Here is a 72,089-nt window from a genome sequence, read left to right on the forward strand (position 1 = left end):
TGTTTATCTTAAGCTGAGCAACTAAGCATAAGAATTACTCCTTTGCGTAACAATTGTCTACTCAGAATCTTAAACGTTTGAGATCCTTAACACTGAGTAAAGATCCGTTGCAAACTTTAATGCAAAGCACGCGAATTAAATAGCCACCTAGGATGACGTATGCGCTATAATTAGAAAACACACGCGCCGTATGTGTCATAAATGCCAGAATCTTTGTCGATTGAGAATCTCGAGGTCAAATTGACAACCCAACTCTTTAGATCAACTCAATACTTCTATAAATTGTGGAGGAATTCCCACTTTTATCTCTTTACGCTTAGAAAACTTTGGCATTCCAATTACTCTCTCTAAAAATTCCCAAACCTCCCAAAAGTTCTATGAGAATATGACGAACGGTTCTCTAAATATCTCCGGTGCTGGTTTACCCGACAACCGCTCCTATGAAAACCCTAAATCTCCTACCCAGCGTGACCACGCTAAGGTCACAACACCGAGCAAGAAAGCTCAAGCTGTCCAAGCCACCTCTTCGAAGGGAAAACAACAACAAAAGGACAAGGGAAAGAAAGTAGTGGAACGCACCTACTCTCAGGTCTTCGAGAGTGTGAAGGGATGTAAGATTGATCACTCGCGATGGTTTTCAAGGGGATTCATGGAAGCCGAGCAACCCTTTTATGAGTGGATCAAGAATAATGGTTGGACCGAGCTGTTCTCAGTTCGTGATGCTACTTATCCTGAGTTGGTAAGAGAATTCTACGCCAACCTAAAGATCGCCGATGATAACCGGAACTACCTGGCTTCTCATGTTCGAGGGAAGGACATCTTCACCAACCCTGCATATCTTGCCTCACTGTTCAAACTGAAAAATGAAGGAGCTATACTTCGTAAATCAGGTGACCAAGATAAAACCAACTACGTTCAGACCTTCTGTAAACCTGCTGGTCATGTAGGTGAAATCTCGAGTACCTCAATGGGTCATCATCAAAAGATGGCCCATTACATACTGACCAATTTCCTTTTCCCCAAAATCAACTGCACCAACTCAGCAACCAATTTTGAGCAGTGTTTTATATGGCACATGCTGACCTACACGCCGATAAACATGCCCGTCTTCATAATCGGTGGGTTTCTACGAAGTACAGGAACCCTTAGGTTAGGCTCCTTCATCACCCGAATCCTCAAGGATCACAATGTGGACACAATTGCGGAAATCCACACTTGGGGAATCGAGATTATAGCTGCTGCCCTATTCGGTTTGGCATATGATCAACCTATTGTGCCAAAGAAAGGAAAAGGGAAAGCTGTCCATAACGCTGAGGGGGTGGTAACTAGAAAGGGAAGAACTCAAAGAAAGAGGAAGGCTGTCCAGAGCACCTATAAAGGAGCTGCCTCTACGCCAAAAAGGCTTAAGGTTGTATGCAGAGGAACTCAGCCTCAGATTCAACAAGGTCAGGGTGGATCTAGGTCAGCTGAGAAAAGACCTAGGCAAGCTGAGCCTGAGGCAGAAGAAAGTGAGGTTGATGAGCAACCATTAAGGAAGAAGAAGAAGAAGCTCAATTTTTAGTTAAGACCTATAGATGCACTTCCGACTGATGTCGTTGTTCCTCCTAACTCACATTATGCACAGAATCAAGGCATTGACGCTGAGCAACAGTTAGATGACCAGGAAGAACAAGACCAATTGGGTGGTGAGTTTGTCGAGGAAGAAGAACTGGATGAACAGTTTGAGGAAGAAGAATTGGATGATGAGTTTGATGAAGAAGAAAGTGGTCAGGATGACACTGAGGAAACAGCTGATGATGAGCACCTTGAACCAATCAACACTGAGTTGGTTGACGAAGAAGAAACTGAGCAAACAGCAAATGCTCCCGCTGTTCAAAGGGAAGCCTCACCAACTGACTCTATTGAGTCCATTCCTTGTGACCCTACTCCTCCAAAGCTAAAGAGACTGAGGAAGAAGAAGGCATTTTGAGCACCCGTCATTGACCTAATGGGTGACTCACCGCTGAGGGATGAGATCTCTGACCTTACAGATGTACACCTTAGGTTCTTCTCAATCCCTCCTGAGTCTCAACCAGAGCAACAAGAAAATCAAGCCTCTGTTTCTCAACCAAAGGAACATGCCGACTTAACTGCTTTCCCCAGCCAAAATAATGCTGAGCAAGTTCTCGAAGATTCCGCTCCTCAACACGTTGAGCAAGCCAAGGAATTACCTGCTCAGGTGAACACTGAACTTACTCAGCTTCCACAATCTAGTCAGCTTCAGCCTGACCCTGAGCAAGTAACACTTTCTGCCGATCCTCCACTTCCACAACTCAATATGCATAATCAAATCCAGTCAGTTTCTACTGACAATCCAAATTCCAGGCCAGCCGCTGACAATGCTGGGCCTTCTAATGATGAGCAGAACCAAACAACGCCTCTATTCGGCTCTACTCCTCCTCTGGCATTTGGGCCAACACATGATGGATCCTTTAGCTACCTCAATGCCTCTGAGTCTGGTCGAAGAATCATTGACTCAGCTCAAGCTCTCATCCAGGACATCCATCAATTAAACACCCATGCCGCTGGGTCTACTAATGTTGAGACAAGTCAACTCTCGTCTGTCACTCAGCTTCTAACTGAGATCAGAGGTCTGAAGGATCTTCTGAGTGTCATAACTTCATTGCAATCTTAACAGCCCAGGCAGGACTCTATAACAAAGCTGGCAGAACTCCAGCTGACCATGGTAAACCACATGAACTCACTGCAAGGGCAGATTCATCAATTGTCAGCTGCGAACTCAGCATATGCCACTTCTGCCGAAGTACATCATCTCTTCAGCCAACTTCATACTGAACAGGAGAAAACAAATCACCAACTCTCTTCCTCCTCCCAATGCTCCATTGAGCAAATTAGCGAGGCTGTGCGTCTGCTGAATTTAAACAAGCAAGAGATGGACACTGACCAGCTCAAAACCAACGAGATTCTGAAGTACTCTCGAGTAACTTTCAACCACGTGCGCCATACCAGCGCTCAGCGTGAGTATTTTGATTCATCTTTGCTAAAGATGTTTCATCAAGCTTTTGCAATGCTCACGGACAGCATACACTGGGTTGCAAAGGGTCAAGCATATGTCCTAAGTATGCTGAGTGCTGCTGATGTCAGAATTCCTCGCGCTATTTTGGATGATGGTGTTCCTATCTTTGATGGAATAAATACAAGCACACACAAGCTGAAGGCATTCTCTAAACGCCTAACTAAAGCTGCCATTGAAGACACTTTCATTGCTCCTTCTGCTGATGGTGGCAAAAAGGGGGAGAAAGTACAAGCTCAAGGAACCCAGCATTCAGAAGAAGCCTCAGGTAGTCAGCAAAGACAAAAGGGAAAGGATAAAGCTAAAGAGCATGAAGCACAACTCAACTACAAGAAGAAATAGCTTTAGCTTTACTAAGGACTGACTAGATGTCATGTTGTTAAAACTTGTAGTCTTTCCCTTGTGTACTTTTGTTGTGCTGACCCTGAATATAAAACCTTGATGCATCTATCTCTTTAAATTAACCAATCTTATGTGATGCTTACTTATGTTTTGTATTGAATAGTTAATCGCATCTTCACTAAATCAACTGTGCTACTTGTCTACATTGCTTTATGATTGCATTCTGTGTTGATCAAAATGTTGACCGCTTTTACATGTCTTCTTAAACACATTGAACAAAGAAATACTCAGCGCTCTCTGATATATAAATCTTTCGCATAAACTGAGTTAAATAGAATATGTTCCATGAGCTGATCTAAGTCAGCTGCTCAACCCTTACGGGGGAGTATACTGAGTAAGACAAGGTCAACAATCATGGGGGAGCTCAACACTGAGTTCTTGACTGAATATTTTTGCCAACATCAAAATGGGGGAGTTTGTTGAAACACCTTTCCACATGATTTTGATTTGACAAAATTATTTAAGTAATGATAAAAATATTCTAACACATTAAATTTAAATGCTTCGATTTATTCAACTAATGTGTTTGTTCAATGTTGAGTTTAATTGTTTACAACACATTAAGATTAAAAAGCCCAAAGGCCCATAAAGTGGAAGTCAAGCCCAAGTCAACACATCAAGACCATTCGGCCCAAGAGTTCAAAACGAAGCCGTATCAAGTAAAACGACGACTCAGCGAAAGAAGGATCGAGAAGCCTTCGAAGCAAAAGCTTCAAGAGGAAGCTGCTGAGTTGGACGACAATACAGTCTGGACAGCGGCAGACAATGTTCAACTTTTAGACAAAGTATTTCTACTTTGGGAAAAGTTCAGAAGGCGCAGGAAGCTGTCTCGTGGACTTTTGCTTAAATGTCGAAACATTCTGCCAAGGACTGACGAAGACAGAAGATGCAAGAATCCTATTGGCCAACGACGTTGAGCATGCCCAGAGTGACAACGACGGGAAGACGTTTCCCTCCAACGGTTATTTCGAAATCTGAAATGACCAGGTGCCTCAAGTGTCACTATATAAAGGCCATCCATTTGCTTCAATCGATGCAGATCTTCAATTAGTCGAAACGCTGACCAAATTCATATTTGAAGTTTCTGTGAGAAAAGCAAAGAAAATACCTTACACCAATTCTTAATCTTTGTGTAAAAGTCTAGAGTGATTTTCAATCATCTAAAGTGTCTTAGCAATAGTTGTTTAGGACAAACACTTTATCGTTTCTAGAAGAATAGAAAGGAGAGGCTGAGTACTGATAGGGGTCAAAAACTCCTATCTTTGGGTACGATTTTAGGACGGGCTTTAGTGTTATTTTGTGAATAAGCGAGCAATTCTCGCATTTATATGCTTTTGTGTGAGTTAGTTAGAAATTGGAAATGTTTTATTTACTTTTCGTTGTTTAGGCTCGTTTTCTGATCAATTTAGGCAAATATGGCCAAAATGGCATGTATGTTATAATTCCATTATCTTTTATAGCTAATTGATCCGCCAAAAGTCGCACCAATCGGAGCGTTTGCTCAAAATGAGCGATTGGCGGGTCAATTTAGCCTTGGGACTGATGCTATTTGGAGTTTTCGTGCATGCGCAGGGATAAGTTCGGGCGAAAAATACATCTTGGGACATCCAGCGACCGTGCAGAGGCGTGCCGGGCAAAACCGCTCGTCGAACTGGCCTATTTAGGCCAGCTCCCGGCGCGCTAGCCATCGTAGGCCAGCTCGCCGAGCAAGCCTCTAGGGGCCTGCTCGGGCGAGCTGGCCATGCCAGCTCACGGTGAGCAGGCCTGCAAGGGCCAGCTCGGCAAGCTGCTCGGCGAGCTGACCTGCAGGAATTAGTCAAAAAGCTGATTCCCGGCCCCACGAAGCCACGATCGGTCCCACGACTTCCCACCTACAAAAGGAAACAAGTTAGGTCAGAAAGAGGGCCCGAACCGCAGCTATAAATAAGACTTTTCAATTGTAAATTAGATATCTTTTATCTTTGTAATTTTCTTAGCTTTCACCTTGAGAAATCCTCTCCACCTCCTCCATATCCTTCAAACCTCCATTGAAGACACCTCTGAAGCTCTGCTCACCGAGGATTGCTCAAGCTCCATCCTTAAGTCCTAGGAAGACGCCTGCATTGGTAGACAGGTTCCCTGAAAGGGATTTTTCTTCTTTTATATTCTGTCTAGCCTCTGATCTATGCTATGAATCCTAGGGTCATTGTATCTTCGTGACAATACTTTTCATCTTTGATATATATTATAGTTTTGTTTATTCAATTGCTTTATTGCTTTAATCTTTGTCTTACGCTTTGTCTGATTGGTTTAACTCATTCGATAATCCCAAAATTAAGTTGGCACATATTGCGAGCTGAATCTGACCTAGTCAGTGCCTATAGGATTAACGACCCTATAGAAGATTAAGCCCAAATTGTTGAGCATTAGAGCTAGTTTCGGCCTTACAAGGGAATCACGAACTAGGGACCTCAGGAGGATAGGTAGGGTTAATCGCCTCAGACACTAGTGACTTAGATTAGGTTTTAATTCCATTGTTTAAACAATCTATTTTCAGTATCATCGTATCCCCTCATGTTCCTTCGGGTAATTACATTGGTAAAAGATCACTTAGGAGTAGTTTAACTTAACTAGGGGTAGAGTAACTTAATTAGGCGTAGAATAACTTAGCTAGAATTAGAATAACTTAGCTAGGAGTAGTATAATTCAACTAGGAGTAGATGAACTTAAACAAATCAAACTCAAAACCCCCAAAACCTAGATAACACCTGAGACCAAGTAGCTCGATACTTGCAGAAATAAATCATGTGGACGATACCTGGACTTTTCCAGAATTTTATTACTTGATAACGACGGGGTACACTTATCCCTTAGTGAGCCTTCTTCAACTGAAGGCGCATCAAGTTTTTGGCACCATTGCCGGGGATTTATTTCTTCTGTAATATCGAACCAAAGGTCGATTTGTTAGTTTAGGCATTCCTTTGTGAATACCCTTGTGAATATCATCTATACTTGTTCATATCATTTATACTTGTTTATATTTATACTTGTTTATACATATACTTGTTTATATTGTTATACTCATTTATACATATATCATTTTATAAACAAACTTCTTATATACTTGTAAAATCTTTCCTTCAGCAATTATGGACAACAGAACTCCAAAACCGTCCATGACTGACCTTAACAAGAAAATGGATTTCCTTGTGGCCTCCTTTGGCCGCAATAACCAAACAGGAATACCATTTTGTGCAGGATGTGGCCAGCGTCACCCAGGTGAGGTATGCCATATCAACCACCATATACCTAGAGGTGAGAATATAAGTTATTCGGGTCGTCAAAGGTATAATTCTGAACCCCCAACTTACAACTTCCACAATTGGGAGCACACACAATATCCACTAGGGCCATATGTGGCACCCACAGATAACCTTCCATATTCCCCTTATAGTTCTGATTTTTATGACAGGCAAGCAGAGCGTTCGGAAGGAATAATGGCTCTCTTAAGAGAGATATCCGTCCGACTTGCAGCCAATGAGGAGGCATGTAGAGCCCTGAGCAACCAACTCACCGCGATCAGACAAGAGGAAAGGGAATGCCAAGAGGCGTTCTTCTCTCGAGAGGAAACGGTGCAAGCCATCGCTTTGAGGAGTGGCAAGGAAGTGGACACACTCATGCCACCCCAATCACAAACATAACCACCACCTCAGGTAAGTAGGGAACTGGAAGCGGTAAGCAACCCCGGTCCCGTGTCTGAAACTTCAGCTCCTGGAGTAGCTGTAGAAAAAGTAGTTAGGCCTTATGTACCAAAGCTGCCATTTCCCCAGAAATAGAAAAAGGCCAACCTAGATAAGAAATTTGCTAGATTTTCGGAGATCCTTAGTAGATTAGAAATCAATATTCCATTAATGGAAGCACTAGAGGAAATGCCAAACTATGCAAAATTTCTTAAAGACATGTTGTCGAAAAAGAAAAAGTTTGGGGAGAATGAGATAGTGGCCTTAACAGAACAATGTTCGGCCATAATCACTCATAGATTACCCCCCAAGCTTAAAGATCAAGGGAGCTTCACCATCCCGTGTAGGATAGGCAACATGCAAATAGATAGGGCATTGTGCGATTTGGGAGCAAGTATTAACTTAATGCCTTTATCTATTTTTAGGAAATTGGGACTCGGAGAACCCAAACCAACAAACATGACATTACAGCTGGCAGACAGGTCAATCGCACGACCCCGGGGCATAGTTGAAGATGTGTTGGTGAAGGTGGATAAACTGATCTTCCCGGTTGATTTCATAGTCCTCGACATGGAAGAAGATGACTCCGTCCCCATTCTCCTTGGAAGACCGTTCCTTGCAACCGGTAGGACACTGATAGATGTTCATGGAGGTAAATTGGTCCTAAGGGTGCAAGATGAAGAGGTAACATTTAATGTTTATAAGTCTATGAAATTTCCCCAAGAGCGTTCCAAAAGCTGTAATTTTGTGGATGCATTGATAGACGAATGTGTTGAGGAAGTTAACCATAGCCTTAGAAATGCCTCTTTAGAACTCGATTTAGGTGGAGAGGAATGCGAAACCTTGAATGAACCGTTCGAAGACCTCCCACCTGAAAAGTGTTATTGGGTAAAAGGTAGAAAAGAGGACCTTGACCGTGAGATCGAACCTAAGCCTAAAACCTCACTGGAGGAACCTCCAGAATTGGAGCTTAAGCCCTTACCTAACAACTTAAAATACGTTTTTCTTCGGCCTCCCACAGATTTACCCGTTATTATTTCTTCTTTATTGACAGTTGAACAGGAAGAAAGATTGGTGGAGGTGCTGAAAAAACATAAAGGGGCCTTTGGATGGTCAATCCACGACATCAAAGGCATCGACCCCAAAATCTGCACGCATAGAATTTTCCTTGAGGAAGAGATTAAGCCATCTGCCTAACCTCAACGACGGCTCAATCCTAACATGAAAGAGGTGGTAAAAGCCGAGGTTATAAAACTCCTCGACGCAAGTGTCATCTTTCCAATTTCTGACAGCCAATGGGTAAGCCCGATACAATGCGTGCCCAAAAACGGGGGAACAACGGTAATGGAAAATGAAAAAGGGGAATTAATCCCAACTAGAAAGGTTACGGGTTGGCGTGTATGCATAAATTATAGGAAATTGAACGAGGCCACCCGTAAAGACCACTTTCCTTTACCATTTATTGATCAAATATTGGAACGATTGGTAGGACACGAATTTTTCTGTACTTTAGATGGGCTATCCAGTTATATGCAAATTCCTGTGGACCATTTGGACCAAGAGAAAACCACATTCACTTGTCCCTATGGAACTTTTGCATATAGGCGGATGCCTTTCGGATTATGTAATGCCCCTGCCACATTCCAATGTTGTATGATGGCTATGTTTTCTGATATGGTCGAAGAGTTCCTAGAAATTTTCATGGATGATTTTAATGTTGTAGGACCTACTTTTGATCAATGTCTTGAAAACCTGGACCGAGTCTTAGAACGTTGTGAAGACAAGAACTTGGCACTCAATTGGGAAAAGTGCCAGTTTATGGTCCAAAACTGCATAGTGTTAGGACACAAGGTGTCGGGAAAGGGGATTGAGGTCGATCCGGTAAAAAATGAGGTGATTGAGAAACTGCCTCCTGCTACCAGTGTAAAATTGGTTAGGAGCTTTTTAGGACATGCGGGGTTTTATAGACGATTCATAAAGGATTTTTCAAAAATCACTAAACCCCTCACTCAATTATTGCTGAAAGATGCTGAGTTTAATTTTAGTGAAGAATGTATGTCTGCATTTAAATTATTTAAAAAGAAATTAATCGAAGCACCTATTATGGTAAGCCTGGATTGGTCCCTTCCCTTTGAATTGATGTGCGATGCCAGTGATCTAGCTGTAGGGGCCTGTCTTGGGCAGAGGATAGATAAACTTTTTCGCCCAATCTTCTACGCTAGCAAAACCTTAAATGATGCACAGCAGAATTATTCAATAACTGAAAAGGAATTGCTAGCTGTAGTTTTTGCCTTTGACAAGTTCAGATCTTATTTAGTGCTATATAAAGTAATTGTTTTTACTGACCATGCAGCCTTGAGACATCTAATGAGCAAGCAAGACGCGAAACCCAGATTAATCCGCTGGATTCTGCTACTCCAAGAATTCGACATTGAGATCAGCGATAAAAAGGGAGTGGAAAATGTGATAGCGGATCGCTTATCTCGACTGGAGTCAAATCAACAAGCTTTAGAACATAGAGAGATCAAGGAGGTATTCCCGGACGAAACACTATATTCGGTAAAAACTCTCCCCTGGTTCGCAGACATCGCGAACTACAAAGTCGGTAACATTCTTCCTCTTGATTTAGATACAAACAAAAGACGTAAGTTTTTATTTGAAAGCAAACAATATTTTTGGGAGGAACCGTATTTATTTCGATTCTGCACAGATGGCATGATTAGGAGATGTATACCCGAAGAGGAGGTAGAGTCAGTGATTAACATGTGTCATTCTAGAGAACCAGGCGGCCATTTTGGGCCAGATAGGACAGTGGCAAAAATCCTTCAAAGTGGATTTTGGTGGGGGTAAATTACACCAATGGTACCTGAATTATACCTCAATTCACACTTTGGTACCTGAATTACATTTTGTCTCAAAAATATACCCCAAGTAAAGATGACTGGACAATTTAATGCATTTAACCGGTCACTGACCAGTCAACGCAGGGTCAATGCGGGTCAACGCGAGTTTGACTATTTTTAATTAATAGTTGGGACCCACCATGCTCTTTATCTCTCTCCATTAATTCTTTTTTTTTTTATCAATCTCTCCTCACTTGTAGTTAAATTGTTAGTCAAAGATGAATTTAATTTACAGTGCTAAAAATTACAAACTAGAGCCAAAATATTTTCTTTTTTTAATAGTTCTACTTTCTTCCTACTCTTCACTTTGCATTTTTTTCTTCTCCAGACAAGTCTGGACTCTTCCTCTCTTATCTATTCAAAGACACACTCCCATGGCCTCCTCCATCTGCATCCTTCATCTTCCTTTTCCTTTCTATTTTTAGGTATCGAAAGTTTGGAATATGGCTATTGTCTCCCTTTCCTTTTCTATAGATCTGACAATTCGTGGCGATCGGAGAACTAGCATGACGGTGGTTCTGCTAAAGGAAAAATAGGGACATACATCTTCAGAAACTCAAATACTAATTTCATTATCCTCTAGCTCGATTCAGTAACAATGGAGTTATTGATTTGTAATTGTTGATTTTGAAATTTTAGAAAGAGGGAAACACTATTACGAAGAAGAAAATGGAGTAACAAGAACGTAAAGAGGGAATGTGTTTTTTTCTCGATCTGAGATTGAGTTTAACGCCTTCAATTTTTTCCTGGATATTGAGTTTAAAGCTTCAATTTTTTTTTGTTCATGGTGTTATTTCCTTCGTTAGTTCTTGAATTAATTTTTTTGACAGATTGGAATATGAGGAGTTTTGGGATAAACCCAGAAATTGTATATAAAACAAACTCAGAAACATAAGCAAATAGAGAGAGGACAACTTAACAAATCAAACTTGTTGGGTTTCTTAGATTTGTATGTGTTCTTGAGTTTCTGGAATTATTGAAGAGGGATAGAACAACAATGGAAATGAAACGTTAGGAAGAGAGTTAGGGAGGGAACCAAGGGTAAAATTGTATTTACAATGAATATGGCCCCACATTTAAACTCAAGACCTGGTCAAAATATGCCATATCATCATTTTTAATAATTAACCTATTGTAGCAGGTCATAAATATTATATTGTCCAGTCACCCTTACTTGAGGTATATTTTTGAGACAAAATGTAATTCAGGTACCAAAGTGTGAATTGAGTTATATTTCAGGTACCATTGGTATAATTTACTCTTTTGGTGGCCACAAATGCATGGTGATGTCAATAGTTATATCAAATATTGTGATGCATGTCAGAGAGTAGGGAATATCTCCCGGAGAAACGAAATGCTTCAGCAAGGCATACTCGTCTGTGAGCTATTTGATGTTTGGGGCATAGACTTCATGGGACTCTTCCCTATGTCACACAACAACCAATACATTCTCGTAGCGGTTGATTATGTCTCCAAATGGGTAGAGGCCGAAGCCCTACCCACAAATGATGCTTGAGTAGTGATGAAATTCATAAAAAAGAAATATCTTTACTAGATTTGGCACCCCCCGGACCATCATTAGTGATGGGGGATCCCATTTCTGCAATAAACAATTTGACACGTTGCTCCAGAAGTATGGTGTGGCTCATAGGGTGGCAACACCTTACCACCCTCAGACGAGTGGTCAGGTAGAAGTGTCGAATAGAGAGCTGAAACGTATTCTTGAGAAAACGGTAGGGAACGCTAGAAAAGATTGGAGTCTTAAGCTAGATGATGCTCTTTGGGCATATCGGACAACTTTCAAAACCCCTATAGGAATGTCCCCCTACCGTTTAGTTTTCGAAAAATCTTGTCATTTGCCTGTTGAACTAGAGCATAAAGCCTATTGGGCACTGAAATTTCTAAACTTTGACCCTAACCTTTCAGGTGACCTACGATTAACACAGCTACATGAACTGGATGAGCTCAGATATAACTCTTATGAGAATGCTAAACTGTATAAGGAACGAACCAAAAGGGTGCATGATAAGAAAGTGCAGCGGAAAACCTTCCATAAAGGCGATCAAGTACTGCTTTATAACTCCCGATTGAGATTCTTTCCTGGCAAACTCAAAAGCAGATGGTATGGGCCATACTCGGTTATTGACGCACATCCCTCCGGTATGATTGAGATCGTGGGAAAAGACGGGATCACCCAGAAAGTGAATGGACATCGACTCAAGCTTTATCTCGGCAAAGATAATTCAGATGTGCAAATCCTGCGTCTACAGGACGATCAGTAAGTTGTCTTCTCCACCCTAACTTCTTTCACATGTGTTTTGGTGTTTTATATGCAATGTTGGAACTTATTGCATGATTTTAGTGTGAAGAGGAGGGGTAGACAAACTTACAAAAATTTGTATAATTTTTAAATTTTTTTCTGCGTCGTGTCTAGTTTAGTTTAGCGTTTTCGGGTTTTATTTATGTTTTTGCATGTTTAGGACCTAAAACCGTGAACCTCCTTCGAATCTAAACTTCGTTGCTTCTCCTTGAGGGCTGAGAACCGAATCTAAAATTGCATGACGACTAGTTTAGGTGTAGGACACAATCCTTGTATCTGTAAAAGCATGAGCTAAAGTTTGCATTTAGACCCTACTTTTGAAGAAATACTAAAATCATTACTTAGGTAGATAACTTAAGAATTGAAGGCATGTGATATTAAACTTGAGTTTGGGGAGAACTAGTAAGCACAAAATTGAAACCTAAGAACTGTGAGTTGAATTTGAGCCCAAGAGCGAACATCAAAAAGCTCTTTTTCTTGACATTTTTGTGTGAATGCTTTGACTTGTGGAAAGATTACAGATTTTGCACCTAATACTGAGTTGAACCTACATGCAATGATTTGAGATGGTAAACGATAAATCAGCCTCATTAGAATTAACCCTTTTCTTTACCTTATTTTCTCTTTTTCATCCACTCTAGGAAGCCCCTTTGAGCCTGTATTTTTGTAGTTTGTAGATTTTTTCTTTCGTTCTAACCCAATTTTTGCAAACCATCACTTGGTTTGTTACTTAACCCAAGTTTTTGCAAAGCTCACATTGAGCCTTTGTTTTCTTCTAGCGCTTTATCTTTGTTTAGGGCATCATATTAACAAGCCAAAAGGCTAAGAAGTGAATGAGCATTACTATCCAAAAAGAAAAAAAAAAGAGAGAAAAAGAAAAACAGAAAAAGAAAAGAAAAGAGACGAACAAAAGAAGGAGAACTCTATCTCCTAGTTCTTAAAATTAGAACGTCTCAGAAAAAAAAATGTAAATAAAAAGCTCAATCACTTCATAATTTGCTAAAGCCATTTTAAACTTTGTTTTTCTAGCGCTAGAACTCCTAACCCTTGTTGTACCTTTAACCCTCTAACCACATTACAACCCCAATTCGAGGCTGTTTTTGATATCATCGGAGTCATATAGCATAGTAGAGGAACTCAGATGAACGTGCAAAATCAACGTAATCCTAAGCAAGAACATAAGCCGAGAGTAAACACTTTAGCCACCAAAATTGTGTGAATTGAGTGAACTACCTATGGTGAGGTGTTTTACTTAGCTATCCCCTTAAGCTCGTTTAATTGAACATGTGTCCTTTTTCTTAAACATATGACCTGTGATAATTGAAATGCGGCTTTTGGATATCGTGTCTCTACTTTGTATTTCCGAATGCATGTAATTACAGATGCTCGAAATTGTGTCAATCACCTAGTCAAACCAGGAGGTTTTCTATCTTTCTTGTGATTGCGGGTTTAGTTTTTTTAGTTTACTTGGGGACAAGTAAAGTTTTAAGTGCGAGGAGGTTTGATAGGGGTCAAAAACCCCTATCTTTGGGTACGGTTTTAGGACGTTTTTTAGTGTTATTTCGTGAATAAGTGAGCAATTCTCGCATTTATATGCTTTTGTGTGAGTTAGTTAGAAATTGGAAATGTTTTATTTACTTTTCGTTGTTTAGGCTCGTTTTCTGATCAATTTAGGCAAATATGGCCAAAATGGCATGTATGTTATAATTCCATTATCTTTTATAGCTAATTGATCCGCCAAAAGTCGCACCAAACGGAGCGTTTGCTCAAAATGAGCGATTGGCGGGTCAATTTAGCCTTGGGACTGATGCTATTTGGAGTTTTCGTGCATGCACAGGGATAAGTTCAGGCGAAAAATACATCTTGGAACATCCAGCGACCGCGCAGAGGCGTGTCGGGCAAAACCGCTCGTCGAACTGGCCTATTTAGGCCAGCTCGCGGCGAGCAGGCCTGCAAGGGCCAGCTCGCGGCGAGCAGGCCTGCAAGGGCCAGCTCGCGGCGAGCAGGCCTGCAAGGGCCAGCTCGGCGAGCTGACCTGCGGGAATCAGTCAAAAAGCTGATTCCCAGCCCCACGAAGCCACGATCGGTCCCACGACTTCCCACCTGAAAAGGGAACAAGTTAGGTCAGAAAGAGGGCCCGAACCGCAGCTATAAATAAGGCTTTTCAATTGTAAATTAGATATCTTTTATCTTTGTAATTTTCTTAGCTTTCACCTTGAGAAATCCTCTCCACCTCCTCCATATCCTTCAAACCTCCATTGAAGACACCTCCGAAGCTCCGCTCACCAAGGATTGCTCAAGCTCCATCCTTAAGTCCTAGGAAGACGCCTGCATTGGTAGACAGGTTCCCTGGAAGGGATTTTTCTTCTTTTATATTCTGTCTAGCCTCTGATCCATGCTATGAATCCTAGGCTCATTGTATCTCCGTGACAATACTTTTCATCTTTGATATATATTATAGTTTTGTTTATTCAATTGCTTTATTGCTTTAATCTTTGTCTTACGCTTTGTCTGATTGGTTTAACTCATTCGATAATCCCAAAATTAAGTTGGCACATATTGCGAGCTGAATCTGACCTAGTCAGTGCCTATAGGATTGATGACCCTATAGAAGATTAAGCCCAAATTACTGAGCCTTAGAGCTAGTTTCGGCCTTACAAGGTAATCACGAACTAGGGACCTCAGGAGGATAGGTAGGGTTAATCGCCTCAGACACAAGTGACTTAGATTAGGTTTTAATTCCGTTGTTTAAACAATCTATTTTCAGTATCATCGTATCCCCTCATGTTCCTTCGGGTAATTACATTGGTAAAAGATCACTAAGGAGTAGTTTAACTTAATTAGGGGTAGAGTAACTTAATTAGGCGTAGAATAACTTAGCTAGAATTAGAATAACTTAGCTAGGAGTAGTATAATTCAACTAGGAGTAGATTAACTTAAACAAATCAAACTCAAAATCCCCAAAGCCTAGATAACACCTGAGACCAAGTAGCTCGATACTTGCAGAAATAAATCCTGTGGACGATACCTGGACTTTTCCAGAATTTTATTACTTGATAACGACGGGGTACACTTATCCCTTAGTGAGCCTTCTTCAACTGAAGGCGCATCAAGTACTCGGTTATAGTACTCAGCGTAGATATAGGAGTGAGTAGAGGTATAGAGGAAGGTACTCTTGTTATACTCAGCTTCTATCTGTAAAAGGTTTCGTGCTCTACCTTTGAAGAGCTCAGTAGAGAATTCAAAAAGCTCGAAACGAGTTCCGGGGACTAGACGTAGGCGGAGAGGCCGAACCAGGATAAGTCTGATGAGTAACATCTTTCTAACCCTTAAACTCCTTTAATATATATTGCTTGCTATAAAACTGACTAAGTAAAGAACTCACGCTGAGTTAAGTTTACTAAGAAGCTGAGTTCAGGAATAGACTCTAAGTGCTATTTCCTGACTCAAGTAAAGAAGCAGACTTAGTCACAAGTTGACTAAGCTTGTGTCTTGAATCTACTTAGTGACGTTGTGTAAACCTTTTCATAAGAAAAGAAGTCAGCCGCAACGGATAAATTTTTAAATAGTTCCTATCCCCCCCCCCTTGGAACTAACTTGTCACGTTATAAGGGACCAACACAAGAATTTCATACAATTTATTTATCTACTGAGGAGATGTGTGAGTAGGCACGCATAACAGGCCCAAATATTGAATATATGAATTATAAGGGTAAAGAGCAGAGCAAGGGTACACCAGCTATCAACACACCGAACCATCAAGGAAAAGAAATTATTTGCCTTTAGCTAAGCATTATTCAAGTGGGATTAGTTTTAGAAACAATTGGCGTTAGTATATTAACTACACGACATTCATTTTTTATAACAACTAAACAAGTTAAATAAAAGAAAATATGAAGTTTATATAAGCAATTGTAAAATGTTCATACAATCATGAAGTGACACTTTACCTTATGATTATAAACTAATAAACTTAAATTGCTCCAAGTCAAGTATTATGTTTAAGGATTAACATAATGTTGTTGAGACTTGCATGTAATAATATTTTCTGTTGTGACAAGAAAGCTGATCTCACAAGTTTTAGATATTCTGATATCTAAGCAGTTACATGGATTCGGTGAAGAAGTTCATTAGGATTGGAGACCTAACTTGAGATAGCAGAATTAATTAATTTATCTAATGTCATATGAGTCTTCTCAAATATATTAGTAGGTATAAGTAACCTCCAGACTCAAACAATCATTAATTAGTAATTCTAGATTATGGAGTATGATGCTCTGACTCTGTTTCTAACATGATCCATACAGTCAGGCTGCCTGGGGTGTGTCCGGGCAGATGTTGGGTATCACATAAAGTAATTACGGAATAGTTAATGTTAGATTGAGCATTCATCACTCTTAATAAATGGGAGATATATTCATGGCCTCTTGTGGAGAATTAATTTGAAATCCTTGCACGGTGATAGGGTTAAAAGTTTAAATGGTGATTTCACTTAACCTATCTATTCAGAGTTAATTTGTGAGAAATTTATTAAGGGCTAAATTCACCCAATAGTTACATTCACCTCCTTTGGAACTAAACTCTAACTCACAAGGGATCAACAACTACTACCTGAGCCTTGGTAGTAGCTGCTTTACAAGTAGCTAACATCTCATCCTCATCCATTAAAACAACATAAGCAAGCTCCACATAAGTCTCTTCGGAGTCAATGGACCAAAATAGGAAATGGGGACAGGTGCAAAGGGCTCGATGTTATGCCCAAGAACATCAACAATTTGAGTCATTGCTTCAACATAAATAAAGCAAGTATTAAAATGTTTACCTAAAAGATACCAAAAAGCAAAAACTATAAAAGCTCGCTAGAAGAAGAAACCCCATCAGCAGTCCCCAAAGAGCGAGTTGGGCCCAAGGCTGGAGGTGAAGATATTAGACCACTGGGTAATGAATCAGAGGAATTGTGAGCTGCTTCAGCCTCCTCTTCAGCAGCCTTTTGTGCAGCCAATTCGCGAACTAAGAATGTTTTCTACAATTTACTCATGTTAGAACCTGCACACACACATGAATCAAAAATCAAAATAACTGAAAAAGGAAGTGTTCCAAATATACGAGTATATAGGGTCATCCCCTCTTGATGAGCTTCGCCTTTGCATCCATTGTCACAAACGGTCAGTTTTCTGCCATATGACTCAACATTTTCTCCCAAGTAAAAGTGAAGCGTAGGCCCGTTAGGCAATCATACATGCTTTGTTCAGCATTGGTAAGAGAGAACCAACTCGCGAAAGTTGTCTTTCTTCATCCCAGCCGAATCCAGGAGCCCCGAAAGGGAAAATCAATTGGGGAGAGAGAGGTCTCTAAAATTTTGCCTCTTTCTTCCCATGGTAGACATATCCAGAACCAACGTGGTGTAAACTTTTTTGTTGCTGAAGGGTTTATCCTTAACGAAAGGTGGTAGGTTGGTAGGAAGTTTGGAGATCCACAAGGAATCGTCAGTATCCCTCAAGGTAGGAGTTCAAATATGTCGAAGCAAAGGGCTCGTCAACCCAAAACCTAAGTCCTCACATACTTTTGCCAAACCTATAAGGTCTAGCCAACCACTCGGAGAAAGTTATGTAGGGCATATCTCGAGTTCCCATAAAATGTTCAAGATATTATTAGAGAAGGGGAGATGAACCCCATTTTCTAAGAAAATTTCATAAAAACCCAAGCACCCCTCGGGCGCCTTCGTTATTACTTGGTCTTGGAACCCTAACATCTAAATGGGCAAACTTTGGATATCTAGACACCATCATGGTTAGAGAAAGTTCGTCAAAAGTGGAAGGTTATTCAATGTTTCGAAGACGGGGAATTCTAGGTTTCTTAGCTTCTTCAACATCTTCACATTTCCTCCCTCTAGACCTACTTCCCTTACCAGTCTCAAACTTCTTAACTTTTCCACTAGATGAACTCGCGCGAACAATTATAGAAAACATAAGAAGGAAATAGACAGAAAAGGAAAGTAAATAACTTACTTAAGCAAGCCTGTGGAAATAAACGGACAATGTGGAACCAGAAAAGATAAAATCGAATTCCAAAACGGACAGAAAGGAAGAATGAAGAAAGCAACAAAAAAATGAAGAAGAAAAGGCAACTAAAACTTATAAAGCATAAAGAAGAAAATGAAAAGACATATGAAGGTCTCTTTGTTCTCCTTTAAAGAATACCAACTTGATACATTAGTTCATCAGAGAAATTTCTTACATAAAGATGACTAATAAAAACTCTTGAAATACTAACAATTTTCTACAAACAATAATATAATAAAAACTCTTGAAATACTAACAATTTTCTACAAACAATAATATAATAGTTAAGAAATATAAAAGTCAGTGTTTGCAAAAGCAACTGTCTTAATATCCCATAATTAATGTACATTTTAGGATTTTGAGCATAAAAAAATGATTTTTATTTACCTTCATTTTGAGTTCATATCTAGCATAATCTAAATTGCTTCAAGAATAAACATCTTATCAAGTGTATTGGATGCTTAAAATCTCAATGTCTAAATGATTGGACAAAAAACACTTAAATCCTTGATGATGATGATGATGATGATAATAATAATGTAGAATCGAAATGAACTTAAAAATGTAATCATTAAAAAAAGATGATTTATAATTGAAATAAACTTCACTGTAGTCTGTAAGTATAGTTTTTCAATACTTCTTTAATTATTTTTTTCAATATGTCTTCAACTTGAATAAACAACTATTATGTGAAACTTTATATATATTCGTACTTAAATGCATAAAAATAAAAAAAGTTCAATCTATATGAGTTTGATAAACTCAAATTAAAAAAAGTAGTGTACTTTACCAAGTCCTGAATTTGGAAAATTAATGTAACTCCAATTAAACCTAACAATTGAGTTTATATAAAGCTGAAACTCCAAATTTTAGTTAGAGTTAACAATCAAAACGGCTACACCTAGCAACATATACTAAAAAATAATGTAAATATACAAAATCTTTATTTTAGTCATTTAAAAAAACATAGATAAAAGAAAATCGAATAATTACTTTTGGAAATATACAAATTTTCTGTAATTTTTGACACATTTGTTTTTCTCGATTTCATCTCTTCTATTTTCATCAGATTTTTTTCAATTGAAGATATCAAAGTCTAAATTCTCACAATTTTTAAAGAAAATGCTATTAATACAGTTTATCAATGGAACTCGCTCCTAAAGAAATCTGAATCTCTTAAGTAAAAACAAAATTATAAAACTATATTATTTGAAGTAAGAACACAATTATATATTATATTATAAGAGTGTGAGAATAAAACTAATATATAATCAAAATTGAAGATCGATATAGACTTTGATTTTTAATGGCCAGTAAATATAATTGTGGAATACTATCTATCATATTTTATATATAGGTTTATTTGTGACATTTGGATTTATTTCGCTTTGTGTATTTTTCATTTTTCTGTAATTCTTCTTTTATTACTTTAAATAATGAGTTAGGCTCTGTTCTTTATCGCTGAAAAAAATTGAACTGAACTGAACTGAATTGAATTGAACTGAACTGAACTGAACTGAACTGAATACTGCTGAATACTGAACTGAATTTAACTGAATACTACTGAATACTGAACTTAACTGAATGCTACTGAACTTAACTGAATGCTACCGTACTTAACCGAACTTAACAATAATGATGATATTAGACTTTAAAATAATTTTCATGATACTATTGGACATTAATGAACTTATAATAATAATAATAATGGTTCTAATAAATTTAATAATATCAATAATAAATAAATATATTATTAAAGATAAAACTAAATTGAATATCAAATAAAAGCCCGGGATGATAAAATCTTGGCTCGATAAAAGCATGTGACATTAAATAAAAATAAGTCTAATTTAAATTAAAAATACAAATTACATACAAACACAAATTTATATATAATTTAAAGCCTATGAAATTAAATACGAATCTTCATATGAATACAAAACTCTTAACTTTTTATTTTAATTAAGGATTAAAGTGCAAAAATAACGTTTTGGGTCAGAAGTAATTTTACCTCTAACTTCTAAAATGGTAGAATTTTATCCCTAACATTGATAAATTGGATAAATTTGAGAAATAATTTATAATATGGATGCAATTCCTAATTTTTAAATATGGATGCATACTTTAGTTTTATTTTATTTTTATTAAACCATATATACTTTAATAAACTATCATTTCTTGACTTTTATCTAATTTATAGATAATGATAAACTATAAATAATAATAATAATAAATAATGATAAATAATAATAATAATAATAAATTATATATAAATAATTATAATATAATAAATAATGATAAATTACTGAATACTGAAACTGAATGCTGAAACTGAATGCTGAACTGAATTGAACTGAACTGAATTGAACTGAATTGAATTGAACTGAACTGAACTGAACTGAACTGAATTGAACTGAACTGAACTGATTGTTACTGAAATTAAGTGATAAAGAACAGGGCCTTAGTAATTGATAATAAATATTGCATTAATATATAAGATTATTTTTTTTTTCTCTTAGTGCCAACTTATCCGGAAAAACCGCTATTTTATTTATATATATATTTTAAGGACATCTTCAATTAGTTGAATGACTACCAGGGGCGGATCCAGCCGAGGGCCCGGGGGGGCCGAAGCCCCCTCGGCCATCGGCTCCGCCCTTGAGTGTCATTATTTTTGTCCCGTGTAGCCCCTCAAATATTAGTATATATTTAATCTATGTAGTATTATCTCAAAGTTTAAAATAGTTGAGTTGGTTAAAAGCCTTGTTTTTAGGTGAGAGGTCATGGGTTCAAACCACACCAAACTCATTTTTTATTTTTATATGAAGTTATTTTTATTATATCTATTTTTTTAAGAATTTATTATCTTCTTTTCTATAGAACAAATCAATTTCTTATTTTGAGATTCAATTTAACTTAATTTCTAAATTAAATTTTATAAAAATTATAGCTAAAAATAAAAAAAGTGAGAGGTCATGGATTCAAACCACACCAAACTCATTTTTTGTTTTTATATGAAGTTATTTTTATTATATCTATTTTTTTAAGAATTTATTATCTTCTTTTCTATAGAACAAATCAATTTCTTATTTTGAGATTCAATTTAACTTAATTTCTAAATTAAATTTTATAAAAATTATAGCTAAAAATAAAAAAATCATTCGTGACTGTCATGGGGATTGGGTGGTTGGTTTTGGTCAGAAGATTGGTAAAGGATCTTCCTATGATGCGGTGGGCTTTTCTCTGGTATCTCTCTTGCTTCAAATAAGGGCTACCGTTTGATTGAGATTGAATCAGATAATTCTAAGATTGTGGATGCTCTTAATGGAGATGGCGTTGCTGGTTGCATTGGTCGAAATCTTTTTAAAGGTATTAAGCATCTTATCAGAAATTTTGAGGGTGTTCGGGTTCGTCATGTTTTCCGAGAGCAGAATCGGGTTGCTGATTTTTTGGCTGGTCTGGCTCATGATTTTGATTTCGGAGTCTCTGTTCTTTCTGTCCCGCCAAATGAGGTTCGAAAGCTGCTGTTAGACGGCCTTTTGGGTGTTAGCTTCCCGAGGATGATTATGCCTTAGTCTTTTTTGTGTGTTTTCTTTTCATGTTTACCAAAAAAAAAAAGTGTGAAAATGTTACAATTTTTAGCTAACATACCAAAACCATAAAGTTTAAGTGTGCTAAAAGCTTAAAAAAAAATTTCACCCCTAACAGACTGGACTTCAAAAAATTACTCCCAATAATCGGACTAAAATCAGCCCCCCGGACGTCGATTCCTGGATCCGCCACTGACTACCTTACTCATAAAACATAAAACGGGGCGTTTCGGTTGAAGTACTGAAAAATAAAAGGCCTAATGCTTCCCCAGCCCCCTTAACTTGTCCAAATTGGTCACTTTACCCCCTCAACTCATCGAATGTCCTATTTACCCCCATTAACTCCATAAAAGTGGTATTTCTCACCCCTCAACTTGTCCATTTATCCCTCCAACTCATAGAATGTTCTATTTACTCCCTTAACTCCATAAAAGTGGTATTTTTCACCCCTTACAATTCGTTATCGAAGCCTAAATTGATAACTTTTTTTAAACGTTAAACCTATATTTATGATATTTTGTAAGTGGAACCTAAATTGATACTTCCCAAAAATCATAGGCCTATTTTGGTACATTAACTTGTTTATATTAATGTTTTTGTTATTTGTATTTTTTATTCGTTCTTTCTCTTTTCAAAATTTTTTACTACTATAAATGGATAAGAAATACCATTTTTATGGAGTTAAGATGGTAAATAAGATCATAAGTGGTGAGAAATACCACTTTTATGGAGTTAAGGGGGTAAATAGGATATTCGATGAGTTGAGAAGGGGTAAGATGACAAATTTGGATACGTTAAGGGGTAAGAAATACCATTTTTATGGAGTTAAGGGAGTAAATAAGATATTCAATGAGTTGGAGGGCTAAAATGACTAATTTGGACAAGTTAAGTGGGCTGGAGAAGCATTAACCAGTAGTTGCATTACTTTTGCCGCACAAGTCTAGTCTGTACTCTCCATTCGGTGAAGTGGGTATGTATACTATACAACTCTGGATTTACCCTCGTAGCTTTTCGCTCTGTGAAGCTTTCTGCAACTTCAAACAGGTTAGGTTGCTCAACTCTTTTTTTTCACTTGTCATTGTTTGGTTACTGAGAAAATGCGTTGTGCACCTTTTCTTTTCCGGTTACTCTCAACGCACAGTTAACTCAGCTAAATAATCCGCAGCTATACTGGCTTTAGCCTTTGATGTTTTTCTGTTACCCCATTTTAAGGATATTGAACGTTAAAGAAATCTGTAATTCAGAATCGTTTCTTTTAGTGAATCTTAGGAGTTCATCCTCCAATTTGCAAATATTTATGAGCGGAAGCTAAAATTGACTAGCTTATTAGTACATGTAATTAAGTGATCGAATTAGACTAGTTCTGTTAATATGGTAACCCAGAAATTTGACTTTGAGTCCATTACATGGAGTTATCCAAAATCATAGGGTTGAGTTTTTGCTTTTGTTTTCAGCTGTTCTGGCACAAATTAGCCTGAATGAAACACGGTTTCGTGGTTAGAATTCTTTCACCTCTTACCTCATCAGCTTTTATGCATTGTAATGATCAAGCAATCCTGGATACATAATGCCCGAAACCTTCTATTTTTGTTTCTTTATTCCTAGGTAATACTTGTCATCTTGTTCAAAGAGTACCTGTTTTCCATTTTTTTTTTTTTCTATTTATCAAGTGGCTTTGAAATACCAGAGGACCTTTCTTTGGCATATAATTTACAGGATCCCTCGATCCTTGGATATCAATGTATTGCCTTCATTTCCCAGTCAAGGAATTTTTACTTGATGCTATCACATGCATAAATACAGATATGTGTAGTATATTATTAGATTGTCGGAAATTTTTGCTTCAAGATCTTATCAAAATTTTCCTTGCAATCATTGAAGGAACTTTTATGGATTGTTGACAAGAGTATACTAGTGTACCTTTTATGGACATGAGCCTCAAAATTTAACTCATTTTACTTTTTGGTTCTTAGCGATTTGAATTATTATATTAGGAAAGTTTCAGTTCCACAAGTCAGTTGATAGGAATGCAGTTTATTTTTGTTTGAAGACTTGAGGAGATCACGTAATATTGATATTGATTATTAATAAAAGGCCATCACATAATGTGATGACCAGTAGATAACAAGTTTCTTCCCTTTGATGGACTTTTTTGTTAATGGGCATCTCAAATTGTGATGCTCATGGCTGTTATTTAATAGCGTTAACTGTCGTTACCATATAAAAGCATGTAACTCAGTTTTTCTTGCCCTTCGCGCAGAATCTCAGCTGCCTTGTTTTCTTTCACTTTCTCAAATTTTCTTCGTCCAAAATCCGTCAGAAACACCAGTTCAAAGTGATACTTGATTTCACTTATTAACAAGGCAGAATCAAGTAAAAAGGAATTTTTTTCGCACTCGATTGAGGTTATATGTTTTGATGCATTATTTTTTACTTGCATGCATTTGAGGAGCATATTTGTTTTCTGCTATTGTTGTAACCGATCTGCAAATATGTTTGTTTACTGGGTTCATCGTTCTCTGTGAAGCCCCGACAATAGTGAGGGTAGGGTGCAACATAGGACATTTTAAAAAAATATGAGACACGGTATAATAAGATAGGCCAATTTTATATATAATTAATATATATATATATATATATATATACTATAATGCACGGAAACTCATCATGACATGCGTTTCACCGTTTCCGGTAGATGTGGGAAACGGAAACTGATAGAAAATGTTTCCAGGCACGTTTCCGTAATTACCCAAAATATGAAATGCGTCTAGTTTTTAAACCGTTTCCTCTGCCCTTTTCGACTAAAATTCTGGAAATCCAAACTTTCTAATTTGCAATTCCTATTCGGTCTAAGATTAGGAAAATTGAAACTTCTTATTTGACTGATAATTCCTTCCTTGTATCCTTCAATTTACAGAACTTACCTATATTTCTTTCTCATGTAATTCTTGTCCTATATTTCTTTCTCCTATAATTATTGTCTCTTAAATCTCGAATGAGCTTGGACTTTCTTCATCTTGTTCTTCGTTCTTGTTCTTTTTAAATATGCCCCTATATTTTTAATATTGACACGTTTCGTCCATGTTTCCGTTTCCTATGTTTTTTAGAAATTATGTTTCCCGGTATCTGTTTCCGTGCAACATAGATTCCATCCTTCTTGTTTTATCTTTTCTGTAATCAGTTTGTTGCTCTCTTCTTTAATCAGCTATTTTCTTTCCTCTCTTCTTTTCTCTTTCCATTCCAGAGTTATTTTCTCTTTCAATTCCGGTGGGTTCTGTTCTCCTCTTTTCTGAGTTGTTTTTGTTTTAATTTCAGTTAGTGTAACTTACTAGGTTTCTTTGGTGTTATTATGAATGCTTTAATGGTTTGTAATGACTTATGAATGTCATTTGATATATATATATATATATATGAAAGCAGCGACGCTTCTAGGAGGAGGTTGGAGTATCCGTGTTGGACACTACGGACACGGCAGGACACGCACTGGGCACAGCAAATAAGTGTCCCCAGATTTTTTTAAATGGGTACACTTGGGGGACACTTTTTCCAAAAAAAAAAAAAAAAAAAAAAAAAACAAATCTAAACCTATGATTATAAGTTTTGCACTCACCCACCCAAACCCAAATAAGCCAAAATAAAAGTTAAAAGACAAAAACAGAAAAACAGAAACTTAAACCTAACTTTCTTCTGCAGTAGCACTAAGGCGCACCCAAGTCTTTCTTAAATCATTCTTCTTGGTTCATGATCGCACCCAACTTTATGGCGAGTTCCATAGTAGTTCTATAAGACATTTGAAGAATACTCTAGGGTAGATTGCATATAGACTTAATTATAAACAAATAAAAAACTTAGCTAATTAAAGTTTGGCATATACATCTATAAATCTTAGAAATTTGGGTACAATTTGATTTCTGATTTATTTCCTATATGACCAAAATCTGTATTAATCCCTAAATGTAAGAAGTAGTTACATTACACTTGTACAAATTATGCCTGCATAGTCATAAGGTGACACATACGTGGACTGTGATATTTTTTTTTTCTCCGTGAGTTTCATATCTAATTAGTGTTATTTTCATGCTCTTTGTAGTCATTTTCGTCCCTTTGTGGATTTTATAAGGTTTTTTATTCCTTGTGGTTTTCTTATTGTATTTGTAAGTTTTTCATCTAATGAAAATACAAGCATAATTAGTGTTATTTTCTATACATATCTCCTTGCATACGTGTTTTATTCACACACCTATAGTGACAGAATGGAACTGTAAAAAAAGAAGATATTCATATAAATAAATTTCTTTTGTTATTCTCTCCAGGTTCCTTGAAGAATATTTTTAATGGAAGTGTAATATAGCATCCCATTGATTCGCTTAACCCAGGAAGACAAAAGATGCTTTCTTCTTTGCAGGATGTACTATTACTGTAGAAAAGTATATCCCATCCATAAACAAATCTCTTGTGTTTTTGATTTGGGGAAAGGAAAATTTATCAATACAAGTTCTATTAAAGGCTTAATTAATCCAGTTTTCTCATCCAAGACAACTGAAGAGGCTTTAGCAAGCCAAACTGAATTCTTCTTGCAAGCTTGTCCTAATCCTTCGAATCTTCAACAAGCCAAACAAATTCATGCGCAGTCCATTGTTAATGGGATCACAAACAATGGCCTGTTGGGAGGTAAGATTGTGGGGATGTATGTTCTTTTGGATAGTTTTACAGATGCCAAGAAACTGTTTTATCAGCTTGAATTATATTTTGCCATGCCCTGGAATTGGATGATCAGAGGGTTTATTAAAATGGGTCGCTCTGATTTTGCTTTGTTATTTTACTTCAAAATGTTGGGTTGTGGAGTTTTTCCTGATAAGTATACTTTTCCACAAGTGATTAAGGCTTGTGGTTGTTTGAATAATGTGAGATTGGCCAAGATGGTTCATCATACAATGTTGTTGATGGGTTTTGATATGGATGAGTTTATTGGTAGTTCGTTGATAAAGTTGTATTTAGAGAATGACTATCTAGATGATGCTTGTTGGTTGTTTGGCAAAATGCCACACAAAGATTGTGTTTTGTGGAATGTGATGCTTAATGGTTTTGTTAAATGTGGGCAACCGAGTAGGGCTATAAAGGCTTTTGAGGATATGAGAAATTGTGAAATCAAGCCTGATTCAATAACTTTTGCTGCTGTTCTTTCTGTCTGTTCTTCACAGGCAATGTTTGACTTCGGTAATCAGCTTCATGGCCTCGTTATTAGTTGTGGTTTTCAACTCAATCCTCTAGTGGCGAACACTCTAGTTGCTATGTATTCTAAATTTGGGCAGCTGTCTGATGCACGTAAACTGTTTAATACAATGCCTGAGACAAGTGTGGTGACTTGGAATGGGATGATCGCGGGGTATGTACAAAATGGGTTTATGGATGAGGCTAGGCATTTGTTTTCCAAGATGATATCTTCTGGTGTTAGACCAGACTCTATAACATTTGTTAGTTTTCTTCCATCAGTATCTGAATCAGCAAGTTTCATGCAAAGTAAGGAAATTCATGGATATATACTGAGACATGGTGTAAGTTTAGATCTATTCTTGAAGAGTGCACTTATTGCTACATACTTTAAGTGCAGGAATGTAAAGATGGCATGCAAGATATTCAGTCAAAGCACCACTGTGGACGTTGTAATATGCACATCTATGATTTCTGGTTATGTACTCAATGGATTGAACAATGATGCTTTAAATATTTTTAGGTGGTTACTTAAAGAGAGAATGAGTCCAAATGCAGTAACTATGGCAAGTGTTTTACCTGCATGTGCCGTTTTGGCTACCATAAAATTGGGCAAGGAATTGCATGCTAACATCCTCAAGCATGGGCTTGATGGGAAGTATCATGTGGGAAGTGCAATTCTCGATATGTATGCAAAATCTGGAAGGCTGGATCTTGCACATCGAATTTTTAGAAGAATGTCTGAGAAGGATGCTGTTTGTTGGAATGCAATAATCACAAGCTGTTCCCAGAATGGCAAACCACAGGAGGCCTTACACCTTTTCGGTCAAATGGGTATGGAAGGGATGAAATATGATTGTGTGAGTATGTCAGCTGCTCTTTCAGCTTGTGCGAACTTACCTGCACTCCATTACGGGAAAGAGATTCATACTGTCATGATAAAAGGTGCCTTCATCTCTGATATTTTTGCTGAAACTGCTCTAATTGACATGTATGGAAAATGTGGAAGCTTAACTACTGCTCGTCGTGTCTTCGACATAATGCAAGAGAAGAATAAAGTTTCGTGGAACAGTATCATTGCTGCTTATGGTAGCTATGGCCATCTTGAAGACTCTCTTACGTTGTTCCATAAAATGTTGGAAGACGGAATTCAACCTGATCATGTTACATTTCTCACTATACTGTCTGCCTGTGGACATGCTGGTCAAGTTGATAAAGGAATTCAGTACTTCAGATGCATGACTGAGGAATATGGTATCCCAGCTCAGATGGAGCATTATGCTAGCATGGTGGATTTATTTGGCCGTGCAGGCCGTTTGAGTGAAGCATTTGAAATCATAAAGAGCATGCCATTCTCACCTGACGAAGGTCTATGGGGGACATTGTTGGGAGCTTGTCGGGTGCATGGGAATTTTGAGCTTGCTCAAGTGGCCTCAAGAAATCTTCTAGGCTTGGACCCAGGAAATTCTGGCTGCTATATACTGCTTTCTAATATACATGCTGATGCTGGACAATGGGGAAACGTACGGAAGATACGTAGTTTAATGAAAGCACGACGGATTCAGAAGCTACCTGCATACAGCTGGATTGAGGTTAACAACAGCACAAATGTGTTTGTTGTTGCTGATAAAACTCACCCACAGTCTTGTCAGATCTATTCATTATTGAATAATCTTCTTTTAGAACTCAGAAAAGAGGGTTATGTACCTCAATCTTACCTTACAATGCACCTACAAACTTTGGATTGACAGATAATATTGACTAAGTTTTATTTTTATAGCCCTGGCAGCTAACAGGATAAAGACATGGTTTGCATATGAGCCATCCTTAGCCAGGAAGTTGCAAATTTCTTGAAGTATTATAATGTTTTTTCAAATACTGTGACATTTTTATAAATCTCCTAAATCAGAGGAGGAAATCCGACTTCAGAAGTTCAACTTCTGCTCATGTTTTAGGTATTATTACAGGAACAGTTAACTTTCTGGAAACTAATATTAAAAGGAATCTTGAGATCAAGTTTAACCAGTACAATGTTGATATAACAGCATAATCTCTTGTTCTCTATGTAACATCATTTATCAGAGGAAACAGTTTTATTGTTTTTTCAAGAAAGTTTATACTGTGATCTGGAAGAATATATAATGGAAACCTATCCCAGTCTCAATGGTTCTACTGACTTTTTCCTCACTTTTGACATGTGCTAGTTGCTTTGTTTGTTAGTTAAACATTTGTGGGTTCACAGGATTTTTTCAGGCCCGAGATTATTCAAGGAGGTAGAGATATAAGCAGTGAAATTAATTATGAAGAAAGGGGAACTAGAGTCGAATGTTAAGTATGCTGACAAGAAAGTATGCCAGATACAAATGCAATGAGTATGGCGCAAGGACTGACAATTGATTTTTCCATCAAATTAGTAGCATTAATTCTGAGCTGATGGGCTTGTATTGAAGACATAGTTATTAAAGGCGCGCCTATAGCGCACCAGGCGCAGACCTTAGCGCCATGACACCCCCATGGCGTGGCGTACGCCTGGTGTGCCATTTTGCGCCAAGGGGCAGTTGCCAAAGGCGCACTAAGGCGTGCCTTGGTGAGTTAGGGGCAGTTTATGGGGTTTTTTTACAGTTACATATATGGAACAAGTGTTCTGAAAGGTCCAAAATGAGAAAAAAAAACAAATATTAAAATGAAAGAGAGAGATTAGTAGAACAAAATCTTATTATAAGAGGAAGAAGTTTAGTAGAACAAAATACAGAAAACGAATTCAAACAGAAACAAAGCAGCTAAGGAAATTCAAATTCAACATGAGTGATTAATTTGGAGAGTTTTGATGAGGAGTAGAACTTAGGATTTAGTATTCAACTTTAGCTTTCTAACATGGTGTTTATTTTGCATTTTAAAACTTATTTATGCTTAATATTGTCATGATTTAGTATTCATTGTATTTTCACATTAGTTTTATAATTTTTGTTTTTATAAGTGCGTCTTGTCTCGCTGTGACCTGCGCCATCGGCGTGCGCCATGCGCCAAGGCTCCAGGACCCTAGCGCCTTAGTGCGCCATGCGCTTTTAATAACTATGATTGAAGAGCAAGAAGACTCAAATTGAGCAGGAAAGTCTTAGTGGTATTACATGATTTTAAAAGAAGTGAAATCCTTAAGTTAAAAATTTCCATGTCAGTGCGGGACAGCCATTGAAGGAAAGTTAGCTGGTGTCAGAGTTATAGTTTGGCGTCAGAACAATGAAGAGTCATGTCTTCATTGATGAAAACATAATTAAGGAATTATGGAGTATGATAGTTTGGTAAATGCAATCTATAATTTGACACTCTTGGTGATGATGATTGGGAGCTGGAAAGAGCTGCGTTAAATGTTGAAGATGCAACGTTGTTGCTGTCTGGTTGCTGGTGATGAAAGCTGTGGACATAAATGGGGGAAAGACTCCAAAAACTAGAAAAATGGTATTTCATCAGTGCGTCCTTTTCTTCATTCTGTCTCTTCTTTGTTTTTCAAGCTGTGCGGAACTTGAACAAATGCTTATTTCACTCTAGTCTTGATCTTTGTAGGTACAGACAAGGATATTGGTGGATAGCTCAATAATCACTATCAAGGTTAGATTTACTTTTCATGTGGTTACCATGTCATTACTTGTTGAGCTCTATATATTGTTTCAGCATTCTATTGATTTTCTTTGATAAAATGTTTTGTTCTTTCAGTACTTGAAATCAGTAGGTGCTTACACCATTTTACTGGTCTCTATTCGTGCAAGTGTGTAACTTTCTGAGATCGTCAATAAAGGAAAGATATTTTTCATGACTCACATCTGCGGTCAGGCTGCTATCTTGTGAGTCTGTTCTCTTTCAAAGTCCCTAGAGAAACCTTTGTGCTTAAATTTCTCATATATAAATAATCATATTTCTATATACAAATGAATTTTGATACTATATACATTGATCAATAATGCATTTGTTTTATGGCTTCTATATCATTTATTTTTCTATAGTTTTGAGATACCTTGTATTGAAACTTTTGGGCATCTTCTGAGAGATGTATTTGAGGACTTCAGAGGTTTTTTTTTCTTAAATATTTGATTTTAAGGCATATGCCGTATGAGTAAGAAAAGGAAAACAAAAGATTACCCCGCAAATGTTTTTTTTTTTATTTTTTTTTGACTTAGACTGAGTAAATAAATAATGTTATTTTTTTACTATTATTTGACACATGAATTTTTTTAGAGTTTTTAGGAGCTTGCATGATTGATAAGAATAAAAAAGTTTCTTAAGAATGAACAGAACCCTAAAGGAAAGGGTACAGTTAGAAACAACTGAAACTAGTACGCTACTATCCTCTAATGAATGATATAGAAACAACTGTTAAAAATAGTAGAGCAATATAAGCTGCAGTGAACCATTGATAATATTTGCTTTTCCAAAATTTTCTGCATCCATCATGGAAATAAATAAGTAGAGATGCAAGAACACTTCATATTATTTAGGGTTAATACACATATTTGCCCATATATTATCACCAAAAAACAGATATGCCCTTATATTAAATAAACCAACAAAACTATCACTGAATTTTCCACAAACCTGCAATTATACCCTAATCTAACAGATTTACTTATTTGGCATAAACGGCGTCATCCCCATAAATACCACCTTCTTATTCTTTCTTCCAAAGTTCAAAAGCTTAGAAAGACTTCATCCATGGCAGCCATAGCATTCATTCTCTCTTCTTCCCTCACTTCATCTCCTACATTTCTCTCTTACATACGGTCTTTGTGTGAACAGTGGCCACAGGACAGGATACGTAGATAGAAAAGATATTGAATGGCTTCTTGCACGTTGGTGAAACCATTGATGAGAAAAAGCAACGAACAAGTGTTAGATAAGGGTTTCCACCCACTATAAATTGCTGGAGAGAGATTAAAGAGCCCAATTGGGATGGAATTGAACCATTGATGAGGATTTAGCAGATGGGTCAGGTGCAGATAGAAGAGAAAGAAGTGTTTGTCCATCAGAAGAAAGAGGCGATACATAAAGGTCAGAACTTTCCATTGTTAAGACCAAAAAGAGCCACAAGAAAAGAGAATGCTTCAGTTTCCCATTAAATTTGGGTTATCTGGTGTAGAAGTGATGGCGGTAGAGAAGGGGAAGTGGAAATCTAGGAGACAAAATGCATGTGAGAGAGATTTTAGGGATGCTTTAGTTTTACACTAAAGGGTTGAATAGAAAGAAACCATGCATGTGAAGTGAAGTGAAATATTCAGAAAAAGCCATTAAAGCTTAGCTTCAGGTGATGAGGATATATTCAAAATAGTCAAAGTTTCCATTTTTAATGTTGAAAGAAAGTTTTTTTTTTTTTGATAAAAAATGTTGAAAGAAAGTTACCAAGACATATTAATGGAGTATCGTGAAATTTCCTCTATAATAAAAAATTGTACAACATTTTGGTGAATTAATGTATTGATAACAAACTTAACGAACTTACGAGAGAAATGTAGGAGATGAAGTGAGGGAAGAAGGGAGAATGAAGGAGATGGCTGCCATGGATGAAAGCTTTCTAAGCTTTTGAATTTTGAGAGAAAAAAGAAGAAGACAATGATGTGTAGTGTGTTAATTGGTGGTATGTCAGTAGTCTAATGACTAGACTAATGGTGTTAGGTCAAATAAGCTTAGTTTGTTAGATTATGGTATAATTGCAGGTTTCTAGAAAATTCAGGGATAGTTTTGTGGGTTTATTTGATATAAGGGCATATTTGTTTTTCCGTGATAATACAGGGGCAAATATGTGTATTAACCCTATTATTTATAATAATTTTGCTTGAAGGTATCGTGCCTTGCTCTTAGAGAGCTCGGTGCTTGTATATAGTATCTGCTGCCTTGCTTTTAGAGAGTGTACCTTGAGTTATTTGATGTGATTTTATTATGACCTCACTTTAAGTTGAAGTAGTTTGGTTTAAATGGTGCATATGCTGATGGCTTCAAATGAATAAAGGCTTGTAAGCTAAGATATCACTTTTCCCCTCTTCAACTTCCACTTCTGAAATAGGTTTTCTTACTTCGCCTTGTGACTCGTTTTCTATACTGGATGGGCTTTAAGATCCATACATAAGGACTAGTGTCTAGATTTCATATTCACATGTCTGTTAACAAAGGAATGTGCTGGTAGCAATTGGAGATAAGGTACTCAGGCTTGTTTTTTACCTGCAACTCGTGTTGCAGAACAATGGTCAAGACAGCTTTGAAGTTGTAGTTATGTTCTTGATACCCTAATATGCTCCAGGTGCACCATTTCACATGGAGATGAATATATTGTTTTAAGAATCAGAGAATGTGATTTCTTTGCTTAAAAGAGAATATAGGTATATATGCCACCGAGTGGAGAAATTCCTCATACAATCGGCTAATATCAGAAAAAAAAAAGACCTGGAATGAGAAAAATTTGTAGGTTCACCTTTGTTGTTTGTGTCAATTTGGTTGATTGTTAGCTCATTGGAGTTGCACAGTTAAATAAGCTACGAACAATTTTAGGAGATAAAGAAATGGGATACAATGTGGAATGCAATTGGTTCTTCTGGCGGAGGCTCAGATAATGGGCTGGAGAGGAGAGTTTTATTCGTAAACACAGTAATTTACAGGGGAGATGGTGTCAGTTTAACTATCTTATCAAACCTGAATAAGTACAAGTGACAGAATGTGAGAAATCAGATAGGGAAAAGGAAGTCATCTAAAAAATGCAGGTGCTGGCTACTGACTAGTCTTGTATGCCTACAATAGAATATGTTGCAATAGAGACACCATCCATTAAAAGCTTTTAAGTGCGACAGCACGCAATCAACTATGGAGTTATTTTATGTGTAATGTTTGTCACTTGGCTGTTCTTGGGATTTCTTTCCTGTAATAATTTTATCCACACAGAAGACTTTGTTTGGCTTTAGGTTCCTGATATAACTATTGTCAATTAACGATCACAGCTTGTGCCTTGATTGGAAATGACAGAAAATCCTGTGGTCTTTTTTCTTTTTCTGTCTTATTCCATTTCCTCTATAATATTGTTATCTCTGTTCATCTTTTAGATGGCTTGGTTTTTTCTTATTCCATTTTTACAGTCTAGTTCTGATATACAAATGGATCTAGTTTCTCATGGCATATGTCCCACTCAACTGTCGCCCTGTTATTTTAACTATGATGAGACAATTGTTATTGAAGTAGATAAAACAACAACAATAAAACTTTAGTCCTGAAATGATTCGGGGTCGGCTAACATGAACCATCATATAAAACCGTGAAATCAAGTCGTGTCAGCGACACAAATTCGCTCCCTCCAGTCCGTCCTATCCACTACCATATTTTCCTCAATTCCCAGTAAACTCATATCACTCTCGATCACCCTCCTCCAAGTTTGCTTAGGTCTTCCCCTACCCCTCACCCCTACATCCCTTTGCCACTCTTCGGTTCTCCGAACCGGCGCATCAAGCGCTCTACGTCTCACATGGCCAAACCACCTTAGTCGGTTCTCTCATTTTATTCTCAATAGATGTGACCCCTACTTTTGTCCTAATTATTTCATTACTGACCCGATCCTTTCTCGTATGACCACACATTCATCTCAACATACGCATCTCCGCTACCGACATCTTATGGATGTGACAGTGTTTCACTGCCCAACACTCCGTACCATATAACAATGCTGGTCTAATTGCCGTGCGGTAGAATTTTCCCTTCAATCTATTAGGCATGCCGGGGTCACAAAGGAAACCCGTAGCACTCTTCCACTCCGACCAACCATCTTTAATCCTGTGCGCAACATCTCCATCCACTTCTCCATCCGTTTGGATAATAGATCCTAAATACCGGAAGCAATCCGAGGCTTGAACAACTCTCCCATCTAGGGTGATTGTCCCTGCCTCCCTACTCCTATGGCCGCCAAACTTACACTCCAAATATTCTGTCTTACTTCGGCTCAACTTAAAGCCTCTAGATTCTAGAGCTTGTCTCCATAGTTCCAACTTCCTCTCCACTCCTTCTTTCGTCTCATCAACCAACACAATATCATCTGCAAACAGCATGCACCATGGAGATGTTGAAATTGAAGTAGATAGTTGAAATAAAAAAAATTACGCTTTGGGACATGGAACATAGCTTCTTTGACAGAAAGATTAGTTGAAATTGTAGATGTTATGAAGAGGAGGAGAATAAATATAATGTGCCTACAAGAAACCAAGTGGGTTGGAGCCAAGGTTAGAGAGATAGCTCCTTGGGGTTATAAGCTTTGGTACTTAGGAAAGGATAAGGGTAGAAATGGAGTAGGTATTCTTATTGATCGGGAGTATATTGATGATGTAGTAGCGGTGTCTAGAAAGAGCGATAGAGTTATGAGTGTTAAGCTTGTGATAGGGGATGAGGTTGTCAATGTCATAAGTGCATATGCGCCACAAATAGGATTAGATGTCGCTATAAGACAAGCTTTTTGGGAGGATTTGGAGGAAGTGGTGCAACAGGTTCCTAGGGATGAAAAGATGGTACTAGATGGTGATTTCAATGGACACGTGGGTTCTAGGCGAGATGGGTTTGAGAGTGTTCATGGAGGGTATGGTTTTGGAGATAGAAATGTTGAATTTATGCTTTTTAACTGCTATCTTATCCTGTATTTTTTATCAGTATGATTTTAGTCAGTTGCAGTGGTTATTAAATCACTGATTTGTAGGAAGTAGTTATTGCACAGTTATTCTGTAACTGTGTTTCTTCTGTATTTAAACTGAGTATCAGATCAATAGTAAATATACTTTTCCACAGCAAAAGAGCAGAGGAGACTTTTGAGGTCTGAGAAAAAGGGATGAAGTACAAGAAGAATAAATCTGACTTTCCTCCTTGTCATCATTGTGGGAAGAAAGGTCATCCACCTTTTAAATGTTGGAGAAGACCAGATCAACAATGTGAGAAGTGCCAAAAGATGGGACATCATCAAAAGATTTGCAAAAGCAACATTCAACAGAAAAATGTTGCTCAAGTTGCTAATCACGAAGATGAGTATCTTTTTGTGGCTTCATGTTTTGCTCCTGGAAATTCAAGTGATAATTGGCTTGTAGATAGCGGATGTACGAACCATATGGCTTATGATCGTGCTTTGTTCAAAGAGCTAGATACATCAGCAGTTTCCAATGTCAGAATTGGAAATGGAGAATACATTCCAGTGAAGGGAAAAGGTGCAGTGGCTATTAATAGCACTTCAGGTACAAAAATAATCAAAGATGTATTATTTGTGCCTAACATAAGTCAGAATTTGTTAAGTGTTGGACAACTTCTTGAGAAGGGTTTCAAAGTTTTATTTGAAACAAATCACTGCATTATAAAGGATTCAGCGGACAAAGATGTCTTCAAAGTGAAGATGAAAGGCAAGATCTTTGCATTGAATCCATTGAAGGAGGAGCAAAAAGTGTTTACTGAAATACAAATTAATTCAGAAGTCTCTGAAAAGATGATCTCATCAGGTTTGAGTTCAAAATATTTGAAAGAGGCGTTGATTCAGCAGAAGGAAATTCAAGAGGAGGCTGAGGAGAAAAATCCTACTTGTACTACTGCCTTTGTTTTAGCTGAAGAAGAAAATGCCAACGATCAAAAAGAAGATGAAGAAGGGGACTTTCACGATTTTAATAGTTTCTCTGAAACTCAAACTCAGTTTGGTGATTATGATGAGATTGATGAGCATGAGGAGAAATTACTTGAATCATTTTTGTCCAAAGACTCATGTCCACAGCGCACACTTGCAGATCTCATTATTAAAAAAAACAAACAGGACACAAACAGCGCACACTTGTTGAATTTATGCTTTTGTAACTGCTATCTTATCCTGTATTTTTTATCTGTATGATTTTAGTCAGTTGCAGTGGTTATTAAATCACTGATTTGTAGGAAGTAGTTATTGCACAGTTATTCTGTAACTGTGTTTCTTCTGTATTTAAACTGAGTATCAGATCAATAGTAAATATACTTTTCCACAGCAAATTGTGTTGTTATAAAATCATCTCATTCATTTTCCAATAAGAAATAAAGCAGAAAATGATATTTTGTAATTCGTATCAGCCTATGACTTGAGTATCATGAACACATGGTTTATGAAAAGAACCTCCCACTTAGTGACTTATCAGAGTGGCGGTAATGAGAGCCAAATTGACTTCTTCCTAGTAAGGAGTGCTTGGAGAAAAAGTTATACTGATTGTAAGGTGATCCCTGGTGAGAGTACAACAACCCAACATAGAGTAGTGGTGCTTGATTTTCGAAGTAGGAGATGTATAAGAAAACGAACACCACAAGTGGAGACTAAGATTAAGTGGTGGAAACTGCAAGGGGAGAATCAACAAAAATTTGTGGATGAGATGTCCATAAAAGATATTTGGACTTGTAATATGGATTTAGATGTAGATTCGATATGGACTAAAATGGAGCATAGTATAAGGGAAGTAGCGAAGGAAGTTCTAGAGGAATCTAAAGGTAGCATGCCACCGGGTAAGGACACATCTTGGTGGACAGGAGAATTACGACAAGCAGTAAAGAGTAAGCGAGAATCCTATAAAATATTGGGGAAATGCAGGAGTAATGAGAACTACGAAAAGTACAAAGAGGCTAAAAGGGAAGCAAAGAAGGTCATACAAGATGCTAGAGCAAAGGTGAATCGGGATCTGTATACAAGATTGGATACGAAGGAAGGGGAAAGAGACATATATAGATTTGCTCGGATGAGAGATATGAAGACGCGAGATCTCGGAAAAGTTAAATGTGTGAAGGATGTGGACCAAAAAGTCCTAGTTGGAGATAAGGATATCAAGGAACGATGAAGGTCATATTTTGATGACTTATTTAATAGAGATCGCATACAAGATGTTGGAGATATAAGTATCCCGCACGATATGATAAATCGTGACTGCATGCGGAGAATTCAAAAGGGTGAAGTCAAAATGACATTAAATAAGATGAGATTGAAGAAAGCAGTAGGACCGGATGACATCTCTATTGAGATTTGGAGATGTTTGGGAGAGAGGGGAATTGAATGGTTGACAATGTTCTTCAACAAAATTTGGAGAAACAATAAGATGTCATCAGAATGGAGGAAAAGTATCCTAATCCCTTTGTATAAGAACAAATGCGATGTCCAAGATTGTGCCAACTATCGAGGAATCAAATTAACGAGCAACACTATGAAACTTTGGGAGCGAGTGATCGAACAAAGGCTAAGGAGGACGGTGAAGATCTCAGAAAACCAGTTTGGCTTTATGCCGAGAAGATCAACTATGGAAGCCATCCATCTAATGAGACAATTAATGGAGCACTATCGAAATAAGAAAGACTTGCATATGGTTTTCATTGACTTGGAGAAGGCATATGATAAGGTACCAAGGGAAATACTTTGGTGGGCCTTAATAAGGAAAGGCATTTCGCGGAAATATATTGACATCATAAAGGACATATATGAGGGAGTATGCACGAGTGTACGTACCAGTGTTGGGAAGACTGAAGAGTTCCCTATTACGATTGGAGTGCATCAAGGATCCGCACTTAGCCCATTTCTTTTTGCCATCGTTATGGATGAACTAACGAGTTCACTTCAAGATGGTATACCATGGTGCATGTTGTTTGCAAATGATATTGTGTTGGTTGATGAGACGAAAGAAGGCGTGGAGAGGAAGTTGGAACTATGGAGACAAACTTTGGAATCTAGAGGCTTTAAGTTGAGCCGAAGTAAGACAGAATATTTGGAGTGTAAGTTTAGCGGTGATAGGAGTAGGGAGGCAGAGAGTGTAAGTTCAGGCCTCGGATTGCTTCCGGTATTTAGGGTCTATTATCCAAACGAATGGAGAAGTAGATGGAGATGTTGCTCATAGGATTAAGTGGAAAAATGCCACGGGTTTCCTTTGTGACCCCAGCATGCCTAATAGATCGAAGGGAAAATTCTACCGCACAACAATTAGACCAGCATTGTTATATGGTAAGGAATGTTGGGCAGTGAAACACTGTCACATTCATAAGATGTGGGTGGTGGAGATGCGTATGTTGAAATGGATGTGTGGTCATACGAGAAAGGATCGGGTGAGTAATGAAATAATTAGGACAAAAGTAGGGGTTACATCTATTGAGAATAAAATGAGGGAAAACCGACTTAGGTGGTTTGGCCATGTAAGACAAAGAGCGCTTGATGCGCCGGTTAGGAGGACTGAAGAGTGGCAAAGGGATGTAGGGGTGAGAGGTAAGGGAAGACCTAAGCAAACTTGGAAGAGGGTGATCAAGAGTGATATGAGTTTATTGGGGATTGAGGAAAATATGGTAGTGGATAGGATAGAGTTGAGGGAGAGAATTTGTGTCGCTGACATGACTTGATTTCACGGTTTTATATGCTTGTTCATGTTAGCCGACCCCGAATCATTTCGGGACTAAGGCTTTGTTGTTGTATTTGGTAATTTTAGAGGTTGTCAAAATTGTTCAAAGCACTGAAGTTAATGATTTTAATATTGGTGGACTAAAAGGAATAAAACATTCTCCACATGTACTTAATAAGGTCGGCTTTACATATTAATTTTCTCACAATGCCTTTGTTTTCATTGTGGAAACTATTTTCCTCATATGGTTATTAGGATACCCGGGAGAAGTACATGATAATTATATAGGGATATATTTTATATTTCCTAACTGCGATCTCTCTTCCATGAAACATTCACGACATAGCCTTCAGCATGGAGATTGTTAGGTCCTGTTTTTTGTTACTTAATTTCAGTATCAGTAGCATTCAGTTCAGTAATTTATCATTACTTATTATAATTATAATTATTTATTATAATTATTTTTTTATTATCATTATAGTTATTATTATTATTAGAACCATTATTATTTTTATAAGCTTTTTATTTTAGTTATTGCTATTTTTAAAGGATTATATTATTACTTCAGTTTCAATAGAATTCAGTTCAGTTTACTTAATTTCAGTAAAAAATAACAGAGTCTTAGACCTTAACGTTTATTATTTCATATTTTTCCTGATTTGTGCTTTTTTTATTAATAAAAAAAGTGTCTTTTATAAACTACTATTGGGATGAGTTAAAACTTAGCATGGCATCTTTAGAAAAAGAGGTGAGGTTTGAACAACTCATTGAGTAAAATTCCCATTTACTTAAGGTAGATATGAACACTAGTATCACAGAAATTCATTATGACTGTCGGTAAAATGAGGCCTAAATCACCAGTCCATTACCCTGTATCAGCAACAGGATCCTTAAAGGTGTTGAGAACCATATAACATTGTACATATGCCATCTCTTCCTTTTGCATTAAATTAATAGCTCTTTTTCATTAATGAGAGAGATCCCAAACCAGATTTCTTTCCTATAATAGGTTGAAAATTTTCAACAGCTTACTATAAGAGCACAACGGATTTGTGTTCTTCAAACCAGGTTACTTTCAAGTACTTTCCTATCCTAATTTTCGCTTGGAATTTAGAATTCTATTCTTCAAATTCTACGATGGATTATTTTAGTAACCAAACTGGTGGTTCAGCTGCTTCTGACAAGCAAGGTATTTTTGCTAATGTTTTCAAACAATTTCTAGTTATGAAATTGATATATCTATTATTTTGTGGATTTTTAAGCTTTAATTTGTTCATAGATATTCTTATATTCTATATAATGAGTTTGTAGAATATTCATGAGTTAATATAAAGTAGGTGCATATGCATCTGAAGTCAAATCTTCTCAATGTGCAGATGTAAAATTTGATGCAACTCAGTACGAATTTTTCGGTAGCAATGTGGTGGAGCATGAACTAGGAGGTATGAATGAAAATATTGAATATGCTCCTTCTGAGGATGCTGGAAATGAAGACTTCCTGTCATCTGGGAAACAGAAGGTTAGAAACTTGTATTTCGGTGGTGGAAATAAAGTCCATCTCTAGTTCTTTTATTGTAATAAGTATAGTATCTTTTTGTTGTTCAATGAGAAATGCATCATATCCAGGGTAAACATGCTCTGCCCTTATCGTATGTGGATGATATTGCTGATTCTTTTAGGATGGTAAGGTTTTCAAAGAAATTTTTATGATAAAATTCTTTTAGGAAAATAAGATTTTCAAAGTAATTTTTATGACGAAATGAAGCTCTCCAGTTCTTGGAAGTCTTTATCATTTGTATTCTTCACTAATCTTTCAATCTCAGCAATTTCTGTATCTATATTTCTTTTCAATTCATTTGACATCTATTTTTTCTGATTTCATGAGTGAGTTGTCACATTCGATTCCAACAATTTTGTATTCTAAGACGCTGATAATGAATCAATGTTGTGGTATAATCGGTTTGTTTAACTCTAGTTATCCATACATAAATAAGTTGTTTCGTAACTCCAGTTAGTAATCCCTTCCCACCTCAAAAGGTAAATTTAGCGGATGTTCTATTAACATTCAATCACTAGTTGTATTTACTATAACTCTATTTTGGTTTGAGTTTTTATTCTGTTTTCCAGTTGAATAAGATCAGGGAACCAAAAAGAGCAAGAGATATTACTGAGAGAGTATCGTCCTCAAAAGAAAGTAAGTAGAAAGTGAACCTTTTGGTATTTAATAGTCCATCCACTGCCAATTTTTAAAAACCATATTGGTTTACAAAGAAAATTTAGGTTTCCTCATTTGCCGGAACTTGAGATATGCATCGGTTCTCTGTTATTTATTTTTGGTGTTCAGGTTTCAACAAGTCTGGGTCAGAAGTGTCACTGAGCAATCGGAGACTCACAGGAAGAATAAGATGGTATAATAATCAAAGAGGCTTTGGGTTTATAAAACCAGATGATGGGGGGCTGGAGTTATATGTTCACTGCTCGTATCTGAAATCTGACGGTATCATACACATCTTGCCCGGAACAAGGGTGGAGTATGAAAGCATTGTTACATATGATGGTAAAATGCAAGCAATTAATGTCACTGCTCCTGGTAATAGACTGCTTCAAGACAGCCGAAAACCTGCTCTCCCAGACCTAAGCACCTTAATCCGGACCCATATGGGATCATCTCAAAGTTCCTATGGAAATCGTGGGGGTCTCGGTCCTTGCTTCAATTGTGGTAAGTGGGGTCATATATTCAGGGACTGCACTGATGCTGCAAAAAGGGGTGCGCCGGGGGATACAAGTAGTCAGTTGGAATCTGGAGGATTATTGTCTGGTTTTTGGTGCTACTTTTGTGGGAATGTAGGTCATGTTGCAAGTAATTGCCCTTGGATATGACCTTAACCTGCCTGGTTCTGTTTCTGTTTCTGCAACAAGTTAAATTTAAAGATGATGCTGGTTTTCTTCTTTCTTTCATTTCAGTTAATTTAATCATGTTTTTGTTTTTATATTAAGTGTTTTGTCTGCAGCTGTATCATTTATATCCTTTAATGTCAATGCTGAACATTTATTTATATTTTCAAGTTCTGCTTAAGTTTTACTAATGGCAGGAAGGTCTTTTCTAGTAAATATTTCAATGTACCATTAGCTATATGATATGGTGGTGTTTGGGTAAAATCAAACATTAGTTGAAAAATACAAGTAATAAACATTGTTTATACATATTGCAACATTTAACTTTCAAAATTTTCTAGTGGTTGTTGAAAAAAAAAGTATTAAAGACAAGCAAATAAAAATGATTTTTATTATGAGAAGCAATAATAAAAGGATATCCTATGTTAGGTTATGCTTTTGTTTCTAAGTTTAGCTTATTTTTATTGAGTTTGAGGTTTTGAATTAGATATTTATACCAAGTTAATTAAAACTTTTTTTTATATATAAACTTGACTAAAACTTTTTTTTTTAAATAAACTTATCACTACCAACAGCTTCGGAACTAACAACTCTACTAGAACGTCGAATTACTAACTATTACACAAATTTGGAATCGTGTGTTTTTCTAACAGAATCTTGTCTGACACAATGACGGCTCGCAACTGGTCTTGATCGGTCTGCCTGGGAAAGAAGAAAGGCCCGGAAGGGATTTAATTAGACCCGCTTGAATTTATAGCTAAGAGCCTAAAAAGTGCCTCAAAATTTGGGAATTAAGCGAACTTCTTTATCACTTTGTTTTACAGTCAATATACTAACTCACAGTATCCTCATTGATTTAAGCATCACATCAAGGATACCGAACTTCGACCCCTCCTCTAATAGTTTGCTGATCTCATCTATCAAAAGGCACTCTATGAAGCTTGTATTGGAGTTTGAAGATAGAAATGTATAGAGATTGAGAGGAGTAACTTATATTTGAGTAGGTTTATGTGTGGCAATGTCTTACTGGCCCATGTATCCATGAACTTTTAAGCCTGATTCCTCACTCGGTTAGTTCCGACGTATTTTGGGGAACATGAGCTTACATATATAATTCAGATCATTCTTTATGAATGGGACGAGGTGTCTCTGACGATTATACCTTTTGAGGGAAGGTGCCTCATTGGTTTATGTATAATCCTTTTGGCTGTTATTTTTGTGATATGACATCACACGTCTTAAAAATTTCATGGTCGGGTTGTGGAAACTTGTACATTAAAAATTAAAGATTTATGATTTTGAGAAGGCTAAATAAAAAAAAGCATCATCTTAAGTGATTATAAGTTATATAACCATAAAGAAAAAAATAGTATGGGCTGAAATTATAAATATATAATTTAAAAATAATAGTTGGCGGTTTTGATAAATTTGATGAAATGATGGTGAAAAATCGGAGAAAGAAAAAGACAAAGCATAAAAATGATATAGATGATTGTGATGAGTCACAAGAATAAGAAAAAGGTTCACGCAAGAGAATGACAACAAAGGACAACCTAATTCAAATCACAAAACATGCATGCATTTTCTCACCATCACCATCAATATGAGCTAGATTAAGTTGCCAATAATTATTCTATTCTATTCTATCTAAGAAAGATCGAATGGAGAAGAAAAGAAGCTTAGAGGGTATTCCTGTTTTGGTATTGGTTTCATTAGCTTTAGGCATAGTTTTTAAAATGGGTCCATTAGGTGGGCATGAGTTCAAGCCACTGAACCATGACATTGCACCTTACAAGCAAGTGATGGAGAATTGGCCAAGAGATCCTATGGGTCATCTTGGTAATGGAACGTTGGAGTTTATGAATGAAGTTTTTGGTCCTGAATCTTTGGAGTTTGATAGCTTAGGGCGTGGGCCTTACACGGGACTAGCCAACAGACGCATACTTAGATGGATGGGGGAAGGTGTGGGTTGGGAGACCTTCGCAGTGGTTACTACAAACTGGTTAGTTTTTACATTTCTTATTAAGTTTCCTTCATTGTTATCCATTATTAAGTTAATTAAGATATGGTTGTGTTGTGTTGTGATGAAAGGTGAAAGAAGAGTTGCGCTAGAGGTGTAGAGTCGACAACAGAAAAGCAATGAAAACACGAGAACAAGTGTGGGAGACCACTTGGGTTAAGTTTTGATAAAAAAAAAGAGTGTAAATCTATACATAGCAGACGCATACTATGGTATATTAGTAGTAGGAGCACAAGGAGGAGTTGCAACTCCTTTGGCAAATCATGCAAATGTCACCCAATACTGTTTGCCAATGATCTAAACATTCATAACAATGGATCTATCTTCTTTACAGACACTATTCAGAAATATGGTAGGATGTATATAATTACTTTCATTATATATACCAAATGCATAGATCTATCTTTCTCACTTTGTTTTGTTATGTTTTTTCAGGAATCATTTCTTTATTCTTTTGGAAGGAGAAGCAACAGGTAGGCTTCTTAGATATGATCCACCTACTAAAACAATCCATATAGTAATGGATGGTTTAGCATTCCCAAATGGAGTTCAACTCTCCAAGGATCAATCTTTCCTTGTCTTCACTAAGACCACAAATTGCAGAATAATACTGGCTTGAGGGTCCAAAGACTGGAATTTTACAAGTAGTTGCAAACCTACCAGGTTTTCCAGACAACATAAGATCAAATGAGAAAGGAGAATTCTGGGTAGCAATAGATTGTTGCAGAACTCCAGCACAGGAAATACTTACACATAATCCATGGATTAAGAGCTTTTACTTTCGCCTTCCCATCTGAATGAGCTTCTTAGCAAGAGCTATGGGGATGAGAATGTACACTGTTATTTCACTATTCAATGACAATGGAGATATCTTGCAAGTTCTTGAAGATCCTAAGGGACTTGTTATGAAATTAGTAAGTGAAGTTAGACAAGTCAAAGGTAAGTTATGGATTGGTGTTGTCGCTCATAATCATATTGCTACTCTTCCTTATCCTTAAGTACCCCCTCCCCTCCCCTCCCCTTCATTAATAATGCCTTCTGTGACACAATCATTATTAATTCACTTTCTCTTTTTTACTTATATTCCATCAAAACATATTCTATATTATGTTTCCAAACTAAATTTTTTGATAACTCATCTATCTATCTAAACAATAAATAATACCGGAAGCAGAGAGAAGTGAGGACAAGTGTTCTAGAGCCTTTTTTGATGAGTTGTCAAATAGTTAAAGATCAAAATTAAAAAGATTATTCAAATAAACAAAATAATAGAATTAATAACAAAATAGAAAAACGTGATAGTGTATTAATTATCATTATATCAAATAGTTAAAATGAGTATTAATTAACATTATAAAAAATGTGATAGTGATAATGTGGTATTAATTTGGTATTAATTAACATTATATCAAATAGTTAAAATGTGTATTAATTAACATATTATACAAAAACGTGATAGTGTGGTAGTGTGGTATTAATTAACATTATATCAAATCGTTAAAATGTGTATTAATTAACATTATAATAGAATTAATAACAAAATAGAAAAATGTGTGGTATTAATTAACATTATATCAAATCTTTAAAATGTATATTAATTAACATATTATACAAAAACGTGATAGTGGATTAAAAAATCGAAATTTTAATTAATTAATTAATAATAACATATTAATTATAAATTATTTGATTCAAAAAAATTATAAATTTTACATTCCAAAAGAAGTTTATTAAATCTTTATAAGGCTGTCACTAAAATTGTGGTTAATAGACTCCGTTATATTCTCCCAGATATTATCAGCCAGAATCAAGGTAGTTTTGTACCTGGTAGACAGATGATGGATAATGTCGTTATTGCATAGGAAATGGTTCATTCGATGAAAGTTAAAAAGGGAAAGCGTGGTGTTGTAGCTTTAAAACTTGATCTGGAGAAAGCCTATGATCGGCTTAACTGGAGTTTTCTTCTTGAGAGTCTGAGGAGAGCTGGGATCCCGGAGGTTTGGAGGAGGTTAATTGAGGATTGTATTACTTCTTCTGTGTTTCAAGTTATGATAAATGGGGATATGTCCGATGATTTTACTCTTTCCTAGGGCACTCGTCAGGGTGACCCTTTGAGCCCTTTCTTGTTCGTTATTGCTATGGAGAGGTTGACTAACCTTATACAGAAGGTTGTGATCACTGGGAGATTCCATCCTGTGTCCATTAACAAGTTTTCCCCCCAAGTGACGCACTTGTTCTTTGCGGATGATGTGATTATTTTTGTCAAATGGAATGAGGAGCAAATTGGTGTGATTATGGATACCCTCAATTGCTTTTGCTCTGCTTCAGGACAAAAACTTAACATCCAAAAATCTCGGATGCTGTATTCTAATAATATGAAGGTCTCTGTAGACGGCTGAGTGAGTTGTCGGGCATTCCTCTTACCAATTCTTTGGGCAAATATCTTGGGATTCCTCTCCATAGTGAAAGAGTGTCTAAAGCGTCTTTCAAGGATGTTTTTGACAGAATTAAAGTAAGTGTGCTAACTGGAAAGCGAAATCGCTTTCTCTTGCGGGTCGTCTTACTTTGATTCAGTTAGTGAATTGTGCGACGCCCAATCATATTATGCAAGCTTGTCGTCTTCCTGAACCAGTACTTAATGGTTTAGATAAAATTAATCGGCGTTTCTTGTGGGGAGACTCGGTGGAGGGAAGGAAAATTCATCTTGTTCCTTGGAAGGAGGTTTGCCAACCTAAAAGTATGGATGGTCTTGGGATTAGACAGGCTAGGGATAATAACAAAGTGTTGTTAATGAAACTCCTTTGGAGGATGTGGCAATCTCCGTCTGCACTGTGGGCCCGTCTCCTTTGCGGGAAGTATCAGAATGACAGGATTTTTGGGGGGCATAAAGAAAATGTTCAGGTATGTTTCTTTTTATGGAAAGGGGTTAATGCAGTTTTTTCAGAGTTCTGCACCGGTATTGGTTGGTCAATTGGTAATTGGAGATCGATTAGTTTTTGGAATGATACCTGGTTAGGGAAGCGGCCTTTGTTGGAGATTTGTACTATTCCTCCGCCTTCGGAGTTTCATAATTGGAAAATTGTGGATGTTGTGGCTGAGGATGGAGAGTGGGAATGGTCTAAATTTGATCTTTTTTTCGATTTTGAAACTCTCCTGAGAATCCGGGGAGTTAAAGTTAGCAATTTGGAGGAAGATGGCGATACTCGCTATTGGACGTTTACTAATAACCGTGCTTATTCTTGTAAATCTGCAATTGATGCCTTTAATCACGATCTGGATGTTCCTCCTTCGAACCTTTGGAAGGTTATTTGGTCCTTGAAGGTTCCTTATCGTATTAGAAGTTTTCTTTGGCTTTGTGCTAAGAATAGGCTCCTGGCGAATGTTGAAAGAAAAAGACGCCACTTGGTGGACTCTGATGCGTGTAGTAGATGTAGAGCTCATGCAGAATCTAGCTGCCATGTTCTTAGAGATTGTGCTGGGAGTAAGGCCATGTGGAGAAAAGTTTTGCCTGAAGAGTGTCTTTTTGCCTTCTTTTCCTATTCGGAACAAGACTGGTTTAGGAAGGGTGTTGAAGGAAAGATGTTGGTTGGGCACGAGCATGGAGTAATTCTGTTTGCTATGGTCTGCCACCAAATTTGGCATTGGAGGAATGTAGATGTGTTTGGAGAAGGAGTTATTGTCATTCCTAATCAGCTGGAGTTCTTCTTCAAGAAAATTAAATCAATTAATGAGAGTTTTAAGGTTGATAGTTTTGCAGGGTCTATCCAAGGAACGACTGTTCATCTGATAGGCTGGGGAAGACCAGGTGAGGGGGTGGTGAAGTTGTATACCGATAGGTCGTGTAAAGAGAATGGAAGAATTGCTGCCGGTGGTGTTTTGAGAGATGCAGGAGGAGCTTGGTTGTCGGGTTTTGCTCAAAACCTGGGCTTGGGTTCTTCGTTTATTGCTGAGCTCTGGGGTATCTTTTCAGCGCTTAGGATGGCTGAGGATCTGGGGATTAGGAAGCTGCTCGTGGAGTCAGAAAATCTCGAAGCAGTCAATATGATTTCTGATAAAAAGGGCTCTGTGTTTAGGGAGCCAGAATTTAGTTAAAGCAATTAGAAGGATTTGCTCCTCTTTCGATACTATCAATTTTTTCCATGTTTACAGAGAGCAGAATCGGGTGGCGGATCAGCTTGCTGCAGAAGGCCATGAGAGGGCTTTGGGCATGTCTATTTTCTCTTCTCCCCCTGCGTTCCTGCTGTCTTTGCTTTTTGAAGATAATGTGGGAGTTAGCTTTCCTAGGCTAATCTCGGTCTAGTTTGTTTTGGTGTTTTGTTCTTACTTTCTTTTCCCTACAAAAAAAAATGAAGTAGGTTAAGAGGTATTATATTAGTTAATGTTATAACAACAAATTACTAATGAAGTAGGTAAAAAAGTATTTTATTAATTAAGATATAATAATAGATTAATAATTTATATTTAATACTCTCTCCGTTTTTTTTTATTATATGACGTTTTAGCTTTTTTATTTTGTTCTTTTTTTATATCGTTTTGTATTACCAATGCACATTTTCTCAATTTTACCCTTATTTATGGCAAGAGAGAAGTTAGAATTAATGCAATTAATCCTAACTAAGCCATAAAATTAAGAAGAGAGAGATTTTTGCATAGAAAAGTAGAAACTTAGGAGAGATGTAATAAGGGTAAATTAGTCATTTTAATAGTATAATTAATGTTGTATTGGTTTTGATGAAAACCCTTAAACGACATATAAAATAGAACGGAGGGAGTAGGTATTATTATTTACAATATCAGTTACAATTTACATTATTATAGGGTAAATTACATCCATGGCCACTGAACTTTATCCATTTTCACATTATGGCCACTGAACTTCATTTCTTCCCGGTATGGCCATTGAACTTCACACTTTTTAACACAGGTGGCCACTTAACGCCTCAAAACGACCGTTGACGGCTAAAAATAAAAAATCCAAAACGTTAATAATATTTTAAGGAACTTTAATTCTTGAAAATTTTCGTTTTGAGGTCATTTAAGTGTTGTTTGGTTAGGAGAGAGAAAGTGAATTTTTAGAGAGAGAAAGCTCCAAGAAATGTGATTTTCAAAAATAAGAAATGTGATTTTATGGTAAATATCGTTCTGAACAACTTTAATTCTTGAATATTTTCATTTTGAGGTCGTTAACAATCGTTAACAGTCATTTTGAGAAGTTAGTTAAAATTGAGTGGCCATCGGTGTTAAAAAGTGTAAAGTTCAATGGCCATACTGGGAAGAAATGAAGTTCAGTGGTCATAATGTGAAAATGGGTAAAGTTCAATGGCAATGGGTGTAATTTACCCCATTATTATGTAATATAAGGAGTTTGTGATTTTTTTTCCTTCACAAATTTACATCCCCTTAAACTAAAAACTTAAGGTACGACTATGTTGGATTTTGTTAGAGTTATATGATTCTTTTTAATTATTTTATGTTTTATGTTGTACATTGTTATTTGAAAAAATCGTTTATTGGTGTAAGTTATGATTAAGTTGTTATACATTTCTTACAAAATTCAACTATGTAAAAATTAACTTTATTTGTTGTATTTTTGTGTGTGTTTTTAATGAATTTGTTTTTATGCAGTATGATAATGTTGTAATTGAAACCTCGCTTCAACCAAATTAATCATCTCTCTGTCGAAACAGACACCTGGAGAATAAGAGTCAGGGTAAATAGGCTATGGGAAGCACTTAGCACAAAAGATAATAATTTCATAATGAGTTTGGTTATGATATTGCTAAATGAAGAGGTATTTATTTCACATTTTTATATATTCATTAAAACTGTAAATATATTAATACAGTTTTTATTGCAAAACAGGGTAGCACCATTTATGGAAGCATCCGTAAAGCCCAAATTGATAAATTTCAAAGCAAATTACATGAAGGGAAAATTTATGTTATTGAGAACTTCAAAATTATGTCAGCTTTACAAAGCTACATGTCTATTCCTAATGAACATAAGATTATCTTCCTTCTAACAACTAAAGTAACACGAGTTGATGAGATTGGTTGCAAACTTTTCAGTCAGGGACAAATATATATCACCATATCAAGACTGACAATAAAGGTTGGACTAAAAATCTTGATCACAGATGAAGAAAGCACCGCAAAAGTCATGCCACAAATATAGTGTGCAAGGAAGTTCTTCAAGCACTTTAATATATTTGTAAGTATGCAAAAATAATAATATGAATAATATATTTATTAAAAAGTATTTAACTTCATTGATTAAATATATTACTAATAAATTTAACAAAATATTTTGCAGATATGCAAATAATGAGATAACAACAAAAGTTATGTTCCTTTACGTCATAAAAAAACTTTAGGTAAGATACAATGTACATTTAAAAGGACAATTGCAATTGATAATAAATTTACAAATTGCAATTGATAATAAATTTACAAATTGACATATTCAATTAAAATAACATATCACAATGACGAAAAAAATTAAGACCTTACAAAATTTGGTTATTTAAAAATAAATTTAATTATCATTAAAATATTACAAATTTTCAAAATTTACTTTTATATATATTGTGAATCTATCTATATAAAAAGGAACATAACTTTTGGTGTTATCTCACTAGAAAAAGGAATATTAACTTTTGTTGTGAATATTTACTAAAAAGGAATTTAATTACACTAGAAAAATAATAAATGAGTTCTCGTATAAAATAGAGACAAAAATATAATAAAATATAGATTCACTTAAAAAAAATTAAGTTAAATATTATATTATTTATAATGAAAACTCACTCATACTATTTTTTTATGCATGAATTTATAAAGCTTATTACATATCAAGCAAAATGTTTCATGAAACAAAATGTTGTTCGAATCATTATGCTCTGTTTTTTATAAAATAAAACAATTACTACTTATTACTTTGCTTTATAATTTAATTATTAAAATATATTATTTTCAATATAATTACTACACATACATTAAAGATAGATGAGGTTTAAATTTGTCATAAACTATTCAAACAAAAAATTATACAAACTCATTTTTAAAAGTAATTATTTTATTAATTTAAATTATTTTAAAACAAAAAATTCATATAATTGGATGTCAATCTAATCAATACAAAAAAGGGAGCTTGATGACCTAGTCGCCGCCGTCCGCCCCGCTGCCATGGCCGCCGCCGTCGTCGTGGATGACTCGTTCTCTATTGCTCACCTCTTCGACCGGCGTTCATTCAGTCGCCTCGCCTCTTCTGAATCGAGCAACAAGCAGCAGCCCCGCCTTAATTTTGCAAATGCCCTGAAAAAGTCCATCGCCTCCACGGGCATCCCGGCGCCGTCTCACCCGGTGGTCTCCGAGGAAGGAGGTTTTAAGTCGGTTAAGATACCACAGGTCATTTACAAAGAGCGGATTAAGTCCTTCCAGCACTCTGTCATCGGTCTGATAACGTTAAATAAGGGTGATCGGCCTTGGAAGCACGCCGAGTTGAAACAGAAATTAAACCAAGTATGGAATCGCACCATGGATTGGAATCTTATTTCTCTTGGTCGGGGTTTCTATCATATTATCATGCCGACTGGGGAAGCTATTCAATCGGTTTGGGGATTGGGAGCTATCTCTTTGAAACCTGGTATTATTAGGTTCTCGCCCTGGACCCCAGGGTTCAACCCAGACTCTCATAAAACCACCTCAGCTCAGGTTTGGGTGCGATTTTACAATCTGCCTTGGGAGTTTTGGGATACCCAGATAATTCTAGCATTGCTCGTGTGGTTGGAATACCTATTAGATTTGATCATAATACAGTCAATGGTGAGTTTGGGCATTACGCCAGAGTCTTGATTGATGTGGATCTTGCTCGGGATATCCAGACTAAGCTCCGAGTGGACACGGATTCTCTCAAGCACTGGGTCTATCTAGACTACGAGCATTTACCATCCATTTGTAGTACATATTCTGCTATTGGTTACACCTCAGCGTCATGTCGACGTAATCTCAGAACGCAGCGGCCGCCCGAGCTTCACACGAAAAATGCTCCCAGGAAAAATGCACCTGTTGTTCAGGTAGTTCCACAACCTAATGTGCAGGGGCGGGATTCTCCTCGCCAAACCGAAGAAGCCACTTTGGAGGAAGGAGAGGTAAATGAAGCGGATATTGAGCTCGGGATTCAGAACGCGTCAACCGGGAATGGGGAGGAGTATGAGAATTCTCTACATATGGTTTTGCATCAGCCTGTGGCAAGTATTGAGGGGTTGGAAGCTCCGAATGATGAGAAAAATGGGGTGATTACACTGAGGAGGAGAATTCGGGCTATGAAGGTTATGCTTTGCAACCGCCAAAGGTAGGGAGGGTCGTGACCAATAAGAAAGACGTCGTTTGCAGCTCTGGTGTTTTAGAGTCTGGAATAAGGAGGTCTTCGGTAGAGTCGATATGAATATTACTGCAGCTCAGATCAGTTTGGGGAATATTCAGAAGCTTATCTTAGAGCAAGGGCTCAATCAGGAGAGATGTGATATTGAGGCAGAGGCACTAAGGGATCTTGACCTGCAACTGTACAGACAAGAGCTTTTGAACAGGGAGAAAAGCAGGGAGAAATGGTTGGTTGCAGGAGATCGAAATTCAAGCTTTTTCCACCGTTCAGTTAAAATGCGAAAGGTTCAATCCTCTCTGAGCTCTTTAGTTATTGATGGGAATTTATGCAATGATGAAAATGCTATTGCACAACATGTAGTGGATTATTACTCGTCTTTATTCACCGGGAGCCTCCTGAATATCGATTACGCAGCTATTACGGAGGTCATTCCCTCCTGTGTCTCCAGTGAGGCCAATGATCAGCTATTGCGCCGTCCTTCTGATGAGGAGGTTAGGGCTACTATTTTTGGTATGAGTCGCGACAGTTTGCCTGGCCCAGATGGGTACGGAGGCGTGTTTTATCAACATTTCTGGGGCACTATTGGCAAGGATGTGTGCAGGATGGTTCAGAGCTTTTTTGATTCGGGGTGTATGTTGCCAGGCATGAATTCCAGCCTCATGACGCTCCTTCCTAAAATTGAGGGCGCTAATGAAATCCATCTGTTTAGACCAATTGCTATGGGTTATTTTAACTACAAAATTATCTCTAAAATTCTCTCTGACAGGCTGGCTCCAATTGCTTCGAGCATTGTTTTAGAAAATCAATTTGGGTTTATTCATGGTAGAAGTATCCACCACTGTATTGCAGCGGCATCTGAAGATGTTAATATGCTCAGAAAGAAATGTTTTGGAGGGAATATGGCCCTGAAAATCGATATCAGAAAGGCATTCGACACCCTAGATTGGAACTTTTTATTGGCGGTTTTAGAGGCATTCGGTTTTTCTCTGCAGTTCAGAAATTGGATCCTGGAAATCCTAAGATCGCCTAGAATTTCAATTGCGCTTGGTGGCGGTAGCAAAGGCTATTTTCGCTGTTCTTGTGGAGTGCGTCAAGGGGATCCGCTATCGCCTTTGCTGTTCGGGTTGGCGGAGGATTTTTTCAGTCGGTGGATGGTTTATCTTGTGAGAGAAGGTAAATTCACACCTATGAGCTATACTAGAAACTCCAATTTCCCATCTCATCTTTTGTATGCAGACGATATGCTGTTTTTGGAAGGGCTACGGCCAGCAATATGAATTGCGTTAAGGAAGTCTTCGCCTTCTACGCGTCCATATCGGGCCAATTGGTTAATTAGGAGAAATCGGAGGCTATTTTTGGCTCCTATATCAGCGCTGGTCGTCGGAACAGGTTGATGGATATTTTAAGCATTCGGCAGGCTTCTCTTCCTTTTAACTATTTGGGCGTTCCGCTTTTCCAGGGGGCTCCAAAGGCTCGGTTTTTGCAGCCTTTAGCTGACAAATTCCTTACCAAGTTCAGTCTCTAGCGTGGGAATACCCTTTCCTTTGTTGGTCGCCTTACCCTTGTCAAATCTGTAATGACGGGCGCGTTAATCCACTCATTTCTGATTTATAAGTGGCCGATTTCCCTGCTCTCGAAGATTAATAGAGCCGTCAGGAACTTTCTATGGACCGGTAACAGAGATTGTCGTAAGCTCGTTACTGTCCCGTGGAAGCTTTGCTACAATAGAACGGATGAAGGTGGTCTGGGCATTAAGGATTTCAGGGCTTTTAATACAGCGTTGCTTGGGAAATTTAGTCGGGACCTGATTCAGAATGGCTCCTTCATCCCAAAGCTCCTCCGCTCGAGATTTTTTGAGCTCTCAGACATTCCAAGGAAATTTATTGGTAACTCATCTGTTTGGATGTCGATGGGAACTACAACTAATCTGATCAGAGATGATGTTACGTGGTGGTTTGGTACGCATTCCAACCTTAACTTTTGGTCTGGTCTTTGGATTTCTCCAACCGTTGTAGATCAGCTGGGGATTCCGCATCACTTACAACGAGGCCTTGTCGAGACTATTAGTGACTTCAGGGAGGAAGGTGCTTGGACGGACCTGCAATGGATGCCCGAGCATGTGCATCAAAATATCAGGCAGGTTCGTCAAAACCACGATGGGTATGATGCTTGTATTTGGAAGCATGCGGATTTAGGAAAGCTTACAGTGCGGGATTTTTATAGGGTTATTAGACAGGCTCCAAAGGTCTCTTGGCATAGATTTCTTTGGAATTCATATGTTCCTCCTAGAAGAGCTATTGTATGCTGGATGCTAATCAACAATCGGATTTCGGTTCAAACTTGCCTCCAGATGCGCGGTTTCTCACTTGCATCCCGTTGTGAACTGTGCAAAGGGGGGGTTGAATCGTTGGATCACCTCTTTATCACTTGCTCGGTTTCCACGAGACTTTAGCATTTGGTTTTTACCTATTTTGGAGTGGTCTGCTGTCGAGGAATGACTTTTGCGGAACTACTGCTGAATATCCGTTCTGTCCGTGTTATGAGAGGGATGAGAAGAGGGTGGAATTATGCTGTTGTTACGTGCTTATGGTTTATCTGGCAAATTCAGAATAAAGCTGTTTTTGAAAATGAGCTCTCTTCGATCCAAATTTTACAGCAGCGCCTCTGGTTTTATTTCCGCGAGTTCCCCTGCTGCGAGCGCCCGCCACCTGCGCCTGATATCCTGGTCGTCCGATGGTGCCCGCCGGCTGCGGGTTGGACCAAAGTTAATACAGAAGCAGTTTCTGGTGCGCCGGGTAACGGGGGTGCGGGAGGGATTTTCAGGAACTGCAGAGGCTTCGTTAAAGGTTGTTTCACCTTCCTCATTTTGGACTCCTATGCCCATATCGCAGAACTCCTGGCCATCATTTTTGCGGTTGACACGGCCTGGGAACGTAACTGGCGGCAACTTTGGATAGAATCTGATTCTCTTTACGCTGTGTCCATGCTCAATTCCGGTTCAAGCGACGTTCCTTGGAAGGTTAGACAGGATTGGGTCAGATGTATCAATCGTTTTTCAGCTATGCAAGCTAGAATTACACATATTTACAGAGAAGGAAACCAGGCTGCAGATCGTCTCGCAAATTTTGCAAAAACGGCTACTGCACTTACTTGGTGGCCGAATGCTCCCTTATTCTGTCAGTCCTTAGTGTTCGATGATATCTTTAACATAGGGCATATTCGTTTTCTTTGATTTTTCTTTCTTCTCTCCTCTTGTTCTTCATTCTTTGTATTTTTTCATTTCTTTTAATAATATACGGGTTGTAGGTTGTGTGTTGGGGGTGCCAACATAGTTGGGATGTCCAACCCTTCCTGCGCGTCCCATCCTTTCATTAAAAAAAAACAAAAAATTCATATAATTATATGAAAATGATATATAATTAAAATAAATAATACATTAAATTTTTGTACAAAAATTTCGTAAACCCGTGCAACGCGCGGGAACAATACTATAGTAATTAATAATATTACTACAACTTAAACAAAGCTATTACATTTTTCAGAATTTGCTAATTTTAAATCATAATATTCCTTCATGTATAATTAAATAAGGGAAAAATTACAAAATGGGAGGCCCATTTACATATTTAGACCAATTACCCAAACCATTGCATATCTAGACTATATATTTGTGACTTTTCCAAAATACCCAAAACCTTTCATCTTCCCCCATTCCTGTCTATCGGTTTCATCTTCCCTTTCCTTTATATTGTGCGAATCACCAAGAAATTCTTCATCATCATGTCTCTTCTTCCTCTATTTGTCTCTCTGTTTTTGTGAAGGCATGGTTCTTTATCTTCTTGTTTCATCTTCGTCTCTTGGTTTCTTTCTTCTTGTGCGAACCAAATGCATCTTTATTCGACGTTCTTCTGCATTTATCATATGTTTATTGTCGATTTCAATGGCAAAAGGCGGAAATAAGGTAAGTATATGTTGTTTCATCTTCCTCTTTTTCCAGAAAATTACTTCGCAAAATGAGTTTGCGTCACATTTTGCAAAGTCTGCGAAGAGAAATTCACCTGGAAAATGATGATTTTGCTTCGCAGAAAGCGAATCTGTGAAGCATGCGAAGCAAAATCATCCTTTTTCAACTCGTTTTTCTCTTCGTAGATTTGCTTTTTGCGAAGCAAAATCATCATTTTCCAAGTGAATTTCTCTTCACAAACTTCGCAGATTCGCTTTCTACGAAGTAAAAATCATCCTTTTTTACGTGTCTTTTTCTTCGTAGATGGTGAAGACCAAGACATCAATCACAGTGAGGGGTGATTGGGATGTTCTAGTTCATTTTGCTTCTAAACTTCCTCCCAATGACCATTAATTCTGTGTGACACTACCGATTTGTCTTGCTTCTGTAAAGCCTATAAGCACTCCAATGTTATGATTGTTTAGGGTTTATGGTTTGAATTATTGTTGCAATCTTGTTGTAAATTTTGATAATGTTATGATTTTAATGTTATAATTATTGTTACAATCTTTTGTTGTTATGATTTTAATGTTATATACCACTTCATATTTTTCACAAACTGCGAAGACGATGAAGGTAAATACTACTTCAATACATGATTTTACTTCGCAGTTTACGAAAATTGCAAAGTAAAAGTCATTCTGTGAAGTAGTATTTACCTTCGCAAGCTTTGCAGTTTGTGAAAAATGCGAAGTATAATCATATACTCAAGAAGGATTATCATGGGAAAAACTTACAAAATAATAAAAAAACGGAGTGCCAAGTTTGCAAGAAAATTTTTTTTACGTATATATGAGTCGATACTTAAAAACGGAGTACCAAGTTCGCAAACTAAGAAAGAAATGAAGAGAGAAAGAAGAGAGAGTAAGAAATTTTTAAGTGGTTATATATATATATATATATATATATGAAGGGTATTTTGGAAAAGTTACAAATATATAGTCTAGATAGGTAATGGATTGGGCAATTGGTCTAAATATTTAAATGATCTCCCATTTGACTCAGTTTTGCAATTTTCCCTTAAATGAATAAAGCAATAAAAAAACGTCTTTGAAGTTAATGATTATGATTAATTTAATTCAAATTAAATTTTAAATGTCTACTCACCTTTAAGTGGGCACATTTGTCAAGCTGATCCAAATTGTACACTTTTTATAATATTATACAATCTATAATAGCGGAAACTGAGAGAATTTACACGCTTTTTGGCTCAGTTGGCATCATATGAGCAAAAAGAATAAATAAGTTAATGATGTTTAATTATCTCGATATTGTGAGTACTATATTAAGAAATTATTTATTGTCAATTACAAGCTCATTAATTAAAGTAATAAAAGAAAGTAGAAGTTACAGAAAGATGAAAAAATACAAAACGAAGGGAATCCAAAAGTCACAAATAAACATATATATATAAAGGATGATATATAGTATTTTATCATTATATTTATTCGCCACCAAAAATTAAAGACATCCTCGACTTTTAATTTTGATTATGTATTAGTTTTGTTCTTAATCTTATAATTTTGTATGTTTACTTCAAATAATATAGTCTTATAATTTTGTTCTTATTTTAAATAATATAGTCAAATAATATTAAAATGTTAAATTTCTGTATAAAAAATTTATCCACCCACGCAATGCGCGGACACAATACTAGTTAAAACTAATTGTATATGATTAATTTGTCAAAATATACAAACTTCAAGCTAAGCTAATTCTTTTATGTACGTAAACTTTGTTTTGATCTGATCTTGTACATGTTCAGTTATAATCCGCTTCTAATGTCACATTTGAATATGCACAACAATTCAATCATCTATCATAATTTCAACACAATTTTCATCATAACATAAATAAAGTTTTCCTTTAACTATTAATATGAAAAAACCTTATATTCAAAGCATTAAATAGATATTCAAGTTAACCAACTATTTTTTTTCTCTTTCTCAAACTCTTAATTGAATTGCATATATCAAAACCGTTAATTAAACTATAGAATGATAGAGAAGAATGCCCAATAGAGAAGAAGATGAGATAAACAATATTGATTAAAATGGGAATTTGGAGTTCTTTCATCTCTGTTGTTGTTCAATGGATATAGGTCTTGTCATCTGACAAGTTTGATTTTGTCTTGTCCTTTGACAAGTTTCTTCTTTTCTTTTCAATTCTTACATTAAAAGTTTGTTTCCATCTATAGCATCATCAAGTAATCACTCTGGAGAATGCATTCTAGCTAAGATGGGAGCTTTTCAAGAAAATGTTAGTCCTCAGCTAGCTGAGGCCATGACTATCAAAGAAGCTTTAAGTTGGATTAAGAAGCATCGCCCCAGTGAAAAAATTCAAATTCAGCCAGATTGTCTCGTCATAGTCAAGACAATTCAAATGGGTTTAGAAGGTCATTCGTTTTAGTTGACATTATTTCTGATTGTATTCATTTATTACGAGATTTAGAGTTGTGTTCTATCTCCTTTATTAAGTGTTCAGCGAATTCGGTTGCCGACGCTCTAGCAAAAGCGGTCAGTCTTGTATCTGTTTGGGATGAGTAGGCATGTCCACCACCATTTCTTAGCAATATTCTTTCATCTGATTTAAGTTAATAAAACTTGGCATTATTTAAAAAAAAAAAAAGCTAACCAACTAATAATATCCTCTTTACTCTAAACAAAATAATCCTAAGTAGAATATAATGATTCATATTGATAATATGTAAATGCAGATGAGAAATGAGACACTTGTAATGGACGACCTGAATATACAAAGTTAAATCTAACAGAACTAGCAAACTTACGATCTTATGATCATAGCCTAAAAAATAGATGTTAAGGGTTAGCTACCTGAATATACACACGTTGAATATGGTCCAACCATTGATTTGACTTTAACGGATGCTTGTTCAATTGCGTTGGGGTGGGCCCTCAACATATACTCTGATGCCAAAGTAAATGACCAATTAGAATAAAGAAAGTAAAATATCACATAATGAAGAGAGAGAAAGTAGATATATATTACCTATTTATAGGTTTCCATGCATCTAAACGTACTGTTCTCCCTCTAGACTAGGTGGTGCGGTGGTTCCCTCCATTCTAGATCTTATAGAGTTCTCTTTTATCGGTAGCACTATGCCATTTTCCCTTTCACATGACACAAGATACATGACAGACATTTATTTTCGTATCGTCTGAATATTTTTCATGACAGTATTTTAACTGTATGTCATCTTAAGGCGAAATAAAAAAATACGCTCGATTCTCAGATGACATTACGATTACAGAATCCTGTCATCCAAAGAAAACACGCGTTTTCGTTAAATTTGATGCGCTCAACAGATGACACTTCTAATAAATGAATGTCATTGTATGCCGAAAACAAAAAAGCGGCAATTGAAATTTCACTTACGCGGCCATGCCAAATTTTAGGCGCTCTATATCATTTGACTGAAATTTCAGCTCATATATAAACCCTCTCTCAATCCCAAACCCCAGTTTAGGTTACACAAGCTTCATCCCTCTCATCCCTCTCATCCCTCTCTATCTCCATGGTTGATTTGAACATGCAATCACTGGGTGAGCTCGAAACACGGTACTGGTAAGCCATATTTTCTTCTTTCCTAGATGTATCATTGTTCCTTACTCTATCTTTTCCTCATCCGATTTACTTTTGTGTATGTCGATTTTAGCAGCTGGTATAAGGATCTTGTGATTTTTAGACCTATCATTGAAAGGTTTAGATCTCTCGCTTAGTTACACTGATTTTATTGTATTTAGATTCAGTGATGTAAAGCTTGGGTCTTTATCTTTTTTAATCTAGGGCAAGGCAATGCCTGATACAGTAGATGGTATGAACTCATCTGATTCCTTTTTATTTGAACACTATTTGCAGGGATAGTAAGAATGCTTCAGTACATGGGAAGGCTGACTGAAGAGATTGTCAATCGGTTCATGCCTTTAGCATATGGGAAGATTTCTTTAACTTACTGAATATATATTAATGTTATTTTGGTTTAAACTGATTGGTCATGCCTTTAGAAGTAATTGTGTATGTTTGATGTACTGTTTTGGAACCTAGAACTCATTGATTTAGGAAACTAGCCTGATTTAGTATATATATTGTTATGTGGGTTTGAACTAAATGATTACATATATGTATGATGTTTTGGGTGATGATGAAATTATTGGTATGAACTGGTTGGTTAGATATAACTGTTTAGGAAGCTAGGACTCATAGAGTTTATGTATGAATGATCATTAAGCATGTGGCTGATTAGGCATACTCTAAAGCTTTGAATGTTCATTGACATTGGCACTACTCTTACACCTATGAGCTATACTGCTAGAAGTGATTGAGTATGTATATATGTATGAAACATGTTTATGTTTGATGTTCTGTTGATGTTTATGTTTGAGGTTCTGTATGAGTATGTGTACGATTGTTCATTTGGCATGTAGCTTATTAATCATGCATCAAGTATTAGAGGAACATTGTAAAAGGGTCATTAAGCATGTGTATGTGTATGAAACATGTTTATGTTTGATGTTCTGTTGATGTTTATGTTTGAGGTTCTGTATGAGTATGTGTACGATTGTTCATTTGGCATGTAGCTTATTAATCATGCATCAAGTATTAGAGGAACATTGTAAAAGGGTCATTAAGCATGTGGCTGATTATGCATACTCTACAGCTTTGAATGTTCATTGAGATTGGCACTACTCTTACACCTATGAGTTATACTGCTAGAAGTGATTGAGTATGTGTATGTGTATGAAACATGTTTATGTATGATGTTCTGTTGATGTTTATGTTTGAGGTTCTGTATGAGTATGTGTACGATTGTTCATTTGGGCATGTAGCTTATTAATCATGCATCAAGTATTAGAGGAACATTGTAAAAGGGTCATTAAGCATGTGGCTGATTAGGCATACTCTAAAGCTTTGAATGTTCATTGAGATTGGCACTACTCTTACACCTATGAGTTATACTGCTAGAAGTGATTGAGTATGTGTATGTGTATGAAACATGTTTATGTATGATGTTCTGTTGATGTTTATGTTTGAGGTTCTGTATGAGTATGTGTACGATTGTTCATTTGGGCATGTAGCTTATTAATCATGCATCAAGTATTAGAGGAACATTGTAAAGGGGTCATTAAGCATGTGGCTGATTAGGCATACTCTAAAGCTTTGAATGTTCATTCAGATTGGCACTACTCTTACACCTATGAGTTATACTGCTAGAAGTGATTGAGTATGTGTATGTGTATGAAACATGTTTATGTATGATGTTTTATTGATGTTTATGTTTGAGGTTCTGTATGAGTATGTGTACGAGAAACATTGTAAAAGGGTCATTGAGCATGTATGAAGCATGTATTAAAAGGTAAATTTAGGCTAATTGCATGTACTGATATGGCTTGCAAATGATAAAATATCACCATACTCTTTTTGAAATTGAACATGACCTATGATGATAAGTAAGGAATAAGTTGTCTTGAATAAGTAAGGAATAGACATGCACGAATAAGTTGTCTACTTGTTATAGCATGTTCACTTGAATATACATGTCTACTTGAATAAGTTGTCTACTTGTTATAGCATGTTAGGCATACTCTTAAAGCTGAAAATGTTATGAACTCAACTGGCTCATTTTTATTTGAAATGATAAGTAAGAATGCAATTCGTTTATGAAGCATGTATTAAAGGGTAAATTTAGGCTAATTGCATGTACTGATATGGCTTGCAAATGATAAGATATATTTTGATTAGATAGAATATACATATACATACGAACTGAATAACAAGCTCTACATAAAGGGTTATGTATGTGCATTGGTCATACTCTTACTATGTTCCTTTCCACTCGGTTTGATATCGTAACAACAACATTAAACATGGTGATATGTTTATGATGCATTCAGCACAAACAGAGTCCCTTGTTTTGACAACATCATAAACCTCATTACCAAGTTTAGAGTACCACGAGTACAACCCAAGTGGAAGGAGCATTGTAAAAGGGTCAGTTTAGTCTACTTACACATACATACAAACTGAATAGCAAAGCTCTACGTTATATTATAGAAGGGGGGATGAGTGTTGCCTTTCGGTTGTAATTGATAGTCCAAAGTTCCTTAGCAGTTCTGACTAGTGAAAGGAAATTTGGAATTGGAATGAGAACCACATTTGGAGCTCACATTGCCTTTCGATTCTCCTTTCACTTAGTTAGGACAGCTTAGGAGATTTGAACACCCTTCATATTCAGCACAAACAGAGTCCCTTGTGGTGACAGCATCATAACCCTCATTACCAAGTGGAAGGAGCATTATAAAAAGGGTCAGTTTAGGAGCACAAATCTCTACGTTATATATTACAAAAGGGGGGGAATTAAAGGTCCAAAGCTCCTTAACTATTTTGACTAAAGAAAGGAAATTTGGAATTGGAATGAGAACCACATTTGGAGCTCACATTGCCTTCTGATTCTCCTTTCTTTTAGCTAAGATAGTTTAGGAGATTTGGACACCCTCATATACACTTTCCATACTCCTCATTCCATATCCGGGCGATCCCCTCATACTCTTCCTTGTTGCTGCGGTATTGCTCAGCAACTGCTTCTTGCCCAGGAAATGGCTCCTCACTGTGGGGCTATAGAAGTAGATCATATATGTGCCACGGACACTACAAAATGCATAGAATAATTAGAACAAAAATATGATGTTGTATGTTTATCAAATGAAATAGATAAATGGTTGCATTATACCGTGGCAGTGGAAAAGCGATGGTTATTAAGGATACGGGGAAGATGAATCGACCCCTGAGGAGCCACGTTAGGATGATATATCCTATTCCGGAACCAAAACTGAGAATAAGAGGAGAGATGTATTAGTGTATGTTTCATATAGGTGATTATATCTTACTGATCTGAGTTAATATTACTCTTGCAGGTCTGTTTGGGAAATCCGGATGGTAGCTGATTCTGATTTCAAATACACCCCTTTCATATGGGGTGTATTGGGGGCCTTTCATTCTGATTGACCATTTGAAGAAGTTACCATCGAGAGGACATGTACGTTATCATCTAAGAAGAATCATTAGAAATACATAGAAGAAACCAGGAAGGGTTACAAAATAACTATGGATTGACATACGTACCATTGATGGCCAGAAGCCACTCTGGGTTCTCCATGTACAACTTAATCAAGTCAGCAATTATTTCTCCTGGAGTTTCAACACGGGGATCCATTGTTGGTAAGTTTTCTGGTTGTTGAAGGTATGATTCTGAATTATGATGCATATATTTATAGTGATATGATTGTGGTAAGTGAAAGGCCATGTTAGGGGAAGGGTCACGTAATTACTACTGAGTTTAGGGTTGTGTGTAATATTAATGACCTACTTGGCTTTTGCAGATAGCAAGACCTTTGGGATTATAGGCCTAATTATTACTCCAAGATATGGATTGACTTATGGAAGATATTGGTTATTATTTTTGTGTTTTAATTTAGAAATGTATTGGTTATTCAAGATATGGATTGACGTTAGGCACAAATGTAAACATATTATGAGTATTGGTCTCCAATAAAATTAAAACCATTGATATACAGAATTTAATCTTCATACTTTAGAATGTTTCTGTATTCAGGTATAAAAACCAGAAATTCAAACGAAGAAAAAGGCATAAAGTGACATTTTAATTTTTAAAAATGACATCTAAACATCAATAAAAAGACATTAAAATTAATGTTTCTGTCACATGAAAAAAAAAATCCCTTGACATGATTGATTAAGATGTGTTCCATCTAAACAAGCTATAACGGCAGAAATTATTATACGAACTGTCATCTCAAATTAAATATGCCAATTTTCCACACACTAACCTGACGGTTTTAATTGTAAAAATGTCATTTGATGACATTAAAGGTGACGGCAGTAATAAATTAGCTACATCGTAACAAGGGTAAAATGACAGTAAGAAAATAGGCTAATGTCATGTGTGATGACGAAACATGACAGAACCCGACCTTCGTCTGAAGGTGCAATAGACGGCAGCGAGCCCCGTGACAGATTTATATCTCGCGGGACGACGGTTTTTAACCGTCGTCTGAAAAGGGTTTTGGCGTTGTGTAGGCTTCTTAGATTTGAATATGCCTCAAAAGATTAATTGGGTCTCTATTTAGACTTGGTCCGAACCAGATGTCCCTTGTTGGGGTTTAGTGTCATATAGTCAATTGTTGTAGGATATAAATCAGTTGTAAATGAATCGTTCATTATTGTTTGTTTTATAAGCTATAATACATTTAACTATATTTGCATTCATCTTTTATCAAAACTAATTAAGTTTTAAATAAAATAAATTCCGAAGTTTATTTAAGTGATCATAAAGTGTTCATACAAGCATGAAGTGAGACGGAACTTTATAATAAACTGATAAACTTAAAACAACTCCAAGTCAAATTATGTGTTTATGGGATTAATATAATACTGTTGAGACTTGCATGTGATAATATCTTCTATTGTGAATAGAGAGCTGATCTCACAAGCTTTAGATTTGGAGATATCTAGACAGTTACATGGATCCAGTGAAGGAGGTCATTAAGATTGGGTACTCGACTTGAGATAACATGATGAGTGGATTTATCTAATGTCACCTGCTTCGTCTCAAATGGTATTAGTAGGTATAAGTAATCCTCAGACTCAAATAAACATTAATTAGTGATTATGGAGTGTGATGCTTTGATTCTGTGCAAGCACGATCCACTATAGGGGGTCTGGGGTGTGTGTGAGAAGGGTTAGGTACCACATAAAGTAATTGTAGGATAGTTAATGTTATATTGGGCATTCGTCACTCCTGATAGATGGGAGATATATCTATGGGCCTCTTGTGGAGAATTAACTGGAAATCCTTGCAAGGTGATATGGTTAAGAGTAGAAATGGAGATTTCACTTAACATATCTATTCAGAGTAAATTCTACCTGAACAAGTAAAACAGACGTCTCAATATATGTAACTTGACATATTCCATAGTTACAAATTTGTCTAAGGATATAGCTGATGAAGGATCAAATTATACTAGACCTAATACTGAAATGTAAACGTCGGAATCAACCTGACTTCTTATCGCTCTGGGGGAATATGACGATTCTGCTATTCACAATCTGCGCACTCATTCCGTTATATTTTTAGGTTAAATTGGTTCAGTTGAATTAATTTAAATAAACATATATGACTAGTTGCGGTAAGAACCTAATGGGTCACACATAGAATTAAGGCCGGAGGATGGAATGATAATTTAGAGAGAGAGAGATGGGGGGGCCGAAATTTATAGTGAATAAATTAAGATGGATTAATTGATTTATTTAGATAAATGTAATTAGATTATATTTATGGTTAAATCAATTAAAGGGATAATGTTAATTAGATAGTATAATGTGATTATACATCTATATTATTATCCTAACTTAATTAAATATTCTAATGGGATTAGGATTATTTATTAAATATAGGCTTAATACATACGCAACCCCCTGAACTTGTCCATTTTTTTCATTTTACCCCCTAAACTTAAGGGACAACCTATTGACCCCCTAAACATTCAAAAATCCACCCAATTTACCCCCTCCTGTCCGTTGACCAGAAAAATGGTTGACCCGTACATGACACGCGCTTGACTTTGACCCACGTGGCACTTTTGTCAAAAAAAATACTTGCCATGTCAGCGTGTGTGCGGAATTGACGTTTTTGCCCTTATATATATTCCTGAGCTTCCTCACATTTCCATTCCTTCAAACGAAAACCAACAGCTAATTCATCTTTCAATCACACTTTACTGATTTCTATATCCATTAAGATCTTCTAATCTGATTCAATTTACTTCCGATTTTGTTTTTCTTATAAGCAGAAAGAAGGCGATGGAGATAGAAAGGTTACCGCCGGTGCCGAGAAGAAGGATGAGCCAAGGAGATAGAAAGGCAATGACGGTGGTAATAAGAAACCGGATGAGAAATCCACCGAGAAGAAACCGAAAGAGAAGAAACCAGAGGAGAAAGCCACCGAGAAGAAACCGGAAGCGAAGAAACTAGAGGAGAAATCGGCCGAGAAGAAACCAGAGGAGAAGAAACGTCAAGAAGAAACCGGAAGCGAATAAACCAGAGGAGAAAGCGGCCGAGAAGAAACCGGAGGTGAAGAAACGCCGAGAAGAAACCGGATTGTGAATCGAACAAACCAGAGAGAAGAAATGCCGAGAAGAAACCAGAGAGAAGAAACCACCACCAGATAACTCAGCATTCACGCGCGTCTAGCGTGTGAAAACTAGACGTTTGCCAGGTCAGCGACATGTCAGAGAGGAGGGGGTAAATTGGGTGGGTTTTTGGATGTTTAGGGGGTCAATATGTTGTCCCTTAAGTTTAGGGGGTAAAATGAAAAAATGGACAAGTTCAGGGGGTTGCGTATGTATTAAGCCTTAAATATAATTATATTTGATATGGATAATATTTGATAAATATATTTTATTATCTAATTAGAAAATCTAATATAGTTAGGATTCTAATTAACTAAACCTAATAGACTTGGGATTGATTAATAAAAGACTATAAATACACCCCTAAGGCCATATGGAATTCGGCCAACACAAAGTAAAAGATAGAAATTTCTTATCGTCCCTCTTTCGATAAATTACTTATCTCATACCATTCGTTTCTTAGTTCATGTGGATACTGTTAGAGGCAATCTACACTTGGTTGCTATTTTGGTTGATTACAAACATTTTGGTTTTGTTTTTGTTTATGTTCGTGATTGACGTGATATCCACGTGGGCACTTTGTTCGCAACGGTAGATAGTTCGTCAACCAAGGTACATATGTTTAATCCCTCTTTATATGAAATAACGATTAACGAATCTTGAGAAAAGGGAAATAGATAAAATTTTATATTTCTGATGCGCTTAGGCTTGTCTATTTTCCTTCATCTCCCGTATTACTCTCATTTCAAACCTTAAGGTGAAGAGGCGATTGAGGACTGATGTCATTTGCTCTTATCTTGGGGTTCAATTGGTGTTGATTGAGGCCTTTGTAATTATTCAATGTAAAATTAACAGTCACCACTAGGTGGTGAAAAGGTATATATGCTTGTGTTGAGTCACATAGAACCTTTTTGCATTAACTGGTTCTTGACTATAAGACGCAAACACTACATTTCGTTGGCATTTGAATCCAAGAACGAAAGAACATTCTCCTCTTCACGTTAGTTTTGCTTCATAATTCCTCTTTATCTTTTAGGTATTTTGCTGATGACTGGTGGTGAATTCTCGATCGATATCTTCCATGTGGGGGCGCCGTTGGGATCGGCGGGGGGAAGCTCCGATGCCAAAGTCAGTATAAAATAATAGAATAAACTGTAAGCACAAAGTAGGGTTTAGGAGAGCGTGAATGTGTACCTCAATAGCTTGGGATGCAAGCTATTTATAGTCATATAGTTGTAACCATTGGTAACCTGAAAGTCCCCATTAATGCTCCATTAATGGCGGTTACTGATCTCATTCAAGTATAACCATTAGCTCATTAATGGATTATTAGTTGCCTTTATCGGGAATCGGCTCGGCCGTTCTGGGGGCGGATCGAGATGTGATAGCGGGTCTCCCGTAGGTTTGACTACGGATAGCGTGTGGAGAAATCTATATGATCCGCCTCCTTGGTAGCTTACTTGATACGCCATAGTTTTCCCGATTGCCTCGATACGCGGTCGTTTGGTTAATTTCCCTTTTAGTCCCGTAAATAATATTAGGATGTTATCATTTGCTTATTTTCATCATATTCGATTTGAGATTACTTGGTCGGTCATCCCTTTTTAGAGTCTTAGGTTTTGCTCCCTTTTCCCTTTTTTCTATGAGATGCCCAAACTTTCTTCCTTTTTATAAATTTCTTGGACTAGCGTTTCTAAACGAGGAAGATAAGAATCATTCTATCAAAAAAAGTCAAAGTCCCGTGCCAAAAGAAATCCATTCCAAACATGGTCAAGTATACAAAAGAATTCTTTATCTATTGAGCTTTTAAGGATACTAATAACGATCTAAGAACCATAGATAAAGATGCTAGGAGGCCATGGTGGATTGAAACAAAGCCCCAAAGCACACTTAACAGCAGATTCAAGCACTTCCATTGTCCTACACCATCGAAAAAACTCTTTCATGTTGACGAAGTTGCTAGGGTATTAATTCTAGAGAATTTGGCCTTAATAGCCATTGTATACAAATTTGGAGAGGTCTACAAACTAGAGGCTCCTAGACATGAGATTCAAGCGAATAGTCAAATGCCTAATAACATCTTCACTCTCTATGACGCACATCTTCTATGCGGATATTGAGTTCTGTAGGTATCGTTCTTTTGAGAAGTTCTTTAAGATCTAGACATAGCTTTATGCCAAATAAGACCTATCACCTGGTCCCAATTGGTAGCGATGTATCAATATTGTTGGTGTGAAGGACACATGCTCACTATTGCCCTAACAAAAAGAGGGTTTTTATCATTATGAAGAACACTAACTTGTGTCATCTACACTAAAAGAAACAGAGATTCCTCTTCCTTTAAGAACCCACCATTAAACTCCATAAGTGGAGAAATAAATTTTTTTTATTATGAGAAAGGAAACATCTTTCCCATTTCCTAAAAAATGGAAACATGTCCCCTTAGACTGGCCACTCACAAGTCATGAAAGTCCCTTATTAAAGTTGGAAATGAGATATGGGGGTGGATATTGGGTGTCAAGAATAGGCCCCCATCCCTATCGATAATCGGTAGAGGATTTGCTGGATGAATTTGTAGACGATTGCCAATGGATATAGAAGGGGTGGAATTTCCTAGGATACCATACTTGGATAAGAAACATGTAGAAAAAGTTGCTCGGGGATCGTGGTTTTCTCTTAGAAAGGGTAAAGACGCGTAAAGAATTCAGAATCGTTTTAATTTTTTTATTCTAAACGATGAAGTATGATGTTAAGCCCAAAATATACCTAAAATATCATTAATATTTACATCAGTTTTGCTATGAAATCATGCTGTTTATATCTATTTAGAGTACTTTTACATCCGAATATGTTTCTTTCATGCAAGGTACCTAAATATTTGGTAAAATCCAAATAGGAACGAAAACGGATCAAAAACGAAGGAAAAACCCTAAGTTACGAGCCAAAAGATGAAGAATTCAGCACACCGATACGAGAAAGACGGGAACGGAGTCAGAACCAAGAGGAACATCCCGGATCTCGGCAGAGATTCTGGAATCTCAGTAGAGATTCCAGAATCTCGGTAGAGATCGCGACCGAGATTCCCATATCTCGGTAGAGATCGCGACCGAGATTCCCTAATCTTGGTCGCGACATGCCTTTTCAGGCACTTCGCCTATTCATTTCGAAGGATAAAAATTGCTTCCTCAATCTCGGTAGAGATTCTTGAATCTCGGTAACATCAGAAATTCTGGCAGCACATCTTTCACATGTTTAATTTCAAAGAAACGCGTCCGTTCGGGTGAATAGAAATGTGTCTTCGCAGCGGACACGACCCTTAGACACGACTCTTCAACACCTATAAATAGAGAGTTGATTTCAGAGTTCAAAGAGAGTTAGAATTAATTAAGAAGAGTGCAGAATTTATGCAGAAACTCTGACTAAAAAATGAGTCAAAGATTAGATTTCATTTTTGTAAAAGCAATCTTGCCGTACACAAGTTATTCTTAAATTAAGTATAAACACAGTAGCAGTTAGATTTAGTAAGATCTGTTCAAACTAGTTTACATTTTGGTAGTAGAAGAACCATCTCTATTCCGAAGATTCAGCGAGAAGATTAAGTAGCGGATTTGACCCCGGAGCTTGACAAACTCTAACGAGGTTTGAGGAAAGGATTGACGACTCGGAACTCCAATGTCGTTTTGAATGTTCCATGCTTTTTATTCTCTGTAAACTTGTATCAAATTCACACTTCATCTAATAAAGTTCATGCAATTCAATATAATTTTATGTAGCACTTCTGTAAATGATCTGAAGTGAGTTCTAGTGTTTTCATTAAAACGTAGTTAAATTCAATATCTTTACAAGGAAACTTTGTTGAACACTTAGACAAATTCATTCTTTGAGAATTAATTTGGTTAAGGTAGCAATCTAACTCGGCCGTAGGAGGATTGTCTGCGGTTCAAAGCCTTTTAATTGAAGGAGTTTACGTTATTACACTTTTATAATTTATACAAAGTTTACGTTCTATTTAAAACACATTTTCTTCTTCCACAATCAATTCCACACCATACCACCTTTACTTTTTACCGAATTTTTACCTATCCAACATACTTCTTTCCCAAACACAAACTCCATAACCTAACCCTCTATTTTTCTATCTCTCTCACAATTTTTCTATTTTTCTCTCATAAATCCGACATTTAAACACCATGCCTAGATATAAGAAGGTTACTCACAAGGTTTCCTCTACCCCTAATAATTGTTTGCATGTTGAATATGGATCCATTCAACATTATTTCAGATGAGGACAGGCAGCGGTACAAGCACTTTTATGGACATAACACATAGTGAACAGACATTATTGACTTTTTTTTGTTGTTGTTACTCTTTCCTATGCTAAAAAGAATCAGAGATTTACATTTAGGAATTAGGTTCCAATTTATGAAGTTGGGGATGAAGAGATGAGTATTTGGTTTGGATATCATACATAACAATTTATTGTTAAGCCCATCATTTTTCAAACCAATCCGGTTTGGACATATTTTTCCTAGATTAGATGAATTTACTTCCAAGCACACTTCTAGCAGGCTTATTAAGGATAATAGTAATTTCTATTTCAATAAATTTTTATCCTTTTTGGGAATGTTACAAGGTAAAGGGTTCCAAGTCAGGATTTATTTGTTCATTTTGGATTACATCTTCAAGGGTTTCGTGGTAGATTAACATTGGAATGCTTTTTGCCAATTAAGTCTATGTTTCTGTTTCAACCAAATAAGCAAGTTACTATGAGTACTTTGATTAAGGGTCTTGTTTTGGATGCTACGAGTATCATGGAGCAGTTTTCATTCACTTACTCCTAATTATTTTCCTATGTTGGATTATGCCGCAAGTTTACACATTCCTTTAGTGGTTAGCCAATGTTGGCTAGTTT

The 72,089-nt window shown here is 36.7% G+C and overlaps 1 protein-coding gene and 1 pseudogene across 5 annotated transcripts; both read left to right on the forward strand.

Annotated features, from left to right (window-relative positions):
- The first annotated feature begins 22,995 nt into the window (after window positions 1-22,995).
- Window positions 22,996-41,169, forward strand: LOC136200886 (pentatricopeptide repeat-containing protein At4g21300). 5 transcript variants are annotated; one of them, XM_065991406.1, is made up of 6 exons: window positions 22,996-23,113; window positions 26,383-30,736; window positions 30,842-30,886; window positions 30,992-31,119; window positions 32,069-32,320; window positions 41,028-41,146. In XM_065991406.1, the coding sequence occupies exon 2, from the start codon at window positions 26,476-26,478 to the stop codon at window positions 29,026-29,028; it is 2,553 nt and encodes an 850-aa protein (XP_065847478.1). In that variant the 5' UTR covers window positions 22,996-23,113; window positions 26,383-26,475; the 3' UTR covers window positions 29,029-30,736; window positions 30,842-30,886; window positions 30,992-31,119; window positions 32,069-32,320; window positions 41,028-41,146. The 5 variants fall into 5 exon arrangements, with proteins under 5 accessions (XP_065847478.1, XP_065847471.1, XP_065847466.1 ...); XM_065991418.1 differs by lacking the exon at window positions 32,069-32,320 and adding an exon at window positions 24,330-24,474 and having other exon boundaries at window positions 23,035-23,113; window positions 41,028-41,169; XM_065991399.1 differs by lacking the exon at window positions 32,069-32,320 and having other exon boundaries at window positions 30,827-30,886; window positions 41,028-41,169.
- Window positions 41,170-44,207: 3,038 nt separating this feature from the next.
- Window positions 44,208-45,564, forward strand: LOC136218360 (protein STRICTOSIDINE SYNTHASE-LIKE 13-like; annotated as a pseudogene).
- The last annotated feature ends 26,525 nt before the right edge of the window (window positions 45,565-72,089 follow it).

This window comes from Euphorbia lathyris, chromosome 1, assembly GCF_963576675.1.
Source record: "Euphorbia lathyris chromosome 1, ddEupLath1.1, whole genome shotgun sequence".
Taxonomy (NCBI): Eukaryota; Viridiplantae; Streptophyta; class Magnoliopsida; order Malpighiales; family Euphorbiaceae; genus Euphorbia; species Euphorbia lathyris.

Excerpts from the sequence above, each read along its gene's own strand:
- LOC136200886 (XM_065991399.1), top strand. The coding sequence starts at position 26,476 with ATGTACTATTACTGTAGAAAAGTATATCCCATCCATAAACAAATCTCT.